The 72,089-nt window shown below is 41.5% G+C and overlaps 2 protein-coding genes across 2 annotated transcripts; both read left to right on the top strand.

Moving 5' to 3' along the window:
* The first annotated feature begins 38,769 nt into the window (after nt 1-38,769).
* LOC126204027 (cytochrome P450 6j1-like) lies at nt 38,770-40,764 on the top strand. Its single transcript, XM_049938454.1, has 3 exons — nt 38,770-39,158; nt 40,410-40,539; nt 40,747-40,764. Exons 1-3 carry the CDS (start codon nt 38,770-38,772, stop codon nt 40,762-40,764), a joined length of 537 nt encoding a protein of 178 aa, XP_049794411.1.
* LOC126203326 (cytochrome P450 6j1-like) lies at nt 40,751-50,012 on the top strand. Its single transcript, XM_049937592.1, has 5 exons — nt 40,751-41,006; nt 42,660-42,762; nt 44,556-44,777; nt 46,142-46,393; nt 49,730-50,012. The coding sequence occupies exons 1-5, from the start codon at nt 40,773-40,775 to the stop codon at nt 49,900-49,902; spliced, it is 984 nt and encodes a 327-aa protein (XP_049793549.1). The 5' UTR covers nt 40,751-40,772; the 3' UTR covers nt 49,903-50,012.
* The last annotated feature ends 22,077 nt before the right edge of the window (nt 50,013-72,089 follow it).

Here is a 72,089-nt window from a genome sequence, read left to right as displayed (position 1 = left end):
GACTGCTGTGGGTCTGCTCTGTGATGACCTACCTACCACTATCCATAACACTTCTACGGCTTTTTGCGTTTTGCAGGGTATTTGGTGCTGGATGACTGGATGTCACGATGGTTTTTGGTACTCTATTAGATCTGTGCCTATGGAGATTAACAACCAATTTTCAAAAATTTTCAAATACACTCCTGGAAATTGAAATAAGAACACCGTGAATTCATTGTCCCAGGAAGGGGAAACTTTATTGACACATTGCTGGGGTTAGATACATCACATGATCACACTGACAGAACCACAGGCACATAGACACAGGCAACAGAGCATGCACAATGTCGGCACTAGTACAGTGTATATCCACCTTTCGCAGCAATGCAGGCTGCTATTCTCCCATGGAGACGATCGTAGAGATGCTGGATGTAGTCCTGTGGAACGGCTTGCCATGCCATTTCCACCTGGCGCCTCAGTTGGACCAGCGTTCGTGCTGGACGTGCAGACCGCGTGTGACGACGCTTCATCCAGTCCCAAACATGCTCAATGGGGGACAGATCCGGAGATCTTGCTGGCCAGGGTAATTGACTTACACCTTCTAGAGCACGTTGGGTGGCACGGGATACATGCGGACGTGCATTGTCCTGTTGGAACAGCAAGTTCCCTTGCCGGTCTAGGAATGGTAGAACGATGGGTTCGATGACGGTTTGGATGTACCGTGCACTATTCAGTGTCCCCTCGACGATCACCAGTGGTGTACGGCCAGTGTAGGAGATCGCTCCCCACACCATGATGCTGGGTGTTGGCCCTGTGTGCCTCGGTCGTATGCAGTCCTGATTGTGGCGCTCACCTGCACGGCGCCAAACACGCATACGACCATCATTGGCACCAAGGCAGAAGCGACTCTCATCGCTGAAGACGACACGTCTCCATTCGTCCCTCCATTCACGCCTGTCGCGACACCACTGGAGGCGGGCTGCACGATGTTGGGGCGTGAGCGGAAGACGGCCTAACGGTGTGCGGGACCGTAGCCCAGCTTCATGGAGACGGTTGCGAATGCTCCTCGCCGATACCCCAGGAGCAACAGTGTCCCTAATTTGCTGGGAAGTGGCGGTGCGGTCCCCTACGGCACTGCGTAGGATCCTACGGTCTTGGCGTGCATCCGTGCGTCGCTGCGGTCCGGTCCCAGGTCGACGGGCACGTGCACCTTCCGCCGACCACTGGCGACAACATCGATGTACTGTGCAGACCTCACGTCCCACGTGTTGAGCAATTCGGCGGTACGTCCACCCGGCCTCCCGCATGCCCACTATACGCCCTCGCTCAAAGTCCGTCAACTGCACATACGGTTCACGTCCACGCTGTCGCGGCATGCTACCAGTGTTAAAGACTGCGATGGAGCTCCGTATGCCACGGCAAACTGGCTGACACTGACGGCGGCGGTGCACAAATGCTGCGCAGCTAGCGCCATTCGACGACCAACACCGCGGTCCTGGTGTGTCCGCTGTGCCGTGCGTGTGATCATTGCTTGTACAGCCCTCTCGCAGTGTCCGGAGCAAGTATGGTGGGTCTGACACACCGGTGTCAATGTGTTCTTTTTTCCATTTCCAGGAGTGTATATTCTTTACTACCTGTTACCTGCAGCTTCGCTCGGATATCGGTAGTTTTGTTATGATTAGTGATGGTGAGTAAGTAAATCAGCAATTTTTCTAGATGTCTGCGTATGTAGTGCTGTAGACAGACACACACACACACACACACACACACACACATATATATATATATATATATATATATATATATATATATATATTGTAAGTAGGCTGTTTATGTTTTCTTATTGGCAACGTTACGTAGCGCTCTGTATGAAAATCACTGGCTGTGTTGTGTGCAGTCTGTGGCTAGTTTGCATTGTTGTCTGCCATTGTAGTGTTGGGCAGCTGGATGTTAACAGCGCGTAGCGTTGTGCAGTTGGAGGTGAGCCTCCAGCGGTGGTGGATGTGAGGAGAGAAATGGCGGAGTTTTGATATTTGTAAGAATGGATGTTATGAACTCTTACATATGTTATGACTTTTCATGACTATTAAGGTAAATACATTGTTTGTTCTCTATCAAGGTATAGGTTAATGTTAGTCAGGGCCATTCTTTTGTAGGAATTTTTGAAAGTCAGACTGCGTTGCGCTAAAAATATTGTGTCAGTTTAAGCACAGTCCTGTATAATTGTTCAAAAGGGGACATTTCAATATATATATATATATATATATATATATATATATATATATATATATATATATATATATATATATAGTGAGTCACCTAACATTACAGCTGGATCTATTTCGTAAACCACGTCAAATACTGACGAATCGATTCCACAGACGGTACGTGAGGAGAGGGGCTAGTGTAATTGGTTAATACAAACCATAAAAAAATGCACGGAAGTATGTTTTTTAACACAAACCTACCTTTTTTTAAATGGAACCCCGTTAGTTTTGTTAGAACATCTGAACATATAAACAAATGTGTTGCATTGTAAAATATTAATTACATCCGGAGATATTGTAACCTAAAGTTGACGCTTGAGTACCACTCCTCCGCTGTTCGATCGTGTGTATCGGAGAGCACCGAATTACGTAGGGATCCAAAGGGAACGGTGATGGACCTTAGGTACAGAAGAGACTGGAACTGCAAATTACGTCCACATGCTAACACCTTTTTATAGGTCTTTTTCACTGACGCACATGTGCATTACCATGAGGGGTAAGGTACACGCACACACGTGGTTTCCGTTTTCAGTTACGGAGTGGAATAGAGTGTGTACCGACATGTCAGGCCAATAGAAGTTCAGTGTGGTGGCCATCATTTGCTGCACACAATTGCAATCTCTGGCGTAATGAATGTCGTACACGCCGGAGAACGTCTGGTGTAATGTCGCCACAGGCTGCCACAATACGTTGCATGACAAAGCACATACACAATGGCGTTGATTGCATCGCAATATTCCCATATTCGTGAGGACAGAAGATTCACAATTTCCACTCTTTCTTTGGAATTGCCACAAGTTTCAAGATCGGTTTCGTACAAAATTGTGTCTGAAAACCTAAACTTTAAGAAACTGTGTTCTCGGTGGGTACCCAGACTTCTCACAGAGGATCACAAAGGGAAGAGATTTGCCACTTCATTGGACTTTTTGATTCGTTACGAGGAAGAAGGGGATGCCATGTTGAGTCAAATTGTCACTGGAGATGAAACATGGGTATCCCATATCACTCCCGAAAGCAAGCGACAATCGATGGAATGGCGACACACAACCTCACCCGTCAAGGTCAAAGCCAAACAGACGCTGTCAAAGCGCAAGGTTAAGGCAACTGTGTTCTGGGACCGGCGCGGTCTTTTGCTAGTGGACTTTATGCCACGAGGAACGACAATCAATTCAGATGCCTACTGTGCAACTCTAAAGAAGCTCCGCAGAGCAATTCAAAACAAAAGGAACGGCATGCTGACAAAAGGAGTTTTGCTCCTGCACGATAACACTAGGCCTCACACCTCTCAAAAGACTCGGGCTTTGATTGATTCTTTTGGCTGGGAAGTTTTGGACCATGCACCATACAGACCCGACCTTACTCCTAGCGATTTTCACCTTTTCCGGTACCTGACACACCATCTTGGCGGGCAGCGCTTCAATGACGACGATGAAGTGAAAGCGGCCGTGAACTCTTGGCTGTCGGAGCAGGCGGCCGAATTCTTTGAAGAGGGAATTAAAAATTTTGTTTTACGGTATGACAAGTGCTTAAATAAACAAGGCAACTATGTAGAAAAATAGGTAAGAGTGTGTAGAATCAGAAAATAAAAGATTTTTACAAAAGTATTTGTATCTTTTTTTGAAAATAAAAACGGCCCTTACTTAAAAAACAACCCTCGTACATCTTAACTGCTGCAAATCTCAAACCCCACTATTAAGTTTTGGGTGATACAGGAATAAACTAATGTATATGCTGTTGTTCGACGTGAAAGTAAAAACCATAGATTGTACGACACGTACTGACTCATTCAGTCGCAAAAACGCTTCGCCGCCAACTCGGATCCTAATGAGCAGCCACAATTAGGACGAGAGTGTTAAATATATTGAAAAGCAATAGTATTCCGCGAAAAGGTTTTGTTATTACAACGTGCCCCTCAATATCTGCATGAAGTGACACCTATCGGCCGAGAATGACACGGCGTTAAGTCGTTACCGTAACGCATTTCGAGGTCTGTTCGGACGGAGTTAGTGAGTTAGTCATTTTATAGAGTTGTACTGGAAAGTGTTTAAGTATTCTTCATTTATTGCCTAATATTTCCAAGGAAGATGAAAATTTCAAAACCTCCTACAGTAAGAATGGAAGTTATCTTGATTTTCAGATTTCCAAAAGTATAGTTATCCCATCAGATATTATGAAACTCTATATCTTCAGTCTTTTCAGGTATCACATTACACAAACAAAATAATGGTTTTATGTATAGTCAGTTTTATTTGAGGAGATAGTGCGCAGTGTGGAAGCGTACAGTGTGGAGATATCCCCAAGTGGATGGTAAAAGTGCCAGAATTGGCTCGCCTGAAACTCACGATGACTGGCAACATGTGATCGCGGCTGAGGTAGCATGAATAACGAATTTCGCACCACCCGAGCTGAAACACCGTGAATAGCGAATTTCGCAAAATCGCAACTGAAACAGCGTGGATGAAAAATTTCACACGGTTCTAGTTGAAACAGCATGAGTATCGAATGTGGAGCCATCCCAACTCAAACGTAATCAACATCCAATTTATATCTGTGACTACTACAAATCTGAAATCTCGTAGTCACAGTCGCAAGTGAAACACCTTAGACGTGAATCGTAGATTCGTGTGCATTAGTGAATGATTAGAGTAGCGACCGCTGCTTCGCTCGCGTAAAATAAATGGCTGCATTGACTTTTATATTTTTATGATGTTCACAAATTGAACACCTTCCAAACTTTTCACCCTAGTTAAGGCTATAGAAGAATGGTCTTTTCAGAACATACTTTTGAACAAAAAGCTAATCTGGTAGGTGGAGTCCAAGGTTTTAGCTAACCAGGCCTTTGCGTTGTTGTGGAGATATTTTCATAGAAACTATGATCTTCAAACACATAGTTCTTTGTACCTAACCGAGAATTACAATACCATCTCTTATGGAGATATTTCTAAAGAAAATTTCATCCTCTAACATATATTTCTTAATATACCTAACCGATAACTGAAATACCGGCTTTCATAGATTTAGCATTAAAAGTTTTTTTAACGTAGTTGAATATTTTCTCGAAGGTTTCAATCCATATTTCACCAAAGATGGGTTGAATTTCCAAAATCACGGAAACACCTATTTTTTTATTTTTAACCTAGTGGTAACATACTAATTTTGATAATTTTCATAGATTTAGCTTTAAAACACTTTAGTAGTTCTTCAGTAGCGATCTATTTTCGAAACACTTTCACTCGCTGTTTCACCCTCTTAATGGCTGGATTCACGAAACTCTGAACCGAGTTCAAGTTTCGGTCCGGAACACAGTTTTAATCTGCCAGGAATTTTCACTGAACACGTATTTTTTCTTTATTTCTGACTAAGGAACCAAATATCAGTTTTCGTATTTCAAGCTTCAAAATTTCCTTATAGTGATGCATTTTTAAAAAGCCTATCATCTGCTGTTTAACCGCGTTCGGAGTGTAATTTCGAACGATCCCTTCTTAAACGATACCTTCAGTATAAGGGTCACACCCTCACAGATTTCAACTTTCTATCCTCAGCTGTTTGGATGATGGGCGATGATGAGTCAGTGAATCAGTCTGACCCTATTTCATCCCCCGTAGGGGTTGAATTTTCAAAAAGAGTGAAACAAGTATTTTTCATTTCTAACCGGGAAGCCAAAGTACAACTTTCAAATATTTAGCTTTCAAAATGCTTTGGGAAGAAATATTTTCATAATAAGTTTCACCCCTGTATCACCCTCTCGGGGTTTGAATTTCAAAAACACTGAAATGCTTGTTTTTTTGTTTCTGACAGAGAAGCCAAATAAAAATATTCATAGCCTTAGCTTCAGAAATGCCTGCGTAATGAAATATTTCCATGAAAACTTTAACCCCCACAGGAGTTCAATTTCCAGAGTCAGTGAACGACTTAATTTTTGTATTGACTGAGGTGCCACATTCAGGTTTTCATAGCTTTAGATTTTGAAAATGATCTCGTATTGAAATATTTTCATAAAATACCTGAACCCTATTTCTCCCCCTTATTTTTGAATTTCAAAAAAACCATGTTAAAACCATAACACATACAATAAAGCTTCAAATAGAAACTCCACTCTTTTCTTTATCGTGTACATTATGAAGGTATACCTCGAATTGTCGAAAACCGTATTTTTTTTTTCGAATTTCCGCCCTCGCGCCGTATAGGAAAACGTACAGATTCGTTGAAACCAAATTCAGTCATACATAATGAAGTGCTATTCCGAAGACACACTCTTCGGAAATAAGCTAGAAATACCTCTATATAAATGTAGAGTGCCCGATAAGTGCCTGCTTCAATGTTGCTTGTCATGTTGGGTTGTTTAATAAGTCTTTCCCAGATAAATATACTCTGTATGCATATTCTATATATGTTGTTCAGCATATACATATACACTGAAGAGCCAAAGAAACTGTTACACCTGCCTAATATGGTGTAGGCCCCGAGAGCACGCAGAAGTGCCGCAACAGTACTTGGAACGGACACGACTGATGACTGAATCAGTGTTGGAGAGAATTGACGCAACGACTCCTACAGGGTCGTCCATAAATCTGTAAAAGTACGGCGGGTTGGAGATCTCTTCTGAATAGCACATTGCAAGGCATCTCCTTTATGCTCAATAATATTCATGTCTGGAGAGTATGGTGGCCAGCAGATGTGTTTAAACTCAGAAGAACGTCCCTGGAGCCACTGTGTAGCAATCTGGCCGTGTAGGGAGTCGCATCGTCACGCTGGAATCGCCCAAGTCCGTCGGAATGCACAATGGACATGAATGGATGCAGGTGGTCAGACAGGATGCTTACGTACGTGTCGCCGGTCAGAGTTGTATCTACATCTATCTGGGGTCCCATATCAATCCAACTTCACTCACTACATACCATTACAGAACCCACACCAGCGTGAACAGTCCCCTGCTGATATGCAGGGTGCATGGATTCATGAGCTAGCCTCCGTATCCATACACGTCCATCCGCTCGCGACAATTTGTTTAACGAGAGTCGTCCGACCTCGCAACATGTTTCCAGTCATCAACAGTCCAGTGTCGACCAAGACGATTCAAAAAGCTTTGTGTCGTGCAGTCATCAATGGTACACGAGTAGTCCTTCGACTCCGAAAGGCAATATCGATGATGTTTCCTTGAATGGTTCGCAACATGTTTCCAGTCATCAACAGTCCAGTGTCGACCCAGACGATTCAAAAAGCTTTGTGTCGTGCAGTCATCAATGGTACACGAGTAGTCCTTCGACCCCGAAAGGCCATTTCGATGATGTTTCCTTGAATGGTTCGCAACATGTTTCCAGTCATCAACAGTCCAGTGTCGACCAAGACGATTCAAAAAGCTTTGTGTCGTGCAGTCATCAATGGTACACGAGTAGTCCTTCGACTCCGAAAGGCCATATCGATGATGTTCCCTTGAATGGTTCGCACGCTGACACTTGTTGATGGCTCAGCATTGAAATGTGCAGCAATTTGCGGAAGGGCTGCACTTCTGTCCAGGTGAACGATTCTCTTCAATCATCGTTGGTCCCGTTCTTGCAGGATCTTTTTCCAGCCACAGTGGCGTCGGAGATTTTATGTTTTACCAGATTCCTGATATTCACGGAACACTCGTGAAGTGGTCGTACTTCATCGCTAACTCGGATGTGCCGTATCCCATCGCTCGTGCGCCGACTATAACACCACGTTAAAACTTATTTAATTCTTGATAACCTGTCACTGCAACAGCAGTAACCGATTTAATAACTGCGCCAGACACTTGTTTTATTTAAGCGTTGCTGACTGCAGTGCCATATTCTGCCTATTTACATATCTGTGAATACGCATTCCTATACCAATTTCTTTGGCACTTCAGTACATGTATACTTTTTATTTTATTATATCTAAAATGAATTTTTGTGGTTTCTTACATTTGGAGAAAAATTTTTCAAGGTGTAACCTTTTTGGATTTAATTATTTTATTTGAAATTGATTGTATTCAACTGTTGTAACATTACTGTATATCTGTACAATAATGATGAAGCACAGAATTCTTCGGGTAAAAAGAAAATGCTCAATGAACTTTAATTTTGTGCACCAATCAAATCGAACAGTCACATCACTATTTCACCGTACACTTTTGATTTTAGTATTAACGTTGCCATACGTTTTGCTGTTAGCTAAATGTCGAAAGAAACTCCGTTGCAAGATAAATATTTACTCAGACGTATCAGATAGTGTCCATCGCCCAAATATGGCTGGCTCTGAGCACTATGGGACTCAACATCTGTGGTCATCAGTCCCCTAGAACTTAGAACTACTTAAACCTAACTAACCTAAGGACATCACACACATCCATGCCCGAGGCAGGATTCGAACCTGCGACCGTAGCAGTCGCGCGGTTCCGGACTGAGCGCCTTAACCGCTAGACCACCGCGGCCGGCGCCCAAATATGTATCAGCTGCTTGCTCATGTGAGATCTCCGTCAGTAATTGATAACTGGTGAGCCATACCACGTCAGATGTTTTCGATGAAGCATGGAGATTGTAAGATGGTGGTGAGCTACACTGTAAACAAAGAAAATAATTTAGGAAATGCAAATAATTCCCGTAGCAGCTCCGATTCGCTATCCCGTCGTATCACTCTCAATGTCGAAAATTTTCCAAAGGTATGGGGCCAGGGTGTCCTGCGGCTGAGGTGCGAACACTGTTTTTCATTTAAAACGTTGGTTGTCCACGTAATGACGTACTGCAGTAGCGAGGCATCAGTTTTCTTGCTAACTTTCACTTTTCAAGTAATGTGTGCTTTGCTCCTCACTGTACTTACTTTTATGATAGATAGTCCGTTTACAGTTCAAATGTCTCTAAATACGAAAGATCGCTTAACAGTCACTTTTCACTATACTATCTATACAGGGTGGTCCATTGATAGTGACCAGGCCAAATATATCACGCAATAAGCATCAAACGAAAAAAATACAAAGTATCGAAACTCGTCTAACTTTAAGAGGGAAACCAGATGGTGCTATAGTGGCCCGCTAGATGGCGCTGCCATAGGTCAAACAGGTATCAACTGCGTTTTTTTTTCAAATAGGAACCCCCATTTTTATTACATATTCCTGTAGTATATAAAAAAATATGAATGTTTTAGATGGATCACTTTTTTCACTTTGTGATAGATGGCGCTGTAATAGTCACAAACGTATAAGTACGTAGTATCACGTAACATTCCGCCAGTGCGGACGGTATTTGCTTCGTGATACATTACCCGTGTTAAAATGGACCGTTTGCCAGTTGCGGAAGAGGTCGATATCTTGTTGCTGTATGGCTATTGTGATCAAAATGCCCAACAGGCGTGTGCTATGTATGCTGCTCGGTATCTTGGACGACATCATCCAAGGGTCCGGACCGTTCGCCGGATAGTTACGTTATTTAAGGAAACAGTAAGTGTTCAGCCACATGTGAAACGACAACTACGACCTGCTACAAATGATTATGCCAAAGTAGGTGTTTTAGCTGCCGTCGCGGCTAATCCGCACATCAGTAGCAGACAAATTGTGCGAGAATCGGGAATCTCAAAAACGTCAGTGTTTGAGAATGCTACATCAATATCTATTGCACCCGTACCATATTTCTATGCACCAGGAATTGCATGGCGATGACTTTGAACGTTCTGCCACTGGGCACAAGCGCGATAACGGGACGATGACAGATTTTTTGCACGCGTTCGATTTAGCGACAAAGCGTCACTCACCAACAGCGGTGACGTAAACGGGCGTAATATGCACTATTGGGCAACGGAATATCCACGATGGCTGTGACAGGTGGAACATCAGCGACCTTGGCGGCTTAATGTATGGTGCGGCATAATGGGTGGAATGATAATTGGCCCCCATTTTATCGATGTCAATCTAAATGGTCTACCGATGCTACTACAAGATGTTTCACTGCATGACAGAATGGCGATGTACTACCAACATGGTGGATGTCCGGCACATAGCTCGCGTGCGGTTGAAGCGGTACTGAATAGCATATTTCATGACAGGTGGACTGGTCGTCGGAGCACCATACCATGGCCAGGATCTGACGTCTCCGGATTTCTTTCTGTGGGGAGAGTTAAAGGGTATTTGCAATCGTGATCCACCGACAACGCCTGACAACATGCGTCAGCGCATTTTCGATGTATGTACGAACATGACGGAAGGCGAACTACTCGCTGTTGAGAGGAATGTCGTTACACGTATTGCCAAATGCATTGAGGTTGACGGAACTCATTTTGAGGATATATTGCATTAATGTGATATTTACAGGTAACCACCCTGTAACAGCATGCGTTCTCATAAATGGTAAGTTCATAAATCTACATGTATCACATTGGAACAACCGAAATAAAATGTTGAAACGTACCTACGTTCTGTATTTTAATTTAAAAAACCTACCTGTTACCAACTGTTCGTCTAAAATTGTGAATCATATGTTTGTGACTATTACAGCGCCATCTATCACAAAGCGAAAAAAGTGGTCCAACTAAAACATTCATATTTCTTTACGTATTACACGAATATGTAATAAAAAATGGGGGTTCCTATTTGAAGAAACGCAGATGATATCCGTTTGACCTATGGCAGCTCCATCTAGCGAGCCAACCATAGCGCCATCTGGTTTCCCCCTTCAAGCTAGACAAGTTTCGTTCTTTGTAGTTTTTTCGTTTGACGATTATTTCGTGAGATATTTGGCCCGGTCACGAGCAATGAACCACCCTGTATATCCGATGTAGTTCACAGTCTCTCCTCATGCACAATAAAGCTGATAACTGCTCACTTCGTAGCCTCAGTAAATTCACTGTAAAGGCATATTTGCATTTCGCGATAACTGGTTCTTTCAAGTGCTTCCGATGTCTTCATTGTTCTATAGGTCTGCGTCGCTTCACAGCTGAATTCTTCACTCTTGAATCTTCTTTCTTGCTGGCTTCTTCCTCGAAATTATCACTTTCGCTTCCCCTTCTTCGCTGATGTTTTCAGAAGCTACATCTTATTAACAATTAGTGTTTTGGTGTGAAAAATGCTGCAACGATAGCTTTCTGGAAACTTTTGTAGTCTGCTCGTTTCGGCATCATCTAATTGCTTCCTCCTTATTATTACCGTAATTTTCTTTTCGGCGTAAAACCTTCAGGCTATCATCACAAAAAATACCCCCGTTTCCTCTAATTTATTATTCTTTCCACTAATGAAACGGCACACTCCGTTTATCCATCATCGCATTACCAAGTCACAGCATGGACTGACTCTTTTCATTTGTCACTCCAGCCTCAATAAACTTTTGCACAGTTGAAACTTTTCATACCAGACCAAAGAATTCTTTACACATAAACTGCATACAGTTAGAACTACCTAAATCATCACAATATTTTTGTACGGCCCATTACACTTCTTTTACACTTAAATTAAGTTAAAAACAATTAAGGATGTACAAATCATACACAATTATCATTACACCTGTAGTTAATCATTGAGAATGCATTCTGAGACAAAGCCAGCTCAAACCTGAAACTAGTAAGAAATTGTGTACTTTCTGGTGGAGATAGCATAGACCCTTCCAGAAGGATAAAAGATGAATCCTGCTGACCTCGGAATACAAACGTGGTAATGTGCAACAGTATACTGAAAAATATGGCAACCTAAAATCATGTAATATGTTACAAAAATGGTTCAGAAACGTATAAACGTACTTACTCTAGAGTCTGAATTTCAGTGGAATAAAAATTCCAAAATAAATCGATATTTTACACTCTACATAGATGAGATTCGAAGATATGAGTTTGACGTTTCAATAGTATGTGTGTTTTGATACAAAAATATTGTGTAGCAGTTCTGTAGAGTTATGTTAAATATTTTGGAAGCTACTGATGTTTTTCAAAAATGTCAGATTTGATGAAACTGGAAACTACTTTTTAGTTTGAACAGTTATTGTAGTGTAGTGAAAAAACATAGTATTGAAAATCCTTTAGTATTGCGTTCAGAGTTTTACAATCTTTTAAGGGTTGTAAATTTTGGCGTAGGATATAGTAGATAGCGTGAGATAAGCTGCCATTCAGACATGAGTATCTATATACTACAGCACGATGCTATAGCTATAAAAAGATGAAGACGTACCATATTTCAAAGGATTTAATTTACTAGTAAATGTACAGCGACGATCGAGAGTGCACTCCGGAAGACAAACACCACTTAAAATTCTGCTTAAGAGAAGCTATATTTAGTGAAAACGAGAAACCAAATGTATATATTATGTTTGTAAAGATCTGTCTACTGCAGAAGAAACTAGAATGTAGTTATAAGCCCAACTATAAGAGTTATTTGAACTCTGATGCTGCAAGAGTTACGCTTTTCCAGCATAAAGTTAGGTACGCTGCCGGGTAAGAAGTGAGTGGTCCCGTCTGGTGTCCTGATAGGTGGTATAGTTAGTTATAAGCAAACCCGTCACAGTGTTCAGTAACAGTGTGCTGCAGTCGGTCAGTGAGATGATTAATACAGAATGTCCAATTAACGTACAACGAGATGCGTTCAATAAGTAATGCAACACATTTTCTTTTCGCGGTCAATTCAGTCTGAAAAAATGCAGAGTTTTTTGTGGGACATCGTGGAATATCCTCGCTTCAGCTCTTATAGTTTCATGAAGTTCTGATCGGTGGAAGCGCCATGCGTAGTCTTCATAATGGCATATGAAACGGAGGTGCATTCCAAGAAGGGAGCTCCAATTGAGTTTCCGTTGGCGGAGAACCAGAGCGCCGCCGAATGTTTACGGTGACCCGGCAGTGAACCATGGTCGATGGATAACAATGAAACACCCCGCTGCACAGCTGGACTCATACACTGTGCGCACCTGAGGGGAGCTCGGAAAACTTCACTGGACTTTTCTTCCTTAGGTACCCCACAACGAGGATCTCGCACCTTCCGACTTCCACCTGTTTTGGCCAAAGAGTGAGGCACTCCGTGGGAAACAGTACACAGCTGATAGGGAGGATATTGATACCGTAAGACGCTGGCTCCGACGTCATCAATACAGTGGCACCACGCCGGTATACTGGCTCTCCCTGTAAGGTGGCGTAAGGCCGTCATAAGGAACGGAGATTATGTTAGAAAGTATGGTTTTTAGCCAAAAAAGCGAGGAATAATATGGAATCCTGAATGAAACCAAACTGCTTTCACAAAACAAAATGCGTTGCATTACTTATTGAACGCCGCTCGTAACTATAAAAAATTTCTAGCTTCTGAGTATTGACGGGTGCCGGCAAAACCAATTAGATGAAATGTTAGTGTTTGTGTGACAAAAAGAAAATATGTGTGTATGCATGTCTTCTTCAAACATTGGTTAAATGGTTTCTGTAGCTTCTTCCTCACTGCCTTGCAGTTCCAAGTAAGAGTTTCCTTTCGGCTATGGAGAACTCGAAATTTTCGGCTATTGGAGTGCAGATTACAGGTAACTCATTAACCACTATTTTCAGAGTATCTCAGAAAGAATTTCATTGACCTTGTGGGGTTCTGTACGGTGCGTTGTAGGACGAAATGGAAAACCTTAACATTTACACGACATACCGCATCCCCCACCCCTCGGCACATTACAACAGTCGCTCTGTTGAAGCAGAAGATGAGATCTTGAAAAACCGACAGAAAGGCTGCATCAAGGATGAGGGGAAAATCTTACTTCTCCTCCAGAGCGAACCAATGGTTTTGGATCAAATGCCTGTTACTAAATATTTTGTTCCACATCATGAGTCTGAAATGGTGAAATTACTGTAGACGTAGACAACAGTCGCAGGAAACCATTCTCACGTATACTGACTTTCCAGAATCCTGAATTTCATAACAGCTTTCTCGATTGAGGGGAAAGCGTAAAACTACAATAGATTTTCATCATGACTCAGCTGTCAGTGGGAAGCCCCGTTAAAGAAATCAGCTGAATCGTTATGAACTGTGAAAACTCGTGGCTGACAATAAAGTAGCGTTGTCATGCTCAGACAGCTACTAGGACAGGTGACTTTGCTATGAGCTGTCTACGTAACCGCGGTGACCCGAGATAGCAGGCTTGACTGCCTCTCTGGTGGAGTCCCGATGAAAACATTCTTATCGCACGCCTCTTACGCGTTTCTTGTCGGCAGTAAGTTATCGTATGTTTCCCAGATGTTTTAATGCAGCTCAGCCGCGCGATCTAAGCGTCTTGTCACGGTTCGCGTGGCTCCCTCTGTCGGAGGTTCGAGTCCTCCCTCGGGCATGGATCTGTGTGTGTTGTCCTTGGCGTAAGTTATTTTAAGTTGGATTAAGTATTGTGTGAGTCAAGGGACCGATGACCTCAGCAGTTTTGTCCGATAGAACCTCACCACAAATTTCCAAAGATTTTAACGCAGCTCAACGGTGCTGTAACAGGGTAATAGGGTAATAGGAAAAATGACCTTGAAGTATTACTCGGTTCTTTCAATTTGACACCCGTTATTGATTTTCCTACTCAGGTGGTAAAGGATAGCAGCTCACTGATAGATAACTTCTTTATAGACCAAGATAAGTTTAACCAGATAAATGCTCAGCCTGTTGAGAATGGTCTTTCTGATCATGGTGCACAGCTAGTTACAATATATGACATAGCTCCATTCAGCAATACTAAACAGTCCTCCAAAGTAGTACGTTCTGTCAACGATTTAACAATTGCAAATTTCAGGGAAAGCCTACAGCAGTTAGACTGGGATGAGGTGTACCGTGAACCTGATGCCAATTTAAAATATAATTTATTTCATGACATTTTTTTAAATGCATTTGAAAACTGCTTCCCCAAGAAAATAGTTAAATATACTCGTAAGAAACCTTGTAACAAACCATGGCTTACTAAGGGTATAAAAATATCTTGTAACCGGAAAAGGGAAATGTATCTGACAGCAAGAAAGAGTAGTGACCCAGAAACTATCAAACATTATAAAAACTACTGTGTTATATTAAGAAAAGTTATTAAAAATCCAGGAGTATGTGTATCATGTCTGAAATCAGCAACTCTGATAATAAAATTAAAACAATTTGGTGATAAACATCTTAGTAAATTAGCTTACTACGCCTATTTTCACTCATTGCTTTCATATGGCATTATATTTGGGGTTATTCATCACTGAGGAATAAAGTATTTGTTGCACAAAAGCGTGTAATCAGAATAATAGCTGGAGTCCACCCAAGATCATCCTGCAGACATTTATTTAAGGATCTAGTGATATTCACTGTAGCTTCTCAGTATATATACTCTCTTATGAAATTTGTTATTAACAACCAAACCCAATTCGAAAGTAATAGTAGTGTGCATAACTACTATACTAGGAGAAAGGATGATCTTCACTATTCAAAATTAAATCTAACTTTGGCACAGAAAGGGGTGAATTATACTGGAACTAAAGTCTTTGGTCACTTACCAAATAGCATCAAAAGTCTGTCAGATAACCAACAAGTATTTAAGAAGAAATTAAAAGAATTTCTGAATGACAACTCCTTCTACTCCATAGAGGAATTTTTAGATATAAATTAAGAAAAAAAATATATATATTTAAAAAATAAAAAAAATAAAAAACACAAAAAAATAAAAAAGTTGTTATATTAACTTAAGTATGTTGTTAAATTAACTTAATTATGTCATGTATTGGAAAATTTTACTCGTTCCACATCATTACGAAATATCGTATTCATGATCCATGGAACTAGTATTAATCTAATCTAATCTAATATGCCCTGTGGTTTGGTACTACAGTTTGTGTTAATAACATTGTTACTTTAAGAGCTTGTTCTTCATGATACTGCGTGTAGCGTCTCAAATGATTCGACTTATCTTTCTATGTGAAGATGAGCTGTAGCGAGTTCTAAAGATTACAAATGTAACAGTACAACAGATAGAGGAAGAAGCAAATTTGTTCCATAATACTAGCTGACTGCAGCTAGTGTTCATCGTGCTGTCAAGGTAGGGGAATAAATATGGTAAACAATCTTCACAGTCAAACGGTTTGCCACTTTAGCATAATATTTAAGAAAAAGAATGCAGCTGAAAATTTCAACGACCGTCGACGATGAAGTGGTGACAGAGAAGCCCAAAACTGTTGGCGAAGGATCAATAAATTCGTTGTAATTTCTTTTAATGACACAGGTATTCGCTAAACACGAATGTGGATTGAAAGCAGATTCATTTGCAAAACATTTTCAGAAAAATTTCCTCTAGGAATACGTCTGCGTTTCATTCACGCACAACATAATGCCAACAAAACTTGTTGCTTCGTCCCAAATTACTATTTTACGTATTTATAGTCAGAATATTTCACACAGATTCTCTCGTTCCTTCACAGAATCTCCCGACCTGTGTGTACCCGTATGGACGAAGCCGACCGCCAGAGAAAATTTCAGTCAACATTGCTGTAATACGAAATGTTAAAGAGATGTATCTTACATTTGAACATAATTACATTTTTTAAAAAATAGTAATGTTAATTGTGAACAGTGTTTAGTGTAGTATAACTTTTCTTGCATAACTCCATCAAAATTTTCTGTTTCTGGGTAATGAAAAGACTTTAGCTGACTGTAGGCTGTGATAGTAATACTTATCTCAAGGAAGGTAGGTTGTCTTCTTTTGCATAACAGATTCATTGAGTGAAAAATCAACACTTATTAACCGCAACATGTGGTTAATTCTTTGCCCACAGTTATATTAAAATCAAAATTAAAGATTTATGAGATTTTATGATAGTCTCTATGGTTACCGATTCTCTAAAATAAGTGAAATGCTATCAGTCCTCAACTGTATATCCATGTGCGAGTCAGCTAGTCGCTTCTGGATGTATAGAAATTTTTTAACCGGCTTTAGTCCCCTTTCTTTTACGAAAGAATGAAGGAAGAGGAAAATTTAAGATCTCGTCGACGTCGGATTAAGAGAGAGAGTTATAAGCTATAACTAGGGAAATAAGTCATTCACATCTTTTTCAAAGCTGGTATTATCCGATTACGTGAATTTACAGAAAATCTGAATCTGGATGGTAGGACGAGGATTCGAACTGTTGTACTCTAGGATACGAGACGTCTTACCTCACTCGGTCACAAGGCTCGAAGACGGAAACGGACTTCCAGTAATCCAGGGCCATGTTAACAGCCTGTAGTACAGGGTGGGACAAATAAAGTTGGCCCGGTTAAATACATATGATTGGAAGTGACGGTATGCATACGGAGCAAGTGTCCATTCAGCCGGCCGAACCTTGTAGCACTTTTGCACGGCTTTGACGCCTGACTGAGCTGTTAGCAGAGGTCAGTCCGGTGGTGACCCTAGCCACTCAGGTTATCTGATCTCTCAGTGCCGGCCGCTGTGGCTGAGCGGTTCTAGGCGCTTTAGTCCGGAACCGCGATGCTGCTACGGTCGCAGGTTCGAATCCTGCCTGGAGCGTGGATGTGTATGCTGTCCTTAGGTTAGTTAGGTTTAAGTAGTTCTAAGTCTATGGGACTGACGACCTCAGATGTTAAGTCCCAGAGTGCTCAGAGCCATTTCAACTATTTTTGAACACTTAGTGCGATTACTTTGTGTGGGAAGCCCTCAAGTCAGTGTATCGCAACATCCCTCACAGTCTTCAGGAACTGCAGTAGAATATTCCGGATGAGACTGTAGCAATTCCTGCAGTCTAGTTTCGATCCGCTTGCAGCAACCTGCTGACCAAGCTCAAAAGTACGAAGAGATGAATTGTGCTCACTTTCAACATCTGCCGTATTTATTTGTAGCATGGAACTCTGTTCTCCCGATCACCTGTATTTGTCCCACTCTGTATCAGGAGCAATCAAAAAGTTTCCGTTTGAGGGCGTTGCTGCAGCGTCCATCCAACGAAGCGATACTCTGAAGCGGGTACACAAGCACCGAACATAAGCACCGACATGTAGGCAAGGTATCAGTGTGGGATATTTGTTTCCGAGATGGTGCGGTTGATGCGGAAACCGTTAAGTATGGCGTCGACATCACCAAATGCATCCAAACAGGACAAGCGTGTTGTTATTCTCTTCTTGGTTGCTGAAGGACATACAGCGGTAGACATCCATCGGAGAATTAATGGTGTGTATGGGCCACGTCTGTGGAAAACCATCTTTGTGAAGTGGTGCAGCAATTGCTGCTACTGCTTCATGACAACTCACGTCGCCACACTGCAAATTTACGTCAGAAGTTACGCTTACTCAAGTGGGAATCATTCGAGCAACGACTCTATAGTCCTGATCTCTCCCTATGTGATTACCTTGCCTTCCGTCCATTAAAAAGGCCCTTGAATGGTCGACGAGTATGTGCAGCAGGTACTACGGAATTCTTCACCAAGTAAGAGACGGTGTTTTACCAAACCTGGTACGACGGTGGAATGGCTGCGTCAGTCCTTACGGCAATTTTGCCTCAATAGCGTACCGATTCTGGACTGTACAGTCTGCATATGAAACCTTTCCATAGCACCCTATCCCTTAGCTGCCATCGTTATCTAAGTTTTCTGCGGCGTGGTGCAATTCTATGCCATGAATGTAAGTAAAATTATTCTGTTCGCACTCTCCTATTTTAGCAATAAAGTAATTATTATTACGAATATCCGCAGATACATCCGCCTCTACGCAATCTGTTATCCGCAAAGTAACCATTACTGCTGTATATCCATGGATACATCCGCCTATGTGCGTGTTCCATGCAGACATCTGTCTACTGTACGTCGTACTACATTGCTCAACAGAATTAACTAATCACTTTTTCGAAACAATGCAATTGCCTCACATTGTGACGCATAAGTGTGAAAATTGGCTCAAAGGTGCCTACAGCTTTCGACAGTAATGGCGCAAAACCGTGACCCCATGCGACGTCGCCCCAGAGATCAGCCATGTTTAAAACAGCAAGGTGTCGACACATGCGAAAGTAAAGCCACAGCTCAGAAGTGTATGTGAACTGTAAGGTTGCTTAATGATGTAACTTTGGCACCAGATTCCTCCACAATTTTGCGCTGTGCCACCGTGGACGTGTGACACTAGAGAAATGACGTCACAGTCCCTCTTATCTACGTTTGACCCCTCTTTTGAGGCCTCTGCGATGGAAGTCAGAACCACGACGTTCAGCGTTGAAATCACGTAGTTTTGTGATGGGTGGCCAAGCAAAACGTTTCAGACAAACAGCCGTTCATAATCGACACGGAAAGGTCTCCGGGTATGGCATAAAGGACGTCAAAGAAATCAGTTTTTTCCCTAACGCGCTTATTCCCACACATTTTGGGGTCGGGAACAACAGTTCGCAGTGCGGTGAGCAACAAGAAATCGATGTTGACAACCCTTCACACTGCTTTTCTAAGGACATTATGGGGATGGATTCTCGTTGATCGTGGTCACACACCTTCGGAGTGCAGCCTGACTCGTGTGCGGATAGGAAACCCTAGGCTGCGTTAAAAACAATTTTACGGTATTTGAACGTGATCCGAAGAAGCACACGGTACTTACGCTTTTTGTGCCGTCCTATTTTCAACTCTTCTGTGGTGTGACGACGCGGGAGCGTGAGATTAACGTGTGCATAGGTAAAACGCCACACGCGGCCGCGCATTTTTGCTGAGGATATTACAAGTGTACTGGGTGGTTATAATAAAAGTGCAGCTATTCAGGGAGGTCTAGTGTGGGCTGCAGTTATCGTATGGTAGCAAAACGAGGACGATATGCTAAAACGTTAATTTGACACCAATTAACGCGTGTAACAACTGGTTCCAATTTTGCCCACCAGGAACAAATCTGGCGCTATACAACAACTCCTCAACGTCTCCGGTGTTCATATTGAAAAAAATTTGTAAGTGGCAGTTACTACTAAAATCAACATGATGCCTTTATCACACTTGTTTGTCGTTTTCTGCCCGAGCCCTGTTATTAAAGTTGGGAACGTTTCTCTGTGTCTTTCTGGCATTCACAGCACCAGATTTGCAACCGGGGGCCACATTTGGAACAAATTTCTTGTGATAATCGGTTCCTCATTAACGTATTAGAATATCTACCAAGTTTCACTGAATACAATAATTACAGCCCACATCGTATAACTGCGAGAAGCTGCACTTTAATTATAACCACTCAATACTTGACATAAATTTCGATACCTAACTTGGCGGCTTCTCTAGCATCTGATGGTTACGCAACCTCTTCCAAACCCCTTGGATGTAATTCCCTACTATCAGGTACTAGGGCAGTCACGTTGCATTGCTATCGAAGTTTCTGAGAGGTAACAGTTGTTACGTAATCAACAAAGCTGTGTGGGTGGCACAAAGGTTATGGCCGAACTGAGAAGTCTTAGAATAACGCTTTTGGCGTTTTATTTACGAACATCTTAATGTTGCAATGTCTTGTGATCACGCCATAGGAGGGTGGAAAACAAGACGACAGAAAAAGAATAAGTAGCCTTTGCTCCTTAGAATCACTTACGAACTCCGTCGAATGGTTTTAAACGGTCCATATTGGTTCCTAGCTGCACACGAGTTGCACTGCACTCGAAAGGTGTGTGCTCATGTAAAATGAGCGCCCAGCCCCAAAATTTTCTTAGGAAAGCGCTGAAATGTCAGAAGATATCAGCAGTGTGAAGGGTAGTCTACAGCGTCTTCTTGCTGCATATCGCTCTGCAAGCTGTGGTTTTCGTTCGCAAAATGTATGGGAGCAGACGTGCTTTTATGCCAGCCCTTTAGGCCTCTTCGTGTCGAATATGAGCGACCTTGTGTCTGAAATGCTTTCCACCGCCACCCATAACAGAACTGCATGATTTCAAAGCTGGACGCTGCAGTTCTGACTTCCATCACAGAGGCGTCAAAAGAAGTGGTGAAACTTGGGTAACAGGGGCTGCGACGACCTTTCCATCGCGTAACGCGTCCACGATGGTGTTGGGCAGAATTGTGGTGAAATTTGGTGAACATCTGACATCATTAACTTACTTTATGGCTCATATTAACTTCTGAACTGTGGGTTTATTTTTGCATGTGTCGACACCTTGCTGTTTGAAGTATCTGCGATCCAATGGATGACGTCGAAGGGTGCCACGGTTTTGCACCATTACAGAGGAATCTTCTACGCAACTTCGGAGCAAATGTTAAACGTGTGTGGTAATGGGAGATAATTACGGAGTTTCTAGTAAACTGTCCTTTAATATCGTTGCACAGTGTAGAACCAGGCGGAAAAGATAATATAGACGGACCTTATATATTTTATGACAAAAAAGCAATTTATTATTGTTTCATTTACACATTTTATCTATCTGTAACTATCTGACTACTCTGCAATTCACCGTTAACTGCCTGGCAGACTGTATGTTACTGGTATCATTACGAAATTTGTAGAGATAACTGAACGTTATAGATGGGTTTGACGGCAAGTTGTAGCTGGGAAGGTGGGTTTGGCAGGAAGGGGACAGGGATAACGAATAATAAAATAGTGTCCTTATCGTCCTCCTTGCGCCCACAGCTGATCGCTGGATTTGTATCTCCTTTAACAACGAAACAGAAAATGACGTATTTTAGAAACTACTCAGAATTTTATGGAAGTAGTACGCAAAATGCCAATCAGTACCTTACGTATAAGAAAAGCAGTCCCTGAAAGATATATTTACACGCAAACAGCTCATGTTTTGGGGGAAACACACTGCTGTCTATCACGATGACTGGCACCTGTTTGCGCACTGCTGAGGCAGCGTGAATAGAGAATTCGCGCTGTCGCAGCAGAGAAAGCATGAGATGTAATTTTGTATCATGTGCATCCCGAAGTAAAATTCAGGGTATCAGCGCCTCACTTGGCCAACAATATCTGGCTGGAGGTTACACGTAATCATGCGGAGATCAGAGTGTTTGATGAAAGAAATTTCACCACAATATGTGATTAGTCTCGCATAGCAACCTGTGGTGGTATAATTTCGTATACCACATAGTCAATCTATCTTTAAAAATGTTTATTTTTTGTTATTACTTTTACGAAGAAACCATCAAACTGTAAGATACTCTTGCGTCACGAAATGTGTAAGGGAAGTCAACACTCGATGGCTTAGGAGGTAGATGCCTTCATTCCTGTGTAACATCCGATGCGTCGTATCACAGTATTTGGATTCACGGTTAGTGGTCTCTGCAGTTAATGAGGAAACCTTGCAAGCTTCCAAATTTCTGTTGTAATCAAGACTTTAATGAAAAAGCAAGTTAATGTTAATGAGAACACAGGGAGGAGTTGTGATCTAAATAGCAATAGATTAATTCATTTTTAACATCACATGACAATTAAAATGACAAAAGAAAATTCATACAAACATTTTTATTTGACAAACGCTTTCACTGATATGGGGTCTATGGTGGACAAGTGATCAGCTGGGTATCGACACACGAAACTAACCAGAACACTAACCGCTGTATCTGACTTCACATACGTGAATCCTGGGTATGGCACAAAAACTACGACACAGTGAAACATCTTTACTATTGCATAAAGAAAAATATGTTTCCGAGGAACAGGGTGCTGAGAAGCATATATTGGAGCCCGACACTGTAGCAGCGAATACTTTACCCTCCTGATGGTCAGGCCAGCACAACACGATGCGTTCGGCGACTGAAGTAATGGACGGCAGCAATCTGTTATTAAAAGCGCGCGCCCGAAAAATGCAAGTAGGCGATCTGTCGTTGAGATAATTCGGGAAACAGGTATTTCCCAATGAGCCTCTGAAACCCAGTGGATTCCAATGCGCATGTGGATCCGTTCGCTTGTCTGCCACAACCAATTTGACTCAGTGCCACGACTATGGGTGACGGAATATGTCAAATGCTTAGACGGCCAACTCAAAACAAGTAAGTTTACCAACGCATCACTCGTTGTGAGCGTGATGGGTGAGGCAGTACCTCTGATTTTTCATATGGTGACTGGTACAGGCTCTAAATGGTGCACTAGCAAAGGACGCAAGTGTCACCATTTAGGTAAAGACCTGCAGTTCCTTACTAGCGAAGGTCCAGTACAAGAGTGCCCACCTCTCTTTCTCTCAGCTTTCCTCGCCAGCTGAGTAGCAAAGCACATTTACATCTTAGACTACTCTCACTTTAGCACAAGCCAGTCACGAGCTGGAGCGCCCCATTCAAAGATGGACTGCCCTTTGCTCTGCATACACATATTTGACCAACCATAGACTTTAAAATTAATTGGGAGAAAAGAAAAAAAAAAGATTCAGCTTCGCGGCCTCTTTCCTAAGCGTTTACGCCGTGTCTTTTGCTAAAAACATGACCTAGATGGAACCACAGCCCTCCATAAAAAGAACGATATCTCCCCTGTTGCGTCCATTCCGAACTTTCCAAAGAACGGCCATAAACTCGCTAAATGCCTCGTGCCTTCTCAAATATGTTTTGTAACAGAGTCTGGACGTATGGGCGACATGGACCTGTTCCACAGATATTCTCAGTAAGTTCACAGTTGTCTCATCGGCTTCCTGACTAACAAGGGCAATCCTCGGCTTTATTGGTATTTTGCTGCCCATATTGGAGCCGTCGTCGTCTCCATTCCGCAGTACACCTGTTCCCCAGCAAGACGACGGATTCGCTTTGTCCCGTATCATAATGAAGAAGGTATCGTCATTCATCAGACGAAGCAAAGCTCTGCCACTGCGCCAACGTGCAGTTCCGATTGTCACCGGCCCATTTCCGTCGCAGTTCCTAGTGTCATGGTGTCAACGTTGGTACATGAGCTGGTCGTCTGCCGCGAACGCCCATCATTATAAGTGTTCGGTACACTGTGTGATCAGACACACTCTGCTTGGCATTAATGTCTTATGGCAGTTCGCCGCCTGTCTCGTTTTACCAGTCTGCCAGCCTAGGACGTGTGACATTTGTAATAAGGAGTTGCCACCCAACCTCATGACGCCTGGACGTGGTTTCACCTTGGTTTCGCCACGTGTTCAAGAGCTCACAACAGCACTCCTCTAAACCCTGACAATTCGAGCAGTTTCCGAAGTACTCGTGACGAGCGCCGGCCGTGGTGGTCTAGCGGTTCTGGCGCTGCAGTCCGGAACCGCGGGACTGCTACGGTCGCAGGTTCGAATCCTGCCTCGGGCATGGGTGTGTGTGACGTCCTTAGGTTAGTTAGGTTTAAGTAGTTGTAAGTTCTAGGGGACTTATGACCTAAGATGTTGAGTCCCATAGTGCTCAGAGCCATTTGAACCATTTGAACTCGTGACGAGCCTTCGCACCATCACAAAGTGTCCTCAGTCAAACTCAGACAGATCGAGCGCCTGCCCCATTCTACACACGAGCACCACCTTCAATGATATTACATGCACCGTGTGTGTGCTGTAACATGGACGGTTTTTTATCGATGGTAGGTCCGTTGTGCATGGGGGCTTAATTAAAATAAAATGCAAATAATTTTAATTTTTTGCTTTAGTAGCTGTCTGTTCGATTACGTTATGTATCGTAAACGGTTGGCCCTGACTATTTTTGTACTCAATCTGACTGCATAGCAACAACAACAAAGAATGAAATGGAAATTTTCATTAACACAATTAATTAATTAATTAAGTCCCCAGCAACTATAAAACCTACGAAACCAAAGCACAAGTATAACTGTTTTCTGTGTCGAAGTATGACTCAACGTACGCATCTGGCACGGTTCTTCTTCAATAACACAAGAATTTTTAAATAACATTTATACTGAATTAATTAAAGAAAATAAAAATAACATAATTACTCAAGAAAACCAGAATTACACTCTAATACAAGAACACAAGCCAGATGCTTTGTTGACTGAACCTGTAATGACGCATTATTTAAAACATGGAAATAATGAAAAATAAATCAAGTTTCGTTACCTTCATATATTGACCAAAATCACTCTAATCATTACAATATATCTCCAAACCGACTCGCTATTACCACATCTCAACAAGAACTTTTCAGTATCACATCTCAGCAAGCACTCCCTACTAGCACATCTGAACACGAACTGACTACTACGAGTCCTCGACAAGCACTGCCTACCACGAGTTCTCAATAATCACTGCCAGTGGAGGCGGCGGAACAATGCTCTCTAGCGATCTCTGGCGCTGTGGCTCAGTGTAGCCACCTTTCATATGCAATTTTTTGCTTTTTATTTTAATTAAGCCCCCATGCACGTGGCGACCGCTGCTTCGGATCGTCCCTTGGAATTCTTCTGATTGTAAAAATAGTAGACAGTAGCATTGTTGTAGTAATTTGTAGTTTAGTAATTATAGTCTATTTTGCATGTGTAGATTTGGTAATTGTCATTCTTATAATGGTATTTTTTCTCTGAATTTGATTTGTTGTCTTGTATACGCGTTGACGATTTAGCGCAATTATTTCAATTGTTCGTTAATCGTGTTTGAGGGAAACATTTCGAGTGAATGGTATTGTTGATTATAAAGAGTCATTGTGTGTAATTTTCGTACTGTGACGAGTTTTGTATGTTTTGTAAATGATTACGCGATCGATGAAAAAGGCAAAAATTATGGATAGTCAGAATGACGAAATTGTTGACAAGGCGAACTCGCCAACACAGGACCACAGTACGAGAAATAATGAAGTTGAAAACAATTTAATAAGCAGGGAAAATAGTCCAGAACCCTTTCAAAATTTTCTCAATCAGAAAATTCACAGAATACGAGATTAACGATAGAAGATTCTGGAATAGTATCGAACACAGATAGCTTTACAGCTATGACGAAGGAAACTGGTTTTGCGGGAAATGTTAGGGGCAAAAAGAATTTCGAACAAGTTAGTACGGAGCAGTTGATGAGTGCAATATTAAATTTGGGATCACAAATAGGAACAATTAAAACTGAGATGGGAACTTTGAGATCTGAATTAAAAACAGAGATGGTAACAATGGGATCACAGTTACGATCTGAATTAGAAACAGGTAGGGGAACAATGGAAACACGGTTTGACTCACTGGGATCACAGTTAGGATCTGAATTAAAAACTGAGATAGGAACAATGGAAACACGATTAGATTCACGAATAGGGACATGTTTCAAAAACATGAAAGATGAATTAAAGAAAGAAATTAGAGAGGAAGTACAACCGATTTTGAATTCTCACAATAATAGATTAATTGCAGTAGAGATTAGACAAAGGGAACAGGATAGAGAACAGGAAGAAAGAGATCGCGTGATAGTACAAAAATTTTCAGAGCTAAATTTACAATGTGCACATGATAAGGATGAGATATTTGAGAGAATCGAGGAATCCGTACCAAATGACAGAATAAATAATCTAACACAACAATATGAACAGTTAACTACCAAATGTGACAACACTGAAACCAGAGTCGCGACACTTACGGAAGACGTAGGTAAACAGAAAGAAAAAATAGGTGACTTCTCGGAAAGAGTTGAGGAGATTTCAGATAAATTGACAAATCTTAGTTTACATGGGGACAGAGATTCAGATGATACAGCTCCATTACCATTTGCAGAAACCGAAGAGTACCAGAACATAAATAAGCATGTTGAAAATCAGGGAAAATTTAATGAACGCGTTAAAAGGGAAGTTGAGGCATTACGAAAGCAAGTCAAACAAATTGAAGGCGAAATCGTAGGAAAAGACAGCAGAAGAAATTTAGGATCACAGATAGCAGAGGGCTTTGAAGAAGATAATTTGTTTCATTTACGGGACGCAACAAGAGAGCGCCAGGCGCGCGAACTTGACAATAATCGACATTCAAACTGAGACAGACGCGGTAGGTCTTTGTCGCCACGAGGCGAAAACTTTGACTATAAACACTTTTTGACTGTTCGGAAATTTAAGATCTTCCGCAATTCTAAGAATGACATACATCCATGTGCATGGTTAGATCAATTTATGTATGCACTCCCACCAAATTGGCCACTAAGTCACAAACTGGAATTTATGTGTGGATATTTAGAAAACGAACCGGCGACGCGGATGCGTGCACTCATTAGAGATTGTAATAATCTAAATGATTTTTATCATGCATTTCTATCGGCATATTGGTCCGAAAACACGCAAGACAGAGTGAAACATAGTCTGATTATGCAGCGTAATTTTAAACAGTCTGAGTTCCGCACGCCGGCAGAATACTTTGAAGACATGATTCGAAAGAATCAGTTCCTGTCCAACCCTTATAGCCCGACTGAATTAATTCGCATTTGTTTAACTAAGCTGCCACAATCCATAAGACAAATTGCTTTAGCTGGAAGATGTAAAGACGACATTGAGACTTTTAAGACTTTGTTACAAGAACTTGAGTATGACAACGACGACGGGACTTCTTGTAACTTTTTCAGTAACAGTAATTACGATAGATTGTCAAAGAAAAGGGATAGTGATCGGAACGGGCGTTATATGGGTAATTTTGAGAATGACAGACGTAACAGACAGGACAATAGATACCAGCCTTATGACAATAACAGACGTTCTAACAGAGATTACACAGACAATTATAATAACGGTAATTCGTACCGGAATGATCAATCATACGGAAACAGTAATCGGTATCATCAAGACAGAAATTATTCATACAATAATAGAAATTCTTACTACAGAAATAACCAGGGTAGTAGATACAACAATAATTTCAGAAGTGACAGTCGAAATTATACAAGAAGTAGTTATGCAGACAGACAGGAAAACAGAAATTTTAATAACAGACACAACCAAGAATTTGCATCTAACAGACAGGAAGGACCTAATTGGCATCCTCCGCGTGACAGAAATTCAGAGAGACAAGTGGAAATAGTAGAAACTGATCCGCGAAATGTCGGGAATAATCAAAGACGTGACGCAAACAATCGACAATGACTAGCACCTTCGGCTTCTGGCAGCAATATAGACGGTTCAGAAAGTAATGACACTACAACTTTACACTACGTACGCCTGGAAGATATGAGAGACATTTTGCTAGGCGAAAAGGAAAATAATGTAGACGCATTTTTACATCCTGTTATTGAAGTATGTGTGGGTAAGAATAAGTTCACTGCAGTTTTAGATTCTGGGAGCCCACTGAACGTCATTAGTGAATCAGTTTTTCGTATATGTGAAAGAACTATTGCCTGTCCTGTGTTACCTATTTCTAAAACTACAATTCAAGGAGCGATTTCTGGAAAAGGTGTGGAAGTTAAACAACAGACCAACCTAAATTTCATTTGTCAAGGATACGAATTTTCGGCTAATTTTATTATTGTTCCATTACTCAGTACACAGATTATATTAGGTATGGAGTTTCTTAACACACATAAGGCAATTTTGAACTTTAAAGAAGGAAGTGTGAATTTGACTGTTGCCGGAATGCCGAAATGTTTGAAATTTTTCGAGTGTTTAGCAAGATCTGAATCAGATACAAAATGTTTAAGGTTTCTTACTTCTGATGCTTTCGTTGAGCATTATGACGACAGTGTGTTTATTCGTGACAATGACAATAGATACAGAGACGCGATGGAGGATATAATTAGTAGCGAAGAATTAATTAATGAAAAGGTTAAAAAAGTTGAAGTGCCAGATGACGTTGCAAGAGAAGAGCTGCACCATATTTTGACTTCACATGCTACAGTGTTTAGTCATCACACAGGAACTATACAAGGCTTACAATATTTATTTAAAGTAAAAGAACACACACCATTTCGCGGGAAAACGTACGCTATTCCTTTGGCTTACAGAGACAAGGTTAAGAATGAACTTCAATACATGTTAGATCAGGGCATTATTGAGCCAGCAGTCAGCCCTTATACCAGCCCATTACACGTTGTTCTTAAAAAGGATGGGTCAATTCGTTTGGTTCTTGATTCCAGACAGATAAATAATATTATTATTCCTGAAACTGACCGTCCACAAAATTTAGATGAACTTCTTCAACATTTCCACGGAATTAAAGTTTTATCCACGATTGATATGCGCGCAAGTTTTTGGCAAATAGAACTCCACCCTGATTGTAGAAAATATACTGCCTTTTTAGCCTTTGGTAACTGTTACCAGTTTCGGAAATTACCGTTTGGACTTACTGTATCTTCTGCAGCATTCATTCGCAGTTTAAATGAAATTTTACCTGTTTATCTTCGTGACAATATTACATCATATGTTGACGATATTCTTATTGCTAAACGTTCTTGGAGTGAGCATAACAAAATTTTGGATTCATTATTACGTATTTTTGCACGAGTTGGCATGACAGTGAACTTGGAAAAATCTGAATTTGGTCGTTCTCAGGTGAAATTTCTCGGTCACATTATTTCTACAGAAGGTATTCTTCCCGATCCAGAGAAATTAGACGCTATTCGTAATTATGCTGTTCCTACCACAAAACGTGATGTTCGTAGTTTCCTTGGTGTCTGTAATTTTCTTAGACGCTTTGTTAGATTGGACAATTTGGCCACACCTCTTTTATGTGAACTATCTGGAAAAAATTCTAATTGGTGTTGGGATGAGGAAGCTCAGTCAGAATTTGAACAACTTGGTGATGCTTCTTTCACATCCGGATTTATCTAAAGATTTTTGTTTGGCGACGGACTCATCATACAAAGGCCTAGGGGCACATTTATTTCAAGAGATAGAAGAAAACGGCGTTGTAGTACAGAAGACAATTGCATTTGGAAGTCGTGTTCTCTCTAAATCCGAAAAGAATTATTCGATTACGGAACTTGAAGCTTTGGCTGTTGTTTGGGCTTTCACAAAATTTCGCACATTTTTGTTTGGCAGACATACTAAGGTTTACACCGATCATCGAGCTCTGGAATTTCTTATGTCAACAAAATTAACTCATGGCAGATTGTCACGATGGGCGTTGTACCTACAGGAGTTTGATTTTAGTATTGTTTACATACAGAGATCTTCAAATATTGTTGCTGATGCTTTATCACGTGCACCTATGGGTTTGAAACAAAGTGCTGAGGAGGACTGCAAAGAAAACCATTATTGTTTGATGTACATTCAAGGTGTTGCGTTTGAGAACTTTATTTCGTCTTCGCTCCAGGACATCGCTAAGGAGCAAAATAAGGATCCAATCTGGAAGGACATTAAGGAGAAGTGGAGGAGAAAGGAAAGCGTAGCGACTAGACAGCATTATTTAGTTCGCAACGACATTCTTTTTAAACGAAAATCGGTCGACAACTGTGTTTGGTTAGTTTGTATTCCTGATGAGTGGGTTAATAAGCTGATTTGGTATACGCATTTCAGTTATGCACACTTTGGTCCCAGAAAATGCTTTCATAAATTACGGGAAAATTGCTACTTCAATAATATGGAAAAACGTATTCGTTCTGTTCTTGCCAAATGCAAATTATGTCAACAGGCTAAGCCGCCAACTGTTTCTCACAGAGCACCGTTGTTTCCTATCATTCCAGCGAAATTAAAGGACATGGCTGCAGTCGATTTGTTCGGTCCAGTGGTTCGTTCTACTAATGGTTTTGCGTACATTTTCGTAGCAGTGGAATTAACATCAAAATATGTGTGTTTTACACCTTTACGCAAAGCAACAGCTCGTTCAGTATCTAATGCTTTCATCAAACATTTTCTTAAAGAAGTGGGATATGTTGATAAGGTTATATCAGATAATGGATCACAGTTTCGCTCTAAAATTTGGCTTCGTACTCTACGGCGTCGTAAGATTAAACCAATTTTTATTTCACTTTTTCACCCTCAATCTAATGCTTCAGAGAGATGGATGAAGGAAATCAATAAATTGTGCCGTCTTTATTGTCATCAGAATCACAGAACTTGGGATCAGTATCTTCATATTTTTCAAAACATTCTGAATGAACTTCCTAATGATTCAACTTCTTTACCGCCTCTATTGATATTAAAAAATTAAGTACCAACAAATCGCATTTCTGAAATCGTTCCTTTTCCGCCTTCACGGAAACTGCGGCATTCGGAAATTGTCAACCTGGCTCTACAAAATATTGCATCTGCAGCTGCTAGAAGAGAGAAATCAGCTAAGCGTCCTGGTCGTTTAAAAACTTTGCCAGTTGGTCAAAAGGTATTAATTAAGTCCCATCGTTTATCTCACAAAGGAAAAGGCTTGTGTCGCAAATTTTTTCTGCTTTATAACGGTCCATTTAGGGTTCGCAAAATCATTCATGATAACACTGTTGAAGTAGAAACTCTTAAATCTCGACGCTCCAAGGGAATACATCATATATCTAACGTAAAAATTTTTGTGGAATGACATACTTGTGAGAAACCAACAGTTTACGTAAACATGGAGAGAGTACAAGGATACCGCGCTGTGTTTGGGCGGCGGCACATACTCAAAGCAACAGTCAGTCTGCGCGCCGCACAAGGCAGTCGTTGACCGCAAACAATTACTTCCTACGTCACGCGCCTACAGCTGATCGAGCGCTCGGTGCGAATGCACTGACAGCCGTAAACAAATACACAGTCTAATTTCTCCGACTAAATTCTGTATAAAGCTATGGTGACTTTATAAATTATGTTATTAACGTTTAGTATTTTTCAGGATACGGTTGTGTAAAATATTTAAGACCTTCAGGTAAATTCTGTGCATGTCCGACATTAAGACGACTTACTATGGAGAAAATTTCAGGAAGAATGTAATTTCAAAAAAAAAAGTAATAAACTAAAAAAGGGTAACTATTAATTGAGTTTATTTTTCAGGTAACATAATTCCACTTAGGTACGTATTTTAGACGTAATTTGCTGCTCGCGATTACGTGATTCATACTTTGTGCTAATTTCATGTTCTATGAATTTACTTGTGAAGCGACGTGCTTGTATACATTTACTGATTTTGACAATTATTGATTAATGAACAGTGTTATTACTTGTGTATATTATGCATCGCTTGGCTGCTATGCTTTTTCACTGATGTCATATTTTTTTTATTATGTGCCTGCTGTGCTTATTTATTTAAATTGTAATTGTCAACTGATTAATTGTGCTGACTGTAGTTAGGTATGTAGGTTACACTTTGTGATCTATCTGCTTGCGCCTTCATGTTTACTTATTAAGATTACATATGAACATTTATTTGCTTATGCTGAATGATGCTAATGACTTGTTTATTACGTAAGATATATGTTTGCTGCTGTGCGTATGGATTGCATATTTACACATTTCTGTTTTGTTGTCATAACTACTCTTCAATTTAGAATATAGCAATGATGATGTACAGTGTACGAACATAGAGTTTAGGTTACACTGTAGTACTAATTATAGATTGTTTGCTTGGCAGAGCCTCGTTGTAAGGATTGTGCTGCACCCACTTGTTGACATTCTGTTCTCTACTGGTATATTTACTCGCTATTGCATGTTTTGCTTACGCTCAGTGCCTTATATTTTTAAGATAAGAAAATGAACTGCTATAATTCGACGAACGACATTAGTACGAGAAACTTCATAGAAGTCACATGAGCTGGAGGTTTTTAGGAAGCTGTATAAATTTATGCTAATAGGAAGGAAGCTAACGACGTGACATACCAAAACTAGGTTTAGACCATTGACAGTTATTACACTGCATTTTTCGTGAGCAATTGAAATAGGAAGTGACACTTGACACAAAAATACTCCACATGTTTGCTTCTGCTATGATTTTGAAGTGGTGTACACACTGTGAAATATTATGATCATTCACACTTCGTAATCGTACTTACTTACTGAAAGTTATTCAAACTAAATGCTGTTAGAGGTCATGTATGCATTTCTTTTATTTAATGATGGACAAGGAACCAAAATGTATCTTATAATTTATAATGAGTAGAAAATTTGGGTCAGATGGATTACACAGAGGTTGTGTGTGGACACTGTGTCTTCGGATTGTATGGGATGATGAATTGAAGTTTGCACTAGAATTTTGTCTGTACTTGTTCGAGGAGACTGACTAGAGGAAAGAGTTGTTATGGAAGTGAAATGATATTGGTGCTGAGGTTTATGTATATCGACGTAGTGAAGAGGTATTATTGAAGTATTAAGATTAAGTGATGATTATTGGAGTTTTCGTGGACAAGAGGTAAGGTAAATGATATTGATGATAAGGTTTATATGTATCGACGTATTGAAGAGGTATTAGTGAAGTATTGAGATTATGCTGATGATTATTGGAATTTTGGTGGATAAGAGGTAAAGTAAGTGAGGAGCATATTTTTTTTTTTGTTGGTCCATATGGAACAAGGAGGATGAAGATGGCAGACTAGAACACTAAAGTGGAAGGAAGATTGTCTACACACACACTTTGTCAAATCACTAAGCAGTATACACTTTTTTTTGAGAGAGGAAGCATTTGCATATCTTGGTACACTGACAGTTGTTCAGCAACCGTACATTTTGATCTGGCTTGGCAAACATTGGTCTTGACATGATGACTATGACGTTGACTTAACTATTATTGACTGTTATACATTGCTGCCACTACTACTTGGTACACATGATGAACATCAAATCTTGGACAGAGTTACATTTACACAGTTAACACTATTCAATTACACAGTAGTACTTAATGTGGATGAAAGATGAGTGAGTGTGTTTTGTGTGTTTTCCTTTCCTAATCCTACCCACCTATCTCCTAAATATTATTTTATTTGTTGGTAGTGGCTTGCACTGACACCCATAAATGTTATAGGTTTACTGCTATTTGTGTATTGTAATAGTTAATAGGACAATTATCTGATATCATTTGTGTGTTTGTTATGATTTGTATGTTTAGTGTAAAAGCATTGTATGTGTATTCAAACTATTCTTCATGCCTGAACTGTCTGATTAGTGATGGTGCTGCACTTTTCAACATGATGTGTGACATTTAGTCATGTTTAATTTCTGCTGATGAACTGTGTGATCAGTGATTGTAAAAATTATGGACTGTTACTTGTACCTTTTCTACATGATTGGTGCCACTAGGACATGTTTAATTTCTGCTTATAAACTCTGATGAACAGTGTGATCAGTGATACTGAATTTTATGGAACTGCTTCTGCTGAGAAATGTGACTTGTTGCTGTGTGTACCTGCTCAACATTGCTGGGTACCACTGATGGACTGCTTCTACTGAAATGATGTTGCTTCTTGCTGTCTGCACCTGGCCAACATTACTGGGTGCCACTGATGGACTGCTTCTACCGAAATGATGTCACTTGTTGGTGTCTGTACCTGCTCAACATTGCTGGGTGCCACTGATGGACTGCTTCTACTGAAATGATGTTGCTTCTTGCTGTCTGCACCTGATCAACATTACTGGGTGCCACTGATGGACTGCTTCTACCGAAATGGTGTTACTTGTTGGTGTCTGCCCCTATTCAACATTGCTGGGTGCCACTGATGGACTGCTTCTACTGAAAAGATGTCACCTGTTGCTGTGTGCACCTGCTCAACATTGCTGGTGCCACTAATGGAACTGCTTATACTGAAATGGTGTTACTTGTTGATGTCTGCACCTGCTCAACATTGCTGGGTGCCACTGATGGACTGCTTCTACTGAAAAGATGTCACCTGTTGATGTCTGCACCTGCTCAACATTGCTGGGTGCCACTGATGGACTGCTTCTACTGAAAAGATGTCACCTGTTGGTGTCTGCACCTGCTCAACATTGCTGGGTGCCACTGATGGACTGCTTCTACTGAAAAGATGTCACCTGTTGGCGTCTGCACCTGCTCAACATTGCTGGGTGCCACTGATGGACTGCTTCTACCGAAATGGTGTTACTTGTTGGTGTCTGCACCTATTCAACATTGCTGGGTGCCACTGATGGACTGCTTCTACTGAAAAGATGTCACCTGTTGCTGTGTGCACCTGCTCAACATTGCTGGTGCCACTAATGGAACTGCTTATACTGAAATGGTGTTACTTGTTGGTGTCTGCACCTATTCAACATTACTGGGTGCCACTGATGGACTGTGTCTACTGAAAAAATGTCACTTGTTGGTTTTTGCACCTGTTGACCATTGCTGGGTGCTACTGCTGGAACTGTCAACTACTTGTTTCTTGGGCTATGGAAAGCGTTTATGTGAATATTTGTATAAACTGATTTTTTTGTGTATTACTGTTTGTGAAAAGTTATGAGACTCTTACCTGCACATATTCGTCATTGCTGACGCTATTGATTGAACTGTTTAACCACATAATACTTGTGTAAACTGTTATGTAAAGTCACATGTATGAAGGAATTTGTATTGCTTACTGTATTTTATATATTAGGTTATTGAAAGGTCAGTGCAAAGCCAAAATTTTATCTAGTTATGTGATATTTACGTATTAATATTATCTTTTATTTTTGTCTGTATTTTTTGACGAATTTGGTGGTATTTTCACCACCAATGCTGGCAAAAATACCATCAAATTCTAGCCGTGGAGGAAGGGCATATGAAAGGTGGCTACACTGAGCCACAGCGCCAGAGATCGCGCTAGAAAGCACTGTTCCGCCGCCTCCACTGGCAGTGATTATTGAGAACTCGTAGTGGGCAGTGCTTTGGGAGAACTCGTGGTAGTCAGTGCTTGTCGAGGACTCGTAGTAGTCAGTTCGTGTTCAGATGTGCTAGTAGAGAGTGCTTGCTGAGATGTGATACTGAAAAGTTCTTGTTGAGATGTGGTAATAGCGAGTCGGTGTGGAGATATATTGTAATGATTAGAGTGATTTTTGTCAATATATGAAGGTAACGAAACTTGATTTATTTTTCATTATTTCCATGTTTTAAATAATGCGTCATTACAGGTTCAGTCAACAAAGCATCTGGCTTGTGTTCTTGTATTAGAGTGTAATTCTGGTTTTCTTGAGTAATTATGGTATTTTTATTTTTTCTTTAATTAATTCAGTATAAATGATACTTAAAATTTCTTGTGTTATTGAAGAAGAACCGTGCCAGATGCGTACGTTGAGTTATACTTCCACACGCAGAACAGTTACACTTGTGCTTTGGTTTCGTAGGTTTTATAGTTGCTGGGGACTTAATTAATTAATTGTGTTGATGAAAATTTCCATTTCATTCTTTGTTGTCGCCACGTGCATGGGGGCTTAATTATATTGAAATGCAAATAATTTTAATTTTTGATTTAGCAGCTGTCTGTTCGGTTACAAGGTCTCGTACCGGTTGGCCCTGACTAGTATTATTACGCAATCTGACTGCTAGAACAACAACAAGGAATGAAATGGAAATTTTCATCAACACAATTAATTAATTAAGTCCCCAGCAACTATAAAACCTACGAAACCAAAGCACAAGTGTAACTGTTCTGCGTGTGGAAGTATAACTCAACGTACGCATCTGGCACGGTTCTTCTTCAATAACACAAGAAATTTTAAATATCATTTATACTGAATTAATTAAAGAAAAAATAAAAATACCATAATTACTCAAGAAAACAAGAATTACCCTCTAATACAAGAACACAAGCCAGATGCTTTGTTGACTGAACCTGTAATGACGCATTATTTAAAACATGGAAATAATGAAAAATAAATCAAGTTTCGTTACCTTCATATATTGACCAAAATCAGTCTAATCATTACAATATATCTCCACACCGACTCGCTATTACCACATCTCAACAAGAACTTTTCAGTATCACATCTCAGCAAGCACTCTCTACTAGCACATCTGAACACGAACTGACTACTACGAGTCCTCGACAAGCACTGCCTACCACGAGTTCTCAATAATCACTGCCAGTGGAGGCGGTGGAACAATGCTCTCTAGCGATCTCTGGCGCTGTGGCTCAGTGTAGCCACCTTTCAGTTGTTGTTGCAATTTTCTGTCTGATCAGTATACAGTATTTGCAAGAACCAATAGGAAACATTAGCAATGAAACACCGGTAACAATGTGCTCATATTACGAAGAGTGCCAGAGATGGAGGCACTCTTTTGCCCTTACTATTCAATCCGTACACTATTCAATCTACACATCGAGGAACGCGCGATGTAAATAAAAGGATGTTCCCAGAGTAGGATTTAAATAGATTTAAAATTCAGGGTTAAATCATATCAATAACAAGATCTTCTGATGACATTGCTGTCCTCTGTGGAAATCTGAAAAATGAACTCAGAGGAGTCCTGTTTCTGTTCCTTATGTTTATATTCGCGCTAATCCTTCAACGCAAACACACATTCTGTACTTAAAGCAGGCTACTAAAAGATATGGTAAACATTTTCGTGAAGGGATTGTAAGTAGGTCAAACAGCATTTCCTACTGTGTAGGCATTCTTTCGGTGAAATTCTGGCACAGTGGCTGCCGTAAGGGCTTTGCTGGGGTCGTGACCTTCACATCTGCGCCGTGCTACAGATTATCAGACACGCTTCGTCACTGTGGCAGTGCTATGCAGCGTTGTTGAGGAGTGAGGGGTATCAGCTGCTGCGAAACGGTACATGAAGGCCAGTGATCTGTGGCAACTCGGCACAGTGAGGATCCCTCACCAGAGCTGTTCCAGTTGGCAAGTCTCCTAAGTACTAACTCTGTCTTTCATTACTCTGTCATTACAGTTTTACATTTTTATTTTTCCTGTCTTGCAAGTGTCCCATCGTCAAACTAAGCAAATGGGCTGCTTCTTATACCACATGTAATGTTATACCACATGTAATGTTCTTTATTAAATGCACCGTAAATCAATCTGACGTACAAATAGCGTTTAGGAAGTCAGTTTGCGATTTTATCTCTATAGTTCAAAAATTTTAGCCAATATGCCTCAGAATCTTCAGCGTCGGTTTTCAAATTTTTCTTTTCCTGCTTGTTAGTTGCCCTTATGCACAACTTCTGATATAATCTTCAACAAACCCGTGATCTGCAGGACATCTTTTTTATGACATATTCTCTCTTCATACGCCGACGTCTTTCCCTCTCGTAAGTCATGTGACTGGCTCCTGTTCTGACGTATTAGCGATGTGGTCAAAGGACACTACAGAATCATCTACCGTTTATGGAGAAGGCTAACCAAATGCTGCGTTTTATTGGCTGGAAAATGCGAAGACGCAGCGCACTCCAGTGCTTACACTGCACGTGTCTGTTCTATTCCAAAGTAGTGCTGCGTGGTATAGGTTCCTCACAAGACACGAATGATGGAAGACTATGAAAATGTCAGAGGAAGGGTAGCTTGTTTAGAAGTGGCGTGAAGTTGAGGAGTGTTATGGATATGCGAGCCGGGATAACAATCTTTAAAACAAAGGCGGTTCCCTTTGCGGCTACATGTTTTCAAAAATTACACTGCCGAGTTTCCCCTAAGAATATGAAAAAATTAGTTTACTTTCGCCTTCATAGGGAGAAATAACCATACTAATTAAATACGAGAAATCAGATGTCACACACAAATATTTAAGTGTTCATTTTTTTAGTGGGCTGTTAGAGAGTGCAATGGTTGTGAAATGTTCTGTAACTGGTCCTATGAACAGTCTTCTAAACACCTAAGCGTGAATTGTAGGGTAGTCATGTATATGTAGATACTTTCAATATCTTGATTTATACCAAAATGATGTGATGATTTCTAACACTAATCTACAGTTTTCTCAGATCTACAACACAGTTTAATGCTAATTTTATATGATTGCTGGCAGGTGCTGAAATCACAAAACATCCACTCCATGACGCTGGTGACGGGCAGTTGGCTTTTGGATGCTACATTGCTGTTGGTACCTCTGCTTTACTGTTACGCGACGCGGAACTTCAACTACTGGAAGAAGCTGGGAATCCCCTACATGGAGCCCACACCTTACGTTGGCAACATGGGTAGCGTTGTGATCGGCCAGAAGCACATGGGGGAACCAGACTTCGAATGCTACCGCAGGGCCGGAAACGCTCCGTTCATGGGCATGTTCGCCTTCGACAAGCCCATCCTCTTGGTGAAGGACCCCGCTCTCATAGGACGCATCACGAGCACGGACTTTTCCACATTCTACGCAACCAATGCTAAGATCGACCCAGCGACTGACCCGGTCATTGCCACGTCTCTTTTTGGCCAACATGGCGCAGGGTGAGTATCTTAGAGAACAGGCACACAGTACGAACTGTGTGCAAAGATGAAAATTTTCAAAACTTGTACTATTTTCAGAGTAAAAGATGTCCACGCCCCTCTACTTTGTTCCCTCCTTTTCTTCTCTCTCTGTTTTTGCCGGCTAAGTTAAAAAAAATGGTTCAAATGGCTCTGAGCACTATGAGATTTAACAGCTGTGGTCATCAGTCCCCTAGAACTTAGAACTACTTGAACCTAACTAACATAAGGACATCACACACATCCATGCCCGAGGCAGGATTCGAACCTGCGACCGCAGCAGTCGGGTGGTTCCGGACTGAGCGCCTAGAACCGCTAGACCACCGCGGCCGGCCGCCGGGTAAGTACCGAAGAATAATTCCAATTCCTTCACATTTTTTCTTTCCGCTGTTTTTCCATCATGACTATTTTTTCTGTCTTCAGAGTACCTCTCACTTGTTCTCTTACTGCATCTAAGTTGTAATCCCTATAAATCTAACACAATCCTACCCAACTTCCTTCTGCTGTTTCTTCGCTTTTATTTTGCATTTTGCCATAGCTTGCAGGATTCAACTTGTTAATATTTTCCGAGAGATAAATAAAGATCTTTTTGTGAGAGTACTGTTATTCATTCTACATGAAACTCCGAAAAATACTAATTTTCTTTTCCTTATTGTTTCCAGTAATTTTTTTAAATAATTCTTCTTATTTTTCAAATCTCGTTTCTCCTTCCTTACGATTTTCTCTCTAACATTTTTAGCGTATCTAATATGTATAGCTCACGTGCACACAGTCATTCTAGTTTCACTAAAGTCCTGTCATTTAGTTTTATTACATTTTTGATATAGTCGCTTTTTACTATAAATACTTTTTTGTTCGACCATTCATATTAAGACATTTATTGCCCAAAGAAAGAAAATATAATGCTAAAATGTTTCATCATTTGTGTCGAATTTTGATCTGTGGTAAATGTGGGACAACAGCAGGCATCTATAAAGTATTGCCGTATTTATGTGTATCAGTGGGTAATGTGTCATCAGCTATACCTGTTCAACACAAGTCCCAAGACATTTGTGGAAGCTTATGTTTAAGTCACAGTTAGACAGAATTTTAATAACAAGCCAGAACGCCTATTTGTTGGACCAACAGTAACGGAAAAGTTATTTAGGTTTATAAGACGAGATTAAATATTTTAACTGAGGTACGCTAAGCCACCACATGAGAAAAAAACAAGATTTTGTTGTTTTGTTTCAGGTGGAGGAAACTACGTACTGTGCTATCCCCAGCATTCACTTCTGGCAAAATGAAGCTCATGTTGCACCTAGTGAACGAAACTGGACAGATACTTGCCTATCACCGCGATTCCGCAGCCTCAAAAGGTATGGTCTCCTTGTGTTCAGAAAAAAAAATAAATTATACGTATTTTTAAATGAAAGAGATAAATATTTGTTGCTAATGGACACTTCACTCCTTCACTGTAATATAACTTTACTTACAACCTTTCCCATAAATTTATCGTTTTCTTCTCAGTTTTAATGTTAAAAGGCAATAAGCATAGATTTGTAAACTACATGATGTGTTTGTGCTTTAGGCACAGCAGTGGAACTGAAGGACGTCATGGGCCGTTATACGACGGACGCGGTTTACTCCATCTTCTTGGGGGTCGACGCTAATTCTCTCGAGAACCCAAAGTCTCCACTGCAAGAGCACGTGTGGGGAATCTTGAGAGATACCGTCGTTGGAAGGATCGTCACCACGCTGGCGTTCTTCGCTCCACAGATCCTGTCCACACTCCGCATCCGACTTGGCAGCAAGAAAGTAGAGGACTTCTTTGTACAAAACACAGTTAAGGTATGCACTAACCATTCAGATTCATTTAAATACTAACCATACAAAAGGACAGCAGCATTTATTTGTCGTTCTTATTAAGGGTGCTGTCTACAGTAACTCGAATTTCATCGGAATCGATGTGTTGTACCCTGAATATATTTTTTACGTAAGAGTTAGTGTATGAGGGTAAAAATGTTGATTTCTCGTATTTCGTTGCAATACAAATAATACTATGAAAACTAAACTCGAAATAGAAGAAGAAAGTGGTAAGGAAAAATTTAAATAAAGGCAGCCCAACTTTTTTGGTGTAAACAACCACAATCAGTAATGCACTGAAAGAAAATGAGAAATAAAGGCTAAGCTACAATTACGAGTGCAAGAGGTCAAGTGTTTTGATGTCGGAAGTGGAGAAATAAGTTGGTCATCATATGTGGTGACACAGGGTATTCCATAGTCGACTGTCTATTCAACGCACAGGGATTAGACTTCATCTACAAAAACATTAATCGGAGAGGGAGGAGTGCGCACTATATGTAGTTCAGTAAAATGGGATCAAATGACTCAGCGCTAAAGTTGTCATTTACTTAGGTAATATATGAGGGGAAATATTATAAACGTAGAGATTCTTATACCAGCCCCTGGTTTTTATGTAGCAAAGATAATGTTCAGGTCAGGCACTTGTTTGTAATTAAATGTCGAAATTTTTGTGTTCATAAGGATATTGAATTCAGCTTCAAAATGAGGTCATAACGTGGCGTATATGTCAGTGGACATAGTATTATTTGAGGATCATATAAAGTTAGTTCTAGGTCTGTTGTGTCTCTGAGAGTTTGACGGTTATTGATCCTCTGATTTGAAAGTACTGTGCTTGAATCTACTATCTGGCAACTTTTGTGGTGTGTATATGTAATGAGTAAGGAGACATAAAGGCTTCATATACCTTTTCTAGGCGTTGCCTTACGACTTGTCTAAAAGCCAATGTCTAGATGCATTATTAAGTATACGAGTGATCAGACGACTTGATTAATCGTTTTCTAGACCATGGGAAGTTAAGAGATGCCTTAAGAAAACCGTAGATGGAAAAATAGAGTGTCCAGGAAGAAGTATCTCTTAATTCCATGTCAGATTCTTACTCTGCACAAAAGTTCTGCAAATTATACGAATGGTGAGTAAGAGTCACAAGATGAGAGCAAAAGGAAAATTCTGAAGACAAATTTCGGTAGTGTGCATCCGCGAAGATCCTTCGGAAACTAAATTGCATCTTATACTACAAAGGTAGTTATAGAGAAAATGAGTGATATGAAAGCAAACTACACGAAATATTTCGCGCCCTTCCGCTAACTAATAGTTAATTTAAATAAAATTCGTTACCACAACTTGATTTCTTAAGTAAGACGTGTTTTTTTTATCTGTTCACGAACTTGAACGTTGTAACAGATTTAATGATAGCAATTAATTTTGTGCGTTCCCAAGTTTAGTGACACACTTATTAACAGTACCGTGAAGGAGGCATATCTAGGCTCACATCTACATCACGGTGATATCCACTGTAAAATAAATGAATTTATCTTGGTTTAATACTTCACTCAGAAATAAAATATTCATTTTATGTTGTTTATTTTTTCCTAAGGTATAATGAAACTAGTTCTTTTAACACGCATCTTTTGTCCACAGCTGATAGAACACCGGAAGGAAACTGGCATTGTTCGGAACGACGTAATTGACATGCTCACGAAAATTAAGGAAGAACAGGCAGACGGCGATAAGGAACAACTCAGTGAGTAGAATACCTGTTTCCTCAAATTTGAAGATTGCCGTTTGATTTTTTCGAGGTGATAATTATGACTAGAGCTGTTTACGCCCCAAATCGATGACATAAATTAAAATATTAAATACGGAAGAAAGCCAACTGAGTTGAATTTTCTAAAGACATACGGTGATGATGAATTTTGGTTTGTGGGGCACTCAAATGCGTGATCATCAGCACCAGAACAAATTCCCAACATTCACGCAGTCCATCTCTTGACGTAGTCCAATCTAGCGACTGTCACGAAAGATGATGATGGTGTGATGATGATGATGATGATGATGATGATGATGATGAAACGATGAGGACCAGACAACCACCCAGTACCCCGGGTAGGGGATATTCACAACCCGGCAGGGAATCGAACCCGGGACCCACAGAAAAGACAAACTTTGAAGACACGTTTACATGATTACGTTTCTGTCTTCCTTAGATCTACCGCGATGTTTAATTAGGCCATAAAAGGAATAAGATTTTGTCGTTTTAAAACGAAAATATTATTAAGATTAGTTGGAAATTTTACGGAGTTCAATGCTTAACAGTGATTGTCCAGTGTAACTTGGCGAGGGCCTTTTCTTATGGTTCCGCAACGACACGTAACATCATCATCGATGGCCTATAGTGTCTAACGGCAGATGCAAGTATCTTCACGTCGTGGAAATTCACCAGGCGACATCGTGGAACTTGATGCCATCCTTGACCGGTTTCTTTCCATCTGCTGCAGTCTTCCGGAAGCTCTTCTCACTTGTCGCAGTTCATACTAAATGCGTTCATATCGCGCTTGACGCAATATTTAAAGCACAGTGCGGGTCATCCGCGGGGTCCCTTGTCTAGTGCTGCCTCTCTGAGTAGTGTGCGTCGGAGAAGTCGGCGGTGTTCGGTGCGATGTATGTGTCTTGGCCAAAGAAGGCGACTTTGCATAACAGTGGCGGTAGTACTCAGTAGCTTCTCAGAACATTTGTCACATGGTCCCTCTATCTTGTGCCTGGAATGTTTCCTAAACACCGTAGATGAAAGGAGTTAGACTTCTTGTTTAGCATGCGATGTCCAAATCTCTGCAGCATCCAAGATGGTGCTCAGCAAGCTTCCTTGATAGAAGAGTATTTTTGTTGTAGCCGTAAGGTCTTTATTGTTTCATACCCTTGTGAGTAGCTTGCCAAGTGTTCGCCGCTTTGTCAGTACTTGCTTTTATTTCGTCGTCCAGAAAAACTTCTTCTCAAAGTAGTATGCCGAGGTAGGAATATGTCACCTGGACTCCGCAAGGTGGCATCTAATCTCGTGGTAGGCATGTCCGTTTATGGTTGAGCCATAATCACACTCAGAGACGCAGACAAGAGTTTGGAGGTAACAGCGTGTTTATCCGTATGCTTCTCAACCTCGTAGTGAGTGTGTACTACAAATGCTGCTTCTTCAGTGGATAATAGGTTGCTTACAAGTAATAGTACATGGATCTGAATATCGAGGTGTTAATTTCTCCGTCATCACAGGCATATTAATTAATGTCCAGATTTGTTTCGCTGAAAGTAACTTCGACAAGTAACGAAAAAAATATACCAATCAAAGTAGGTCTCTGTACGCAGCACCACGAACTTCTCTTTGCATAACAAAACTATGTGATGTCCTTCCTCGATTCTGGTAAACAATATTTTCCTTGAATTCATTCCCAGTAAACAGTCATTGATCTCATTTAAAAAAAAAATTATTTATAAGTTACTCCAGTGAAGAGTTTATATCCTAGACTGTGACGGCGTGTATTTCTACAGAGCTGACGAACGAGCTCATCGCAGGCCAGCTGATGTCATTCTTGGCTGCTGGCTTCGACAACTCGTCTTCGACGCTGGCCTTCGCCCTGTTCGAGCTGGCGTGGAACCAGAGTCTGCAGGAGGAGGTGCGCCAGCACGTGCGCCACATGCTGGGAAAACACGGCGGCGACATCACGTACGAGGCTGTCAGCGAGATGTCTGACCTCACCAACGTCGTTAGTGGTGAGTGCTACCTAGCAACGCATACCCTGAAGTCATCCTCTTGAAACACGTTTCCACTAATTTATCGGCATGCCCCAAAAATGTTTCACAACACTAAAAATGTCTTTGGTGTACCCACACCACGGCTGTTCGATATCAAAAGCCACAATGATTAAGTTATCTAGGGACCTGTTGTGTGCTTTTCCATTTGACTGTAAAATCTTCATCACCCATGTGGAGAAACCTTACAACACGACTATAGCTCATTATTATTCATTACTATTGTTTTTGATAACATGCTTCATTAAATTACACAAAGTAAAACTTCATGTGTTTGTTTACTTAAGTACGAGCTGTGTCGTAGACACAAAGAAGATAGATGGGAAATAACTGCCAACCACTTGCAGCATATGATTTTATTACACCTTGACCGTGGTTTCGAGAGTTTTGTTCATCGGTTTTATAAGCAAATATTTCGACATTTTGTATGGTAGAGCCGTATTATGACTGCAGAATAAAAACTGCAGGAAATATTTACAAATAATTTTAGTGAAACTTAGTTACGTAGAATCATATATTATCTATGGCCGATGTGGGAGTCGTTTACTCTATCTAGTAAATGTATGTCATCCACTTAATCACCTTATAAAATAGTTACTTAAAAGTAGTAGCTGTCTAATATAAGGTTTTGTGTTGTAAGTTTTTAAAATACCACACATTTGAGAGTGGATCCAACGATGTGCTGTTTCCCGTCTGAAAGATTAGTGTATATATGAGATTTAGAATAAAACGTCGCATCGGATCCTGCACACCGTAAGAATGCCATGTGCATAGCTGTTGACATATGCTGATGGCCTATGAGTAGAGGCACTAGAATTAGGTGACGTCTGGTAGGTGGCGCATCTGCGAGTCCTGTATGCGTGTAGCTGCAATGAGCGGCGTGTGTGATTTCACAAGTACATATCCATTACTAGAATTAAATTGTTAACATAAAAATGAAAACATCTGAAAAGGGGGCGGGATAAAAATTGTGCCATGATGTCGTATGCTTTGTCAGTGTAAACTGATCAGCCACTACATTATGACCACCCACCTAATAACAGGTGTCTCCACCTTGGGCACGGACAACAGCAGCGACGCGTCGTGGCAAGGAAGAAGTAAGGGCTCGGTAGGTCGCTGGAGACAGAGATACTGGAACTCGCCACTGTGTCCCTCCAACGGAAGAACTGCAAATGTTAGAAGACTAGTGCAAAAAGGGAAAAAGAGAAAAGGGGGGGGGGGGGGCAGAAAGTCGAATAGATCGTCACTTGTTAAGCATCATGCACTAAGTTCGAATGGCAGACGTCGGTCCCCTCGGTAATAACACGACCTTTTCTTCTTTTCAGAGACGCAGCGGAAGTACCCCACAGTGAATTTCCTGAACCGCGAGGCGTCTCGCGACTACAGGATAGAAGGGACGGACATCGTGCTGCCCAAGGGCACCGCGGTCTTCGTGTCGGTGGCCGGTCTCCACTCCGACCCAAAGTACTGGAGGGAGCCGCTCAGGTTCTGGCCGGACCGCTTCAGAGAGGAGAACTCCAGGGACCGACCGAGCCACACGTTCATGCCGTTCGGCGAGGGCCCCGGGACGTGCCTCGGTGAGCACCCAGACACTGGTGTTTCCGCTTCCGGCAGCGCCTTTGTAGAACGAAACGCAAGTGTGTTGTCGTGTATACGGTACACAATCATAAAGCATTTTATACAGGGGACCTCAAGTCCTCCCCGTAAAGCTTTGGGGTCTTACTTGATCACTGTTCCTACCCAGTAGCAGAATCTTTTCAACATGTGAATTACGAAGCGTAAAAGGAAAAGGAGAAAAAATATTTATACATGTAGCGCAAGCTGTTCTGTGCATTAAGGCATTAAGCCAATCGAACAAAGTCACCCCTCAAGAAAAGGTGAACTTATATTTACATAACATCAAATATTATAGTATATATTTCTATTAAACTAATAATAAAGTATCAGAACTTTATAAAAACGCGAATGTTAGGAATAAAAATTTGTTAGTGCCACGATGCGAACCACAGTCCCAAAGAGTATCAATACATGACAGTGACGCTACCCATTACGCTACACCAACACCACGTCATTTCTCGCTAATCATATTGTATTACCCATAGCTGGAAATCTAATTGACATTTAATTATAATAATTGGTATCAAGAACAATTTGTTTAGGGTGGATATTCAGTGTGTCGCTGTCTTCAAATAGCCTACTCTCATAATACGCAAGTTACAATAATTCTTTTCCCGTGAATATGATGTTTCTCATTATTTTATTGGATCCAATCACACAGTTAACAAAAGGTTTAGCAGTGATTCTCAATTTGCTGGTGCTCAGAAACGGCATGTATACATATAGGCTTGAAATGAATGCCTAAATGGCGCCTCACAACCCTGTACTGAAGGGAGACGGCGTGCTTGTGACGTAGGTGGCGTTGTGCCGTCTCATTGGTCAACGCTGAGACGCACGCTCAGAATATCTATACGGTCCGCCCCCGGTAGCTGAGTGGTCAGCGCGACAGACTGTCAGTCCAAAGGGCCCGGGTTCGATTCCCAGCTGTGTCGGAGATTTTCTCCGCTCAGGGACTGGGTGTTGTGTTGTCCTAATCATCATCATTTCATCCCCATCGACGCGCAAGTCGCCGAAGTGGCGTCAAATTGAAAGACTTGCACCAGGCGAACGGTCTACCCGACGGGAGGCCCTCGTCACACGACATCTCTCATTGCTCTATACGCTCGGAAAGACTCCCGAGCGTGCTATACCACGCTATGACGTCAGAAACTCGGCACGCTCCACGGTCAACGTTCGGACGCACGGTCCGTGTGCCGACGGCTTTAGGTTTCGTAAACCTCTGCGTGATAGGGAAAGCCTCTTGTGTAGCGCCTGTCGCTGGAGTTTCTTCAGCATCCCAGAAGCACCCTCTCCATCACTGGACGATTTGCAGGAGGAAGTGTGCCACCCTTCATTTGATCTTCTCTTTTGGAACCACAAACTAATAAGTGCCCCAGACCAATACCGCTATGAATAAATTGTGACTGTTCCAGTTTACGTAGGGCATTTGATTTTCCAACCAATAATTCCGTGTGGCCATTCCCTATGTTTGAAATGTTTACCTGTAGGTATTTTACGATTATTGCGGTTTTGCATTCATATTTCCTGAATACTATGATCGAACAGTTGTGGTTCTCTTTGGCTATTTATGAATAATTCGTAAAATTTTTAAATGTAGGGACAAGCGACTGCCCCTGTCCTCATCATCGACGCTCACCAAGTCTTCTTGCAATTTTATACAGACTTACGCCAGACGTCCTAAAATAACTTCCATAATACAATCTGAGGTTCCCGAACATGTGCGTCTTATACTGTATTACCTTCATTGACAAGTAGCTTTAGTGAAAGAAAAATTGGTATGACCACATGATACCAAGTTCTACATCTACATCATACTTCGAAAGTCATCTAATGATGTGTGACGCAGTGTACTTCTGGTACCACTAACTGATTTCCTCCCCCCCTGCGCCGCCCCCAACCAACTCCTATCCTGTTGCGCTCTTGGATCATGTATTGCAAGAATGACTGTCGGTAAGCTTTTGTATTCGTTCTAATTTCTCGAACATTCTGGTCCAGGTCATTACGTGACATCTATGTGGGAGGGGGAAATATATTGTCCTACTCTTCTCGGAAAATGCTCGAATTTGAAGAGCAAACCTATGAATCTCAGTCTAGCACCTACTCTTCCTGCTAGGGTCATTCCACTTAAGGTCGCTTTAGATAGCTACCTACTGATATTTTATGGTAGTTACTGTTTCCAGCAGTTTCTCATCAATAGTGTGGTTGTACAGTAGTGGCTATGTTTTCCTGTGTATACACAATACGTCACATTTACTTATGTTCAGGATAAGCTATCATTCATCAGTCCCCTGTAGCTCATTCTGTAAATCGATACTCTCTTCTGACTTTGCTCCTTTCTTGTAGATAAGCACACACTATTAAAAAAAGCACCAGACACTTTCTAGATCATTTATATTCATCATTTATATTCATTTTAAACAATAATGGCCCTACCACACTTCCTTGCGGTAATCCGGAACTGACCTTTACATCGGTAGATTTTGCTTCGTGAAGAGCGACGTGTTGTGTTTTGAATCCAGCTGTATAATGGTCCTTGTCAGTAAAGTCAGGACGTATTAAATTAAAAACTTATTTCTCTAAAAAATGAAGATAACCTAATTCCCAGTTACATTTCACGTCCTGTGAGTCAGTGCTATTCAAACACTATTAACGCACAAAGAACTGAGTTATTAAAAAAACTACTTGTAAGACAGTGAGGAGAAACGACGAATGAATACTCTATTAGTGTCACGGGCTATAAGTTGTCTGTGGATGTTTCAAGAGGTGTAGTGCCCTACAAAGGTAGCCCAATGATGGCTCCTGGCTCCAGTAGCTGGATTCGAGCCCTGGCAGTTGTAAACACGAGGTGTCGAGCACTAAGGAATAAAGGAGTGATGAGTCACTCGAGTAGGAAATTGTCATTGTGAATTTAGATGCTACAAAGTAAATCCCATGACAGTAATAGGTTCGGTATGGGTACAAAACAATGGGATGTACATCTCTCGTAGTCTGATTCTCTACTACTCCTTTTCTTCCCACTGGGTTGTAGTGATGCTTAATAAATCGCCGTGGCTATCCGTCCGTTTGTCTGGGACGCTATACCTATCGACCAGATCTATTTCATTCGAGTCCTGTGCGTATGTATTTTAATTGACTAAGTGTTATTTAATAGGCTCATATCCAGAGATTAATGAAATTTCAGTTGTTATGACTAAGCAACACATTATAATAGCGTTAGTTCGTACGGTCTTATCATTGTATATGTCACATAATGTTTTCTCTTTATTATGAATAAACCTGTTGTTTTGCATTTCCAGGTATGAGACTCGCGTACATGCAAGTGAAAGTGGCTCTCGTGCACATTCTCAACAGCTTCGAAGTGCACCCTGTGCCTTCCACACCTACCAGTTTGAGTTATAATCCATCCAGGTTTGTCGGAACTCCAGCTGTAAATGTGTCCCTACTCTTCAAGAAACCCACCTCTTTGTAACGGATAGCTGCCTGCAGGATTCAGGCTGCGACGTCATTGGCCTGGAATCTCAATGCTTTTATCATATAGGCAGAGCGATCACAGTATTTCTATGTTGAACCAAACAGTATAACTGATTCAAGTATTTATTTGTGTGTATAATTCGGATACTTCTCCTTATCAAAGTATTGTATTGTTATCAGTTATGTATATTTCTACGACGTTTTGTAATAAAAGCTTCTGTTAAATTCCTATTACACGCTCTATTTCCATCCTCAGTTGTACCATATGTAAGTGAATAGCCTTTATTTGTATGGGTGTTATCGTAAATTCGAACCTGGGAATGTGAACTGACAGCCTAAATGTGCTACTGAGATCAAAGCAACATCACTTACATGAAATTGAAATGAATCCTGTAGATGTTTGAAAACCTATCTCATTCATAAGAAAATAAACAAGCAAACCAATAATTTCACCTTCGGTTGATTTCGTCAGTGCGAACTGTTTGAAGAAAAAACCTAACTGTATAAAAAATTGTAATGTCGACCTGCATAAAAATGAAACCTGAAACACACGAACGTTTCTGCAGTGACATATGATACTGGTAAAATAATGAAACTGACAGAGCCAAATTTGCGGAAAAGAAACGGAACATCAACCCTTTTGAACCTCACCTGCGAAATGAAAAACTGGCAGAAAGAACAACACAGGAAGACGCCACAAGAGCTAAAAAACTACTGCTAAAAACTAACCGCAGTTGGTCCAGAGAAATTGGGATCATCATCTTGATGTCAATGAGACACCTGAATCAAGCATTAAGTACTGAAATTTTAGTTAGGAAGGAACTTATATAAAAAAAGGAAAAAGCAATTACAGACTGTAATATGAAAATTCATTTGATCTGGAACTTCCGTGGTACAGTAAATTAACTCAGAAGATCAATGAGTGGAATAATCATCAGAAACTCGCCTGTGACGAGGGTGCAGTGGGCCAACAATACAAGTCTACACAAACGAAAATAAACTTTCTACCTCATCAAATAATACCTTCTTCAAAATCTCTTTTATGTCCCTGTGCTATCTGACTACTGTTCTGAGTCCTTATTCGTCCTCGTACTAAATGTGGAACTTACATAATTCCAAAAGTGCATCCATGTATTACACTGTACACTCAACGATCCATCCAGCTGCACACCGCAGCAATCCACTACTGACTCTCATTGATTCTACGGCTCCACACTGCTGCCATCGCAGACGCAGATACTGTTGCGTAACAACTGTTTCTCTGAGCACAATTAATCAAATATGTCATTTTCCTTTACAAATATTAACGCATACAATAATATCATAAAAACAGCTATTTACACACGTTTTGTTGATTTTCGTCTTTCATCCTATTCGCACGTCGTTGCACTATATTAATTATAGTTGCACTGGAACGGAAGTGAAATAATCTAACGTGTCATTTTCACATATACGTCACACTGAAATATTTCCGCTTTTGTGCTGCTATATGACGCCGAGCGGTTCTAGGCGCTTCAGTCTGGAACCGCGCGACCGCTACGGTCACAGGTTTGAATCCTGCCTCAGGCATGGATGTTTGTGATATCCGTAGGTTAGTTAGATTTAATTAGTTCTAAGTTCTAGGGGACTGATGATTGCTCAGAGCCCTTTTTTGTGCTATATGACAAAGTGCTTGCAGTCTTCGTAATCATTAGTGTATCGTTTACCACAAAGTATAAATATATAACGATTGAGAATTCAGGTGTGAAAATAGATTTTTCTTTTGTCGCCAAATAGCAACCTCTAAAGTTATCTCACTGTGTGGTACTTACCTTCGTAAAATAATTGTTGAGTGTTTCGTAATTCGAATAGCAACAGCGACAGCAAAAACTTCATCTTTGTTCTATAATAAAATTTATAAAAATAAGTTACACTCGCTGTATATTAATGTGGAATATACAAGTAAAATACTCGATCATGGATTGAACCTGGTATCCAAGAAGGTCACTTACGTCTTAAGTTTACAGCCGTTGCTAAGTATGCAGAGAACACGAACACAACGTGGTCGTGATTTCCCTGCATCTCTCTACATTCGTACGCCGGCGTGGATCTTTGTTCCATCAAGAAAAGATGTGACGGGTAGGTCCCATGACCGGTCAGAAAGTGCGTTAGTGCCCTTGTTGGTTATGGATGTTTAATTTTTAGTCTGTCCCTTAAACTGGGGCGCCTGCTGTGAACCCGCCTGCCTGTTTCTTCACCTAGCCAGAATTCCTACCTTAGGTCCAATGTTCTCTCTTTAAGTTCTTTTGCGTCATGTGCGGGTGCACCTAATATATCCTTTGATTCTACAGGCAGCAGTGTGCTGCTTCCCGTCTGATGGACAAGTACAATGGGCATATTATTTGAGTGCAAGGTTTCTGTTCCTTCGGAAGAACAGACACCACGCAGATCCAGCAACTCTGAAAGACTATGCGTAAACTGAGGGGGTTCAAAAATGGTTCAAATGGCTCTGAGCACTATGGGACTTAACATCTATGGTCATCAGTCCCCTAGAACTTAGAATACTTAAACCTGACTAACCTAAGGACATCACACAACACCCAGCCATCACGAGGCAGAGAAAATCCCTGACCCCGCCGGGAATCGAACCCGGGAACCCGGGCGAGGGAAGCGAGAACGCTACCGCACGACCACGAGATGCGGGCAAACTGAGGGGGGGGGGGGGGGGGATGACTGCTATCAGCTGCGGCGGGACATTATGTGAAATCAGTGGCGACGAGCGAAAATGTGTACCGAACCGGGTTCGATTCCGTACAAATTTTCGCTCTCCGTCGCTGATTCCGCTTAATGTCGCACCGCAGCTGATGCAGTGATCCCCCTTCAGTTTACAATGGACACAGTGCGATGATCTTCAGTAGCGCACTCGTGGGAGTAGTGGGGTAAGCACAGGTTGATCTTAGTAAAACACTTGTCTACACCTTCCGCACGCCCACGCAGGCCTCAACACCGTGCGTCTGTGGCCCCGGACAGGAGCCATACCACACAGTAGCCGTTAATACATTATTATGGTATAGTGTGATGATGTCTGACGAGAGGTGAAACGTGTTTTGACAAATGTTTATCAGTTTGTTTAGCTCCTTAAGTGCACGCTATGCTGCATCATCGATGTGAGGGGCAGAGCTCCTAAGTTCATCCAGGGTGATTCCAGGATACTCGCCCTCCGATTGACGGCGAACTTGTGTATTGCTTACTCGTATATTTGGATCTCCAGCCAACTTTCCGTTTAGCTATATGTAGGTCGACTTTATTGGCACAAGTGTCAACTTAGTGGAACAGCACCATGCTGATACTGCATTACAACAATATCGGCCTTCTCATCTAACTCTAGGTGGGAATTTCCACTCACAAGCAGAAGAAGGTAATCCCTGTACGCTGTCACATCCACTTTCGAGGGACCTTGCTGCAAATGGTATAGTAATCGCTCTATGTCCAACTCCCACAACCCTAGTCAGAGCACAGGCACTTGTGGGCACCCTTCTGTTATTACTTCTGAGACCTTGGTACTTAGAGATGATAAGCTGCACCACCTATTTTTCACAGTAGCTCCTGAGACTTCCACACGTCGGTTCCAGACACTCCATCTCCCGCAAATGGGAGAAGAGCGAGGGCTCCTCAGAGTGACTCAGGGGCCACTGTTGTCGGCCATCCCAATGCATGCTTGGTTGGTTGGTTGGTTTGGGGAAGGAGACCAGACAGCGTGGTCATCGGTCTCATCGGATTAGGGAAGGATGGGGAAGGAAGTCGGCCGTGCCCTTTCAGAGGAACCATCCCGGCATTTGCCTGGAGTGATTTAGGGAAATCACGGAAAACCTAAATCAGGATGGCCGGACGCGGGATTGAACCGTCGTCCTCCCGAATGCGAGTCCAGTGTCTAACCACTGCGCCACGCCGCTCGAATGCATGCTTGCATGACGACGAGAGGCACGTATCGGCCGCCAGCGTGAGGGCGTCCGAAGACGATCATCCCGCCCGTAAGCTGAAATGCCCGTTCGTACCATGCAGGGGTCCATGAACTGTCCGTCTTTTCAAACAGCTTGCCCATTGCGTTTGGTATGCAGATGGGTCTGTAACATTTGGACTAGGCTGGCTCTTGATTATTACTGAGATATTTTCCAGATGGTCAGAAACACGTTACATAATCTCCGCAGTCTAGAAGCCAGCAAGGGCGCAAGGCATTTACTTTCATCGTCAGTCCATGAGGTTCGGGGGCTCTCCTTCTCATTTTGCTCAACACTTCTTCCACAGAGATTGTGAGGACGCAGGAGTCGTTACGGTACCCCTCCTGTATCCTTTCTTTGATTTGGCAATGTTCTTTCGTGTCTGTTTCCGGATTGTCGTCCAACAGCAGAGAGTGAATCAGTATCCCTCTTTCTGTCCTGAAGTGGAAAACACCATTAGTGCCTGTACCTTTTCACGCATTAGCTTAGAGAGATTCCTCCACCGACCTTGTACAAATGTTTCCCATATTTCCAGCCTCACTTCGCTCAGTTTATTCTAAAATCTGTTCATCAGTTCCCGGTGACCTCGGAGCCTAATGAAACACTCCTTCCAGATTACGGAGCGCTGGTATAGTTTCCGCTCTCGTCGGACAAACTGACTGAGCTCAGCTAGCTCTGCAGACCATGGCGACGTAAAAGCTCCGATGGACCTTCTCCTTGGTAAGGCAGTTTCCACCGGCTCTATTACTGCACGCTCTAGATCTCTGGCAAACAGTTCTCCGGCAGGTATGTCCCTCTGGCAAGTTCGGCACTACACATGTCTCTAGCGTGTGGTCCCAACGAGTTTTATTAAAGCTCGTTTGTATTTCCCACCTGTGGGTACAGTGACTTTCTCTGTCAGACATACTTACCACAATAAGTTTGTGGTCTCTCTGGGTGACCTGACTGATCTTCTACATGCTAGCCATAGATATTGTTGCTCATTCCTGGGCTGTAAAGGGAAACGTCAATATTGGCGGCTGCACCCAATCGGTCTCTAAAGGTGGGTGCGTTCAACAGATTATTTACGACTTGCAGTGCTAGCGCCATAATTATCTCTTCCAATTTGCGCCCATCCTCATCTATTGTGTCACGTTACCACAGGCTAGACTTAGCGTTTACATCAGCTGTTATCAGGATTTTCCACTGGAGAACCCTTACAATGTTTGACAACTGACCCAAGTAAGTTTCTACATTGTCTCTGCATCGAAAGTATATGTTTACTACTTACACAATTCCCAGGCTAGTATTGAGCACTACCTCAATTATGTGCTGATTGCAGAAATGTCCGATTTTTGTTCCTCTTATAGATCTGCTCGTTATTATAATAGCCGACTTGTCCGCAGCTCGTGGTCGTGCGGTAGCGTTCTCGCTTCCCGCGCCCGGGTTCCCGGGTTCGATTCCCGGCAGGGTCAGGGATTTTCTCTGCCTCGTGATGACTGGGTGTTGTGTGATGTCCTTAGGTTAGGTAGGTTTAAGTAGTTCTAAGTTCTAGGGGACTGATGACCATAGATGTTAAGTCCCATAGTGCTCAGAGACATTTGAACCATTTTTGAATAGCCGACTTGGCTGCTTACCTTCGCTTATATGCTGCCAATTTACTGCAGTAGATGGGGTCCGACTGCTAGTGGTGTAAAGCTCTTGTATACACACTACGTCAAAGTTGCACTCCTCGACTACCTGTCTTAGTTCCTGCGTTACTATTCTACTTCTCACCGGGTTTATGTGACTGATTTTGGCCATTTTCTTTTTTATTAAGGTACAACATCCAGGCTACACTTTCGTGTTGTCGAATACTGTTATGCCATATGATGTGATGCTACACTGTAAATATCACCCAGGTCGTACTCTTCACCCCATCTTTGAAAGATTTGTTTAACTAAAACCTCTAGTTCCTCTTTTGTAGCCGGGAGATTCATTGATGTTAATAGTCTGTCGACCGCTTCCATTACTGGGAAAGTGACTTGTTGCCCATTAGAGTGCCCTAGAAGCACCAAGTGCCTCGAGCCCCTCACATCTCGTGTTCACAATCCTGATGTATCGGTCTGGGATCGGGCATCTCCCAAACACGGAGATCCTCTACGAATCGGTCTATCTGTACAGCGACTTCCACTGTTTGGAGGTGCTTAAAAGCCTCCCCAATTATTTTGTGCCCTCAACGCGTCCTTTCGAAATATACTAGGTAATTTAGACATTGTTTCCGTCCGTGCTTAGTCACTGTACTGTATAAATTTCTGCTTGAACATCATATAAATTTTACACTCGTGACTGGGGGAATTACACGTTTTACCTCTTCTTTTACACGGGATGCAAGCTGGATGTTCATGTACACACATGGTCAGGAAAAAAAAAACAGTTTACCAAAGGAATGGGACACTGCACAGTAAAGTGAAGTGGAAGGTATGGAAAGTTCTGCGGCAGTAAGGGTAATGTCTGTAGGATACTTTACATGGGAAAATATCGTTTGTCGAAGGTCGCCAGCGTTGAGTAAAGTTTCCAGTCGGCCTTACAAAGCTGCCAAATCGATTTACTCGTTGGTGGAATAGGAGGCAGTAGTTGGACAGCACACAGTAAACGGTCAGGGATAACGTACCACCCAAGATGACGGGCAAGCTGGGCAGTGCAGAACGAGATGTCCAAATGGAATTAAGTGAGCATGGAATCTGAAAGGAACGCAGACGCTCCAGTGTTAAGGCAGATGGGGTTGAGTTGATTGAGAAGGTCAACCAAGAGAGCACATTTCAGACGGGTTCTGGAAGAGCCCCAAAGGGGGATGGAGTGCATTGAAGTCACCAGCAAGCAAAATGGGGAGAGGGAGTTGACCAATAAGCTGGAGGAAGTCGGCCCTGGTGACACCAGATGACGTGGCACAGAGAAAAGGTGAAGCGAGCTACAAAAAGGGGATGGGGATCCTACCATGACACTGGGCGATTTGACAAAGGCAGTACTAAACTTGAGGTCTGCATGACCATGTTCTTTGCTGAGCGAGGTAGAGCAAGAACGGTACTGTAAGTGCCGGATGGTAAAACGCAGGGCTTCCGACTAGCCAACAACTTGCAATCAACAGGGTAAAGCACTGTTTTTTTCCTTCACTCAGATCTCCTGGACGGCCTGCTCATCAAGATACACGAGACTTTCTCAGGGTGACGCTGCATGGTTGCCATTGCAACTGATGCAGCAGGGAGGAGGTGGGCAATCGCCCTCGTAATCATACCTACCACAAGTAACTTATCTGGCCGTATTTCGACAGGGCATTCGAGTATGGTTGTAATGTTGGCACTAGTAACTGCGCATCAGGTTTGGAACGCACGATCGACTGTGAGCTTTGATCTTTGATGGAGGCACTGCTCCATCAGTCCAAAACTGGCTCTCGGATAACGTTGACATGTTCTGGCCACCACATAACCCAGATTTGAATCCCCTCGACTACTTTATTTGGAGCGTAGTCGAAAGAGTTATCATTAAGACGAGGAACCTCAGTGTCGCATCTCTACGTACCGCTATCGAAGCAGCATGCTCGAATATGGATTTTAAAGAGTACATGCAATCACTTCAACGCAAGACTGGAGGCGGTCACTGGGGCTGGAGAGGGTTACATTGAATAATGCTAGTCTTGAAAGGTACCACAACTTACATATAAAAGGTTTTCCAATTTAGTTTGTATTATTTTGTTTCAATACATTTGCTTTCAAGAAAAAGTCCACTCCCCGGGTTTAAGCACCGCAGCCTGTATACATTACCAGGAGCAATGGGCAGATAAATAACCTTTTAATATTATTGCACCTGATGATGGCAGCGGAATTCTTCTTAACATCATGCTTATTAATATATTAGTGGACAACATCATAAGGATCGTTCACCAAGCATCAACAGCAAATGATATGTAAACAATAGCATCTGCACGTGGTTTGACGATATGGGAAAAGTGGACAGAAACTGGCAGAACATCTAAATACGTGACTGGGAGTAATTGAAGAAGCAGTCATGGAAAAAAGCCACTCTTCGATCAGATCCTGATTTAACTTCTATGGTGACGAGGGAGGCGGAAATCTGCTTCGGAGTCTGCCCTCCAATTCCGCCCACAAGGGTTCGATAATGTTCAAGTGCGTGGACTGTCTGGCCAGGGAAGCCGCTACAGTTAGTTGCATGCTCCTCATACCACTACTGTATTGTCCTGGCTGTGTGAATGGGTCCATTGTTAATATCGCATCATTGTTGGGGAACAACATTTGAATCATGAAGTGTACCCGATCACCTAAAATGTTCACATAATTGTTGGCTGTAACACTGCCTTTTGGAGTAATGATGGAAGCAGCAGAATACCATTATTGGCTGCCAACACCATCAGACTTCCACCTCCCCGCTTAACCGTTGGAATCTAGCTATCGTGACTGTAGGTTTCTTTTGGAGTTCTCCAGATGTAAACCCGACCCGATGCTGGAAATAAGGACAATGTAGACTCATCGGACCATATGACGTGTTTCCACTGATCGACCATACAAGATTTATGCTCCTGACATCATGTTTTAAGCCTCTTTACGATGGTTGTCGTCACTAATGGTTGCAGTAAAGCAGCTCGTTCATGAATATTCGCTTTATGTAGTTCTCGACAGACAGTGTCGATAGATACGGGGCCTCGAGGATGGTTTTGCAGTCACTTTAGCCGCCATAGTTTTGTGTTGTTTTGACACAATTCGTGTTAGTGTAGAACGATCTTTGTCATTTAGTTTTGATTTGCGCCCACTGTTACGTTTACACGAGGATGTGTTTCCGTGTTTTGTGTAGGCTGTCATGACTGATGAAACAGTTGCTCTTGAAACATTAAATAAGTTGGCTGTCTTGGTTACTGATGCTCCAGCTAATCGGGCCCCCACAACCTGCCCTCTTTGGAACTCGACCTCGGACTCTGAATGCAAATTGGAAGTGTGCATTACTTGTAAACAACTTTCACTGATTCCGTGTCTGAGTGCAAATAGGAAGTGTGCATTACTTGTAAACAACTTTCACTGATGCCGTGTCCGTACTGAACAACCACAGTCCAGTGCGACACGTACTTACCTGCGTTGTTAACCGTCAAACACGACCACCCCATTACTACCGCTGTTCAAATTATTTTGCCTTATTTATATAGACTATTACAACGGGAGCCCCGTCAAGAAATCTTCAGGTTTCCCTTCACAAGCTGTCCGTGGGCATTCTTCTATAATTATTTTTATGGTTTGAATTTCCCCATATTCGTATAACTGCGTCGATTTCCTGCAGCATTTATGCGTGAAAAAGGCACGTCTACCATGTTGGGTTCGTATTCTGTTCAGAGCCGACTAGGTTTTACGTGGTAACTCAAAAGCCGGAGGCTTTTATGTACTACATGGAGATTCTTTACTCTGCCTCGTGGTCCATTGTTGATGCCAACTTTAGTCAAGCTGAATTAATCCTATGTGGCTGTAATTGCCGTTTTTATAGGGGTCTTTGTGGATCTAAGGTGGCTATGGGTGGTGTATTCAATGTCTTCATGTATTGGTAGGGTATTGTTGCTGATGATCTTCTTGTGAGTGCTTCTATACGGCGCAAATTTTTCGTTGGTATATGGTACAGTACTGGGAGCCATTCTGTAGGAGTGGATCTGATGACTCTTACGATGATTCTTGTTGTGTTATTTAGTTGAGCGTCACTTTTATGAGTGTGAGGACTGTTAAGCCAGACTGGCGAATAGTATTCAGCAGTTGAGAAGACAAGGCCCAGAGCAGATGGGGTAGGACAGAGGCTGATACTCCCCATGTTGTTCCACAGAGTTTTTATATAATATTGTTCCTGAAATGTAACGCGGGGATGGTTTGTCATAAAGGGCAACAATAAAGAGCGTAGAATATCGTCAAAGTACATTTGTGCTGTAAGGGAGACGCCAATGACATTACTTCTGATGTCAGTTAACTTCGTATCCCACTGATGTTCCGGGAGCGTCCAAACACGGTTTCGCTTGTCATCGGGGCTTACTTAGAACTGGGATTTTCACGATTTTTTTTGTCATTAGTCATCTGTTTTAATGCGACAAGTCTTTGGCTGGGAATGTCTTTGGCTGGAGATGAATTGTCTTCAACGGTGGGTCCCGCTTTGAATTGAGCCTTGGACAACTATGGGATATCAGCCTGACTGTTGCCCAGCATACTTCACGTCAACTAGGAGTGATAGCCGGGGATCCATTTGCTTTTATAGCTGGAAAACTTTGGTTGTCATCTGCTGCACCTTCATCACAAAGCGGTATGTCACCTAACTTCTCCGTCCCGTTTGCTTGCCCTTTACAGCAAGCTATCCTGGGTTTATAATTCAGCAAGATAGTGTCCGCCTGCAAACGGCGAGCGTTTCTGATCCTTGTGAAAACCTCTTTGGACAGCAAGGCCACAAGATCTCTCCCCAGCTGGAAACGTTTCGAGTATAATTGGCAGGGTCCACCAACCATCTCGGGCTTCTGATAAGCTAAACACGTCAGTTGGACAGAATTTGGCACGATGTCCCTCTGGAGGATATCCAACAACTCAGTCAATACTAAGCCGAGTAACTGCATGCATAAGGGCCGCAGGTGGACCAACACGTTGTTGACTTGCTCAATTTGTGATGCTCTTTCTCCTGAATCAAACATCTAATTTTTCTGAAACTAATTTTTTTTTCTGTGCATGTCTACCACTTTCCCTCCCATTCGGATAATTCCTTGTGATGGGTCTTTTCTTTTGTCTTAGAGTGTATTTCTCCATGGCTCCTTTGAGAATTTTATCATGCTTGTGTTTTGTTACATCGATAGTCGTAAAATGTTACATACCTTTAGAAAAACCATCTTTGTAAAGTTATAAACACACTCTGACGTTGTGTGGACGTTTAGTGTTTCGTTAACTGAGGATGGCCTAGAAACCTGGAAACTTGTACTTCTTTTTATTTTTAGCTTTCAGTCTTGTGACTGACTGGATGCTGCCCACGACGAATTCCTGTCTTGCGCTAACATCTCTTCTCCGAGTAGTACTCGCACCCTACGTCATCGAATATTTTTTGGATGTTTTTCAGTCTCCGTCTCCCCTGTAATTTTTAATGTCTACAGCTCCGTGTAGTTATGCGAAAGTCATTCCATGATGGCTCAACATATATCCTATGATCGTGTACCTTCTTCATTCAGTGCTTTCCATACTTTCCTTTCTTCGCCAATTCTGCGGAACCTCACCATTCGTTTATTTATCAGCCCACCTAATTTTCACATTCATCTCCGGCGTCACATTTCAAATGCTTTGAGTCTCATCTGTTCCGGTTATCCCACTGTCCACAATTAATTACCGTAGAAAGTTGTGCTCTAGAAGTACGTTCTCAGAAACTGTTCATGAAATTATGGCCTATGCTTGATACCAGTAGATTTCTCTTGGTCAAGAATGCTCTCTTTGGGTTTGCTACTCTGCTTTTTATCTCTTCCATACTTTCTGTCTGGTTATTGTACTGCAAGGTAGCAGAATTCCTTTACTACGTCTACTTCGTAATCACCAGTTTTGGTGTTAAGTTTCTCGTTATTCTAATTTCTGCTACCTCTCATCTAATTTTTTCTCTGTCCACACTTTTTTCTCATTATAGTGTTCCATTCAACGTACCCTTTCATTCTTCTTCAGTTTCAGTGAGGTTAGCTACGCCATCAGCAAATCTTATCATACAGCCTCTAACCACGATTATTTGTTGCATTTCCATCGTTGCTACTCAGCTGTATAAATTAAGCAGTTGACACGACTGAAACGCTTTCTTACAATCTTTTCAATATGAGCAATTTGTTCTCGACCTCCCTGTCTTATCATTCCGCCTTCGTTCCTGCACATTTTGTATACTACGTAAAGGCACCCCATTAGCTTATGGATCAATATGAGACTGTGTGGTAGTTGGAATAAAAGGATAAACTTTGAAACACAAAAGGTAAAAAAGTATTAATTACGTATTCTAACTATTTACAATTATTATCAAAGTACAAGAGGTAAAAAATTATTGAAAACATATTCTAATTATGTACAATACTTGTTTGTAAACAGCATTTTTCGTTATGTTATCCAGGGTATACATGCACAAATTTTTCGAATTTCCTGCGCGAGAGCAACCTACGTATTGTTGACTGTGAGAGAAGCAGGAGTCTTTGACGTTGATTTTAAAGTTTGCCCTTGGGCTTTTTTTAATTGTAAAACAGTGGGCTACTTTGTTTGAAAATTTTAGTCTTTTAAACTGGATTGGCTTTTCATTAGAGATCAGTGGCATTCTGGGAGTATATAGTCTATGTCCTTTGTACTTTCCAGTCATAAGTTCGGCTTCGATGATGTTATTTGCTAGCTGTTTGACTATCATTCTTGTTCCATTATGTAACTTTGGTGACCTGAGATTTGTGAATAGTATGATCGGACATCCAATTTTAAGACGAAAGCAGCGTAATGGCATTCCTGGTACTTGCAAAGAGTTTAGAAATTCTGAAGTTAGTTCACACTTTCTCCAAAGTTTACCATCGTGTTGATCAATTTGTATTTTCCCTCTTCACCGGCAAATTTCTTTTGAACATTAAAGCTAAAATCGTCGACAATATTATTTATTATTGCCAAAATTCTCCTTTAAAATTACCAGTCCGTATAGTATAGCTGTGAACAATTTTTGGATAAATTTGTTCGGTGAGGCCGCTTTGAGCAGTGGCTACGTTGCAGAAATCACTTCTGAGTTTAATGCGGCTGGTCGTCTGGTCAGTGAAATACATTGCGTAGTTGTCACATTTCACTATTTATTTATTCATGCTGATAAGTAACGTATGTTGTGTTCGTATATATGCCTTTGCATATTTGTAAAAGTTGTTCAGCAAATTGTGCTTTTGTTTAGTCTTTCTATAGTTACACTCTCATATTTTTGTTAGTCGCAAAGTTTGTATATGTGGACAGAGATGATTTTTTTAAGTGTGCAATGATCTCTTCTGCTAGTGTTGAGTTGGGGATAAGAGGAAGTGTTCGTCGAACATCTCTTGAGAGTATGAATATAGCTTCTCCCATCACTTCAGAGTTTCCTCTCAAGTCTAGTAGCGTTCTATCCATGGCTTCAAGTGATTTTTGTATGTACTGATGTGTATTCGCCCCACAAGACTATTTTAGTTTGATTTCGAAGTTCACCCTGTCCAGATGCTCTTGAGATTTTACACACCGGGAATAGTTCTTCGACTATATTCAACGGTAATTGTAAGGCGGAATGGATAGCTCTTCTTTCTTCCACAAGTGTAACTGCAATGCCGGCTTATGCCAGTGCAAGTGCGATGTGTTGTTTATCACGTATTTCCGACGGCATTATACTTCTTAGAAACGTTTTGCCGGTGCCGCCTTGTGCATCCAAGTAAATAATTCCGCCAGTGTTGTCGACGATCCGATCCATGTTAATGTTGTAAATTTCCTTTTAACAGTCGTTGAGGAATGGCTTTTTGCGAGCAATGTGAGCAATGCACTGAAGTAGTTCGTTGATGTTGTAGCTTATTTGCTTTGTAATTTCGAAGTTTAGCACGTTGATAGCATCTTTTCGTAGTGCTTGTATCTCAGATTGTACTAAGGTCTGGTATTTTATTGCTAAACATCTACCTTCTAAGCGAATGAGTATTTCATTGGAGATGTCGTCTTTCAATTCGATGGTCATTTCAAGATAAGACTGTCGGACAGGTAATCGTGTACAGTCTTGAGATCTGTGAAACTTATTGGTCCCTGAATTTCGTGTAGTAACATCCGGAGTTAGAAGAATTCGACGTTGTTCGGATGTACGTTGTATACTCGGCCTAGTTCACTAGTTTTCATGATTCCTGGGTGATCTTCTACTGCAACTTGTCGTTGAAAGATTTTCCTTGTTGTGTTTAACGTGTAATAGGTAGGAACGTCGACATATAGTAATGTTTTCACCAACGGATCCATTGGGCACAGTTAGTAGAAAGCTGTTGATATGTTATGTGGTGATTACCTTGCAATTTTTCTGGTGGTGTCTTTTGTGAAGTACACTCTCCGTCATTTCTCCAAATGTACTGCTAGATGTTGCACAGTTGTTTCATGTTCGTGTATGAGAAAACTGACCCTTTGCAACTCTGCTTCGTTACTGTTGATGTATCTTCTCATTTCGTACATGAGGATCTCGTCGATCCTGCTTTGTTAGCTGTCTCTGACTGTTTGAAATACTATTACGTTACTGCCTTTGTCCACATACTTACAAGCATATTTGATGAATTTCATTGAACTGCAGTATCCTACGTTTACGTGTGCTTGGAAAATTTTGGGAAGTAGTGTGTTATATGGTACCACCCACTGATTATCTATTTGCTTTGCGTTGCTACCTGGTATTCGTACTTTTGGCGTGAAGCCACGGATTTTGGATGATCATCTTCTGTATTTGGGATAGCCATCAACTCCGGTATGTGTGTTGTTCAAGTACGATATTCGTTTTTCCTTTTTTTTTTTTTTTTGTACACTTTACATCACTCATGCATGGCGAATTGGGGTTTAATGGCCAGCATAGTGTCCGTGGTCATGTTTTTCAGTACTATGTAGTCCAGTTCCGGATCTTCTTGTGGACTGGGAAATTCAGCTTGGATGATTTTCCTGATATCCACGGGACGGATTCTGTCATATAGCCATATGAGATTGTGTGAATGAGGCAGTCCTCGTTTTAGCCAGTCGATTGTGTACATCAATTATCTAACGGTTCCAAAGACATGGTATTATGTGATGACTTCAAGAAATCCCACTTGTTTTTGTGGGAAAACTCGGGCTATTATGGCGTGTCGATGCATGCGGGCTTCTCCGTATGTCTTTCGATTTCTGGCCACGACGAGCTGCATGTGAATGTTATGCAGAGGAAAGGCCGTTCACGCTTTTTTAAGTAGATCATGGCATCCTGAGTCTATTCGTGCGTGTTCCTCGGACTTACTATGTATGATGACGGTAGGATTACCATTGTTTCAATGTCGTCAATGTTTCCATCATTTCTGACTGTGTCTCGAAGGTGGACGTGTTCTCCCGTGCATAGTTTCTTCTGATTTATTCTTATGTAAAGCATCTGTTCCGCTACTATTTTGCGTACGTATCTACCAAGAATTGTTGAAATAAACACCGAGTGTTGAGAATGTGATTGTAAGTTTCATTGTCTCTGATCGTCAAGCGGTAGGCATAGAGCTCCTAGGAGTTTAATTTTTTTTTCCAGGTTGGATTTGTTTCGCACTAAAATGATATCCGTCCTCTCCGTGCAGAAATGTTAACGGATATTGGAGGGAATCATGTGAACGGTTTGTTCCTGCAATGCGTTGTGGTCCTTCTCTTCTTCGTTGTACAATCGTATCACGGCTTATGTTTTGATTGCCCACAATTACGAAGGCGACTTCGTTTATCTGAGGCGCATTAAATCGACGTTCGTGATCTCGAGGTGTTCTTTTGTCGGCTGGAATTATAACTTCATAGTCATCAAAAAGTATTCGGTAAAGTGCTGTTTTGAATATATAAATCAGTTGTTTGTATTAGTGTAAGATCCTCTGCACATTTGGACTATTTCTCGTCTCAGTCCACTGGAATCTGTGCATCGTTGATCAATTCCTGTTTCTTCGTTTCCGATGAACTATTCTCGCAGAAATTTATAGTTTCGTTGGGTAATGGTAGTGTTGATCACATGCTGGGAGAGATTTTTTCCTGGATGGAAAAACACAGCCGATTTCATCTCTGTTAGTGTTGATCGAAAGGACACCGAAAGAAGTCATTTGGATGTAGGCGTCGTACGCTTGTATAGTTTGAAGAAAGTGTTTTTACTATGGAGTTACCTCGGTCGTGTAACGAAAATAAATAATTCTGAGGTGCTTCCAGTGGTGGTAACCGAATTTTTCCATTCATGCAACAGAATCCTGGTATTTCTCTACTGAATTTTTTCTCGTTGCAAAATTGGCAGATGTTATCCATTTTTCCGATTACGAGGTTTTTGTATTTGTTATATTCTTTAATCTGGTCGTAGTTGAATGCTCCCATTTTAGGTTGTACTCTTTACTTGTCCTCGACCGCTCTTTCGTAGGGAGATATTTTCATGGCTGGCTTGAGTTCGCAGTCTTTTATTAAAAAATTGTGTCAGTTCTTGATTCTCCTGTCAGTTAATTTCGTTGCCCTTCGGTTTCTTCGCTTAAACACGGTGCCCATTGTCGTTCGTTTGAAACTTAAACGTGCTTTCCGAGCTTTGTGTTTTTCGTATGTTCGCTGCTCTTTCTATTTTCCCCGTTTCGCTTCGGAACTGGCAAGCTCTTTTCCTCTTTTACGTTTGAGTACTGTCTAAAATATAAATGAAATTCCTTTTTATTGACAAACACACTAAGTATCTTTTATACACTATTCAAACTTTATTTTGATTGTATATTGTCCCCTGTTCACTTTGAGTACTGACACTAAACTGATTCTTTTTATTCACTGACTGCACTGCTTTTTCAGCTGCTCCTTTAGTCACTGATAAGAAACTGACGTCTGAACCCACGACAGGTCTTGCTTTGTGGTTATTGTTGTTGTGGTCTTCAGTCCAAAGACTGGTTTGAAGCAGCTCTTATGCTACACTATCCTGTACAACCTATTACAACCTACAACCTTCTGATTCTGCTTAATGTATTCAACTCTTGGTCTCCCTCAACGATTTTACCCTCCACACTTCCCTCCAGTACTAAATGTGTGATCCCTTGATGCCTTAGAACTTGTCCTAACAACGGATCCCTTCTTCTAGTCAAGTTGTGCCACAAATTCCTCCTCTCTCCAGTTCTTTTCAGTGCCTCCTTATTAAATACGAGATCTATCCCTTACTGGCTGGCCCCACCAGTGGCAAATTCTAGAATATACCAAAAAGGCTTCGAATGGTCCATAATGTTCCAGAACAATCCACAACATTCGAGACTGTTCTGCAATGTTCCAGAATGATTTTGGATATTCCTGTACGTTCCCCAACACTTTGGAATCTTTCAGAATGTTCCAGAGTATTCCCAAACATTCAAGAACATCCCACATCATTGTCCAACATTCCGTAACATTGTTGTGGAATGTTCTCGTTTACTCCCGAATGTTCTGCAATGTTCTAGAATGCTCTCGAATGTTCAGGAATGTTCTACAAATTTCTAGCGAGTGAAACCTACCAGCCCTTACATCTCCAAAAGCACGCCCTTCTGGCAAAAACTGTGTTCTTCTTCAGGAATGGGGAGTAGAGTGCTACCACACCAAATAACTCTCTTTATCGTATTAGGACTCCTTTCTAAGTTTTGGAGCTACGTCACATTCTACACTTACTTTTACAATATATATTTATTACCCTTCTTTCCTATAGTTGACTCTTATTAAACTCAGAGTTTCGAACATCTTGCACCATTTTGAACTGACGTACGCATTTTCTAGTTGACAAGTCCCTATGAGCTTGTACTGATTTTCCTTCACTCTTCCAATCTATTACTAAGCGTTCCGTCTGAACTACTTTTGTGTTGCCTTTATCGATCCTAAAACCAAACTGATGGCCATCGAATAGATCCTCAACTCGTTGTTCAAATATCGTCTCAATTTACGTATTTAGAAGATCAAGCTCTCATCTTCAGAATAACGGTACAGGAATTTCTAAAAGATTACATTATATATCACTTTCAGAAATTAATGTTCGGTTATTGTGAAAATGAAAGCTTGATCTTCGAAACCCGTAAATTACAGTGTTTTTTATACTGTAAATAGGTGGGTAAACTGATATTTTTAGATTTATTTTTGCAAAGGAGACCTCATATCCATTGTGGACGAAATTAAGGCAGCAGGTTGGACGTATTAGCTGTTAAGATGAAAGTGTGATACGTCTTGCTGTTATCTGCCCTTCTATCTTGCCAAATGACTGGATGATATTTTTCCGAAAGTCTGTTGGCACTTCGCCAGTCTCATAGATTCTTTGTATGGACCAAAAAGCTTGATTCTCAGTTCCCCAGTTATATCTGTTCCACATTCACTCTGATATCTTCTTCTGTCACATCATCAGACAAGTCTTCTCCTTCACAGAGAGGTATGGGTGTTGGGAATTCCCCAGAGAGGTGGAGATGGAGGAGAAGGCGGGGGACAGGGTGTGCATTTCTCAGAATTATGGATTATCAATTGGGGTCATAACTCAATTAGCATAACAGTAGGTTAATATAAGGGGGATGGGGATAATTAACCTGTGAATGTGTACTTTCCCCTGAATGTTTACAAACTGCACAGACACAATGCACCAGAATATACATTACCCTACTACTGTTGCAATGGGATGGATTCGTATGTTAATATCAATTAAATAGCCTGTTGCACTTAGTACCTCAGAGAGAGAAACTACAGTGATTGCAGTGGAAGTACTGCCTCTCTGCGTTTTTCTCTTGTGATATCATTCTTACCATATAATGATGTGCAGAGACAAGTAAGGTGCCACCAGGGGCTAGCGAGAGCCAGTGAGAGTCAGGGTAGTAACAGGAGTCATTTCCTGGAAATGTAGTAGACGGTATCCTTTACAGGCTGAATAGTGAACTCACGGTGGAGTGACAGAAGGAGAACAGGGCTTCCTGCAGATAGCTAGGCAGTCACCACGATGGCCATGGACCTACAGACGACGACAGCAGACGGGAACGCAGTCGCTGCGCTAAAAATGCAACATCCTCTGTTCCCGAGTAGTCAGATCAATGAGCTCCTACAATGTGTCTTCAGGTTAAAGAGACAAACCTGACCGGTGTTGTGAGGAGTTCAGAGAAACAATAAGCTAATCTCAGTGTGCTAAAGCATTGGCTCTGGCCACATATGACTTTCTTAGAAAGCGTTCCCAAAGCACAACCAGCTGTGACTATTGTGTGGCAGATGTCTCGCCAAGATGACACTGGCAGAGTTGGATGTTTCTTCCCCCTCTTTGTTTTCTCACGATGTCGGTAAACGCCGGAGAAGCATTGTCTGACGTTGGTAAACTGCCTGAGACATAGTTTTTGAGATCCTCTATTTAGCCTGAGAGGAGCGGCAGAAAAGAGTGGGGAAGTGTTTTAAGGAGCCACTGGAGGAGAGCATGACGTTATAAAATGATACCATTAACCAATGTTGGCAGATGGTATTACTGATTGTCTTGAAATTTTAGGCATGCGATAGACAGCCACCTGGCTGTGGTGGTGCCGGGGGGCGGGGGGGGGGGGAGTGTACTTTTTTAAGATATTCACTACACTCATTCTATTTTGAACACTGGAGTGAGGTGGTTTGTGAGTCAGCATTACGAGTGGACATTCTGGAACTAGATACGGAAGCGGCAACATACAATATAGGCTTTCACGGCCGGTACTGTCTTCATTTAAAACTTAAGGGCTGATAGGCCGTGGTCGATGCATAAAAAAAAAGAAGAAAAGGGGAGAGTTCTACACGTCGTACAGGCCTATCAGCCCGGAAGTTTTAAGTGGAGACTCAGAAGTCCACACACCCGTCCGACAATGGCAGGCGGCCCCCAAAAGTTAGACTACTACTGTTCGAAACATTAAATGTATACGCAGTTCCGAATATGGACGACCATCAGCTGTATGATGCAATGAAGACAATGAAACTTTGTGCCGGACTGGAACTCCAAACCGAATTTCCCGCTTATCGCGAGTGATCGCCATATCATTATCCTATCCGAGCACCACTGTTGGCCAGACCTAAACTTCCATATGTCGTTAACCATGTGTCTACAAACTGCGCTCGTTGTCTCATATATATGTATATATCCCTGTACAGGGGAGAGTCGCTTGGCCGGTGTCGGCAAATACATACTATAATACGATATTATTCAGAAATACGATCCAAGGTAGTAACTTTTATGGAAGCGGGAAACCCCCTTTCGATCGCTCTAATACAGTAATATCCTTCTCTTCACTGCCGTCTTCATGCCTTGTGTTCACTACTTACTTGTCATCTAACATCGCGACTTTATACCAGTAGTAGTGAACTCTCGTAACCGAATTCTAACCCCCATTCATCTCAGAACCTTGCCTGCAATTAGTTACAGATATTAACGTCACCATCAATTTACAGCTTGATCTGAAACTGTTAGTAATAACTGTTTAAACCTAGCAATTGTGAAATAAATTATAAATGTATTATACTCATTGACTTTTCCACTGTTAATTTGTGAATCCCGTATCCATAGGTAGGAGTAATAGAAAGTTAATTGAGACCCGCGTAGGATACAGTGCTCAAGGTCCTATAAGTAATCTCGTTTTATTAAGCTCCATTACTCAACTTAATTAATCAGCATTGGATTCTGGGCTGTCATATGTTTCTGTGCTTCTACCGGTCAGGTCATTCATGTGAAGTGGCCGTGCGGTTCTAGGCGCTACAGTCTGGAACCTAGCGACCGCTACGGTCGCAGGTTCGAATGCTGCCTCGGGCATGGATGTGTGTGATGTCCTTAGGTTATTTAGGTTTAAGTAGTTCTAAGTTCTAGGCGACTGATGACCTGAGAAGTTAAGTCGCATAGTGCTCAGAGCCATTTATTTTTTTTCAATATCATTCAGTGAGCCACGAAATGCTGGAATAATCACAACTACGCCCAGAGTGGGCTAAAGTAGCTCAAATTAATCGACGACCAGTTTCCGAGGAGGTGATTCCTGAATCCGTGTATATAGTCTGACGCCTGTAAAGACGGAAGAGTTTTTCGAAAAATCGCCTCGGATGAATTATTTGAGCGATGTTGTAGTAATATAAGGTATTCGAGATGGCAACGTGTGTGAAGTGCAACTCCTCCATGAAACAAATATTACGGTGGAACATCAACATCGTATATCTATATAATTAGTTTATGTTCCTCCAATTAGCGACGAAATTTTCAATAACCGTATTTGTTTCTCTTAGGCTAGAACTTCACTATAACCTCTTCATGTGGGTGTGTATTTAGCGCCAATAGGGTATGAATACCTATGGAGAGAGAGTATTACACTTTAAACGTTGTAACCTCCCGGCAATAAAGTTAGTTTATATTAACGGAATAATAAAATGAGCCAAGCGTAACCTCCTTGCAAAATTAAAGAATAAAAATTGCGCAAATGTAAAATCCCCACAAAATATCATTAAGGGATGAAGATTGATCACAAACGCACAATAACATTAATTAAATAATGAAGCATGAACTGAATGTAACATCTGAACAGAAATAATTAAACCTGATAAATTTTATAAGGGCAGCAGCGCTGACCTTCGGCCCTGTGAAATAATTAAACCTGATAAATTCTTACCTCAGTAAAACTGCATCTATATCTGCTCTTATTTTTTGGCACAGCTTCGTGCAATGCTGGCGTATATTTAATTCTGATTCTTGGAGGAAATGCATAGGAAATATTCTTTAAATTGAAATGATTACTTTTCTTTAAAAGATTTACTTTATAAAAAATTATTATTGGGGCATTTCTTGAACAAATTAATTACAATTAACATACGTTATTAGCTGAGCGCAATGCTGCTTCATTACCTTCTACAATATTACACATCGTCCACCACAATCCTGACCAGATTCGGAAGAACAGCGCGCCGTCGACGGATGCCGACGCCCGCTCAGTACAACCGTCCACTCGCTACACGCAACTGCACCAGACTGCTACTAATATCCAACTATCGACTCGCGCGGTCAAGCGCAGACTAGCAACGATAAATAACTCTCTGGTCAGAGATTATGTCATGCCTCGCCATCGCTGGTAATGAATACATACGTGTTTCATAACCCTCCACTGGGGCGGGGGGGGGGGGTTGTTGTTGTTGTGGTCTTCAGTCCTGAGACTGGTTTGATGCAGCTCTCCATGCTACTCTATCCTGTGCAAGCTTCTTCATCTCCCAGTACCTACTGCAACCTACATCCTTCTGAATCTGCTTAGTGTATTGATCTCTTGGTCTCCCTCTACGATTTTTACCCTCCACGCTGCCCTCCAATGCTAAATTTGTGATCCCTTGATGCCTCAAAACATGTCCTACCAACCGATCCCTTCTTCTAGTCAAGTTGTGCCACAAACTTCTCTTCTCCCCAATCCTATTCAATACTTCCTCATTAGTTACGTGATCTATCCACCTTATCTTCAGCATTCTTCTGTAGCACCACATTTCGAAAGCTTCTATTCTCTTCTTGTCCAAACTGGTTATCGTCCATGTTT

Source organism: Schistocerca nitens, chromosome 9, assembly GCF_023898315.1.
Source record: "Schistocerca nitens isolate TAMUIC-IGC-003100 chromosome 9, iqSchNite1.1, whole genome shotgun sequence".
Classification (NCBI taxonomy): Eukaryota; Metazoa; Arthropoda; class Insecta; order Orthoptera; family Acrididae; genus Schistocerca; species Schistocerca nitens.
This window is presented reverse-complemented; position numbering and strand designations above follow the sequence as displayed.

What these genes read in the sequence shown, in the direction of transcription:
- LOC126204027 (XM_049938454.1), top strand. Translation starts at nt 38,770, where the DNA reads ATGACGCTGGTGACGGGCAGTTGGCTTTTGGATGCTACATTGCTGTTG. An exon ending in TTTGGCCAACATGGCGCAGG is followed by an intron (nt 39,159 to 40,409) that starts GTGAGTATCTTA and finishes GTTTTGTTTCAG; the next exon opens with GTGGAGGAAACTACGTACTG.
- LOC126203326 (XM_049937592.1), top strand. Translation starts at nt 40,773, where the DNA reads ATGGGCCGTTATACGACGGACGCGGTTTACTCCATCTTCTTGGGGGTC. An exon ending in CGGCGATAAGGAACAACTCA is followed by an intron (nt 42,763 to 44,555) that starts GTGAGTAGAATA and finishes GTATTTCTACAG; the next exon opens with AGCTGACGAACGAGCTCATC. An exon ending in CCTCACCAACGTCGTTAGTG is followed by an intron (nt 44,778 to 46,141) that starts GTGAGTGCTACC and finishes TCTTCTTTTCAG; the next exon opens with AGACGCAGCGGAAGTACCCC.